Below are 72,089 nucleotides of genomic sequence, written 5' to 3'. Positions count from 1 at the left end.
CGGAGAAGTATGGAGGCAGCGTCAGTGTCCAGCTCCTCCGATGGAAAACGCGCGCGAGGTGTTTGTATCGATGCACTCGTGTGATACGAAGTTCACAAAAAGAAGGAGCAATCTACGACCAGCAGCTCTGTTACAGCCTTAGCGCGAACGGATACTGAGTATTGGAGCTCACGCAACACTGTGCAGCCGCTGTGAGTGGCTGACGTGTGGGTGACGAAACAATCCAAACTTTAAACTGCTAACCGCCATGACTTCCATCGTACATACTGGAGGAAAGACATTTGTACACTTGTATGACTACATTTTCATATGTAAATTAAGCAATTTTCTTGAGTTGAAGTTAAGATGAGTGAGAAGTAGATTGATAGATTACTCAGGCCTTAAAGCCATTAATACCGGCACTCCTGAACACTGCTAAAATGAATTATAACACTGTCTCTTGATGGACAAAGAAAATGAATGTGCACTATAGGAAGACCCTAAACTCCAGACCAGTCCCGATCCTTAACAAATGTATCCAATAGGTTGTAAGTTATACTAATAATTTTCCACTTCTTCTGTTTCATATTGTAAATAAAAACCCGGGAAACCACTTGAATTCCTGGCACCACAATGGAAAGGACAGATGTACTGCATGATGAACGCCGTAGACAGCTAACACAGAAAGTGAAAGCATCACGAAGTGTAGTGCTACGTTATTAAACTGTAATTGAACCACAAGGAGTCAACAGATGCTCGTACATTGTCCACTCTAGTTTAGTGAAAATAAGCACTCACTGTACTCATGTATTAGTTGTTAAGCTCAAGAGAAAGTAATTCCTGAATTCTATCCCCTGAAGTGCGAAATGAACGTTCACTTATTGTTATAAGCAAATATGGACCAAACTTAAATATGCACATAAATGTTAATCTTGGTATTATGGAATGAAGTGACTGATGAACAAAGAATGAAAAACTTTATTTTGAAAAATGATAAATATCTGATATATGTTTATAAATGTGATTTCAATTTATGTACTTTGTACGCCAGTAACGTTATGTAAATGTCACACCAAAAATCACGAATATCTCATGAGGACATGAGGATCGAGGTACTCCTTCGGCATTCCCTCTCTCCTCATGGGAGGCAATGCGATATTCGCTATTTTTGGCTTAATTAAAATAGCAAATTCAGCCAGAAGGCAAATACTTGTTTGTAAATAATGATTAATGTATAATGAGGCGTCGCATAGCGACGGTGGAATTTTCTAAATAATGTAATTCGTCGTCTTTGGGCGGCAATATAAACAGAAAAGTACGGATGGATATGCGATCCTTCACTATTTTGTTCGCTGGAGAACAAATGAAGCCTTGAGCGCTAAAAAGACTTTTACTGTTTTTCTCGAGTAAGACGGACGCAGATTTGTGGCGGTCTGATCTAATTATTTTTACTAAATAAATAAAAACGTGTTCCGTCTAAGTTTTGAGTGAAGTGTAGGAAGAAGAACTGTTGTAACTTACCGTGACGAAGCACGAGCGACTCAAGAGGACAATGGCTATATAAAAGAGCGCTCAATGGACATGATATGGACATAAAAATCTACCGTCATTGTAGTACTAAGCTTAAGGTACGAAATGTTTTAGTTTATAATAAATATTTGTTCTGGGAATACTGAATCATTTAGCAGTGCTCATTCCTATTATCTCGTCAGTATTGTTTTCATTTTAATTATGCATTTTGCTAATATTACAGACACGGAGATCAGCAGTCTAATGTGCGTGTTACATTGATAAAAAGAAAACTGTTTTATCGTCTTCTTGCATCAGCTTTAATATCGAATTTCCCTTTTGTGTGATGTTACAGTTGTTTTTGCGCCCTTAAGAACTTTCTGGTCCCTTAGGAAATTGTTTTGTCATAACAATAACTTCACAACCGGGTATGATCGTATCTACGATCATGAAGTAATTAGAAAGACGATAACGCAATTTCTTAATCAATAGCACGCTAGTTGAGACTGCCTCAAGCCACGCGAAACTGCAAGTAAAAACTATTCACATCTCATAATGCAATATTTTATGACAATGGTCAATCCATGATTCTTACGCCAATTGCGATTGATAAAACAGTAAGCTAAATCTCAATTTCCAACTTTCCATTGAATAACAACATCACTTCTCTTTTGTAACATCACACTTGGCGCCCGAACAGGGACTTGACCAAAAATTAGTTCAGATTCTTGGAAAATTTTCTATGTGCTTGTGTTAATAAATGTTCTCTCGTTTCATGTACACATCATCTCTCTGTGAGTAAGACAGAAAATACGCTGGTCGATAACGCAGTTTAATTATCGAGAGAAAGGAAGAGAAAAGAGACGTGAATTTGCTGAGACAACATAGCGGTATTCAAGCCATCAAAAAGTAAGTCAGAATTTTGCATACGCAGTGTAGTGCTTCAGTAGCAACGTTGCTTTTCCAAGTCGATCCACATCCTTTCTATCTCCTTCCCGCTATAGAAAATCTGCTTTATTTTATCTTTCAAAGTAAAATTATTCGTAGTCTGATAATAGAAATTATTTCTCCCCATTGTTAGTATAGCTGTATTACATTTTCAACATGGTGGATAGTGTGTGCAATTTGCAGTGAAGAGCATCTTCATTCATTTGTCTGAAACGTTTAGGTTCCATCTTGTCTTCTTGCCAGATAGAATTTCATTTGTTGCTCACGCGAGAGTGGTGCTCTTAGCGGACTCACCACGTCACTGACAAACGACGAAAGCCTTGCGTAGCACGTGATTTACTAACGAAAATGGCAGATAGTAAACAGAGACAGGTGACAACAGGAGACGGGAGTGAAGACGTTAATAGTATTCCATACCCTTTACGATCGCGAACGGCAGGTTCCCGTGTGGAAACTGAACTAACCATGTCTGTAACAGGGGAAAGTGACCCTAAAGTCCAAATTCTTCCCGCTGCAGCTACAAATGACCTCGGTGCGTTAATGGAAATGCTGAAACAACAGTTTGACGCAGTAAATGAGACTATAAAAACACAAAATGAGACTGTTAACGCCCGATTAGATGCTGTAAGCGAATCAGTAAAAACACAAAATGAGACTATAAAAACACAAAATGAGACTGTTAACGCCCGATTAGATGCTGTAAGCGAATCATTAAAAACACAGCTAGGCACAATCAAAACAGATCTGCATAAAGAAATTACGGCTGAATTAAATACTCATTTGGGTGAGGTGCAAACTAAGATCAGTGATCAAATTCAGAAAATGCAGAAACAGGTGAAAAGTGAAATAGCTGAAGTATCTGGAACATTAAACACAAAAATTCAGGGAGCAACCAAAGAAATAAACTCAGTTAGAAATGCAGTATCTGACATTGAAGGTGTAGTGGAGGATCTGTCGAGGCAGATAGACTCAATCAATATTGAAGAACAGGTTAAGAGCACCGTGAAAGCACACACGGAGGCATTGTCGGAACACTACGGTGAATGGATAAAGGGTAAAGATATTTTTATCGAAAAGAAGGTCAGGGAGGAGCTTAGGGAGACTGTCAAGGATGTAACTTATGAAATCTTAGCTGCTCCTGGTAAGTCTGGAGACACAGTAGTTTCTGAATTGGGACAGATTCGGAGGACACTTACACGGGATCTTCCCGAGTGGAAGCAGCAAGTAGTGGACGAAGTCAGAATGCTGAGAAACTGTGTAGAAAATCCGCACACGCATACGCAAACTATAGGGAACAACTCTTTAGACGGTGACGAATGTCAGTCAACTCCTTATTGTTCACCGCCTGATTACATGCAAAACAACAGTCCTGTTGAGTCCCGAGTAGGGAAAATAAATGATCCGCCCACAATTGTGAGTTTAATGCAAGAGGAAAGTGTGATTAAGCATCGCACTTTTCCTGTTTTTCATCCGCAGAAGCGAGAAATACACCCCATCGTGTTCCTAAAGAATTTTTCCCGCATATTTCCCAGGAGCTGGACAGACAGACAGCGTATTCAGTTCGTCACTGGCTTTATTTCTGGTGATGCAGCATTATGGGGAACGGAAATGGTAGACACGTGTAGGAATTATGAAGAGTTTGAGAAAATGTTCTTGGCAAAATTTTGGAGTAATGGGGTACAGCAAAGATTAAGGAAGGAGGTGTATGGTGCGGAAATTTTCAATGAGAAGCATGGAAGTCTCCGGCGATACTTTGAGAAGTATCTAGCAAAAATTAAATTCTGGGATTCTCCGATTTCTTCCAAGGACGTAATTATGATTCTCAAAAGCAAACTCCCTGTGTCTATTAGAGAGAAATTAGTAAATGTGTCCGAAGAAGACACGGATGTATTCCTTTCTGTGCTGGATTCCTTAGATTTAATTAGCGAGGATGTGCGCTCCAAGGTTGGCAGCGGCAAATTCTTCTCTGGCAGCCAGCAGAATGCATCGCACGCGGACAACAACGCGCCGAAGGAGAGAGCGAGCTACTGCGACCGCTGTTACCAACCTGCCAGCGGTTATCAAAACGCAAACGGCAATAACTTTAAACGGAAGCAGAAAACCAATTACAGTAATCAGCAGAGATACCACCCAATTTACAACCACCAGGTACAACATCAGTACGGAAACCCACCCTTTAATTCTGCGCCTGAGCAGTATGGAAATTTTCCACAAACTAGTGGTAATTTTTCAAATGGGCCAGTGTACAATCAAAGTTATAGGTCGAAATATAGCAAGTGGCATGGGCAAGGCGGAGGCCACCCAGCACATCAGAACAACTTTTCACAGAATAGAGGACCGCGGAACAATTTTCAAACGGTACCAAATGCGAACTTTCCTTCACAAGGAAATGATTCTGCCGGCAACCAAAAGATCGGGCGACAGCAGACGTCTCAAGTATTTTATTCACAAGTGAATGCACCCAGTGGATTTTACCCCTCTACACCGGCATTTGTACCACATAACCAGCACCAATATGAAACGGAACAAACACTTAAGGCCATGAATGACAAACAGGTTAAACATCCTGCGGAAAATTAGAGGCAGCACCTTTCAGCCTCCTAGAGGTCGCTGCCGGTTCCAGTGGGGGTACTAACGAATACTCTGATTCTGAGTATGTTAATGCGATACGGTACGACCATGAGACCAACTTACGAGATGACCTTGCACCTGACCTAGAAGCTCAAGACATTAATGACATTTATGATGAACAGGTCCAGGCTTCGATTAAGATTTCTATTGCCAACATTCCTGTCACAGCCATTGTTGATACAGGAGCAAACATCAATGTCATGTCACCATGTCTCTTCAGACAGGTGTCTTCTGTTTCAAAAGTTTTATCATTGCCGATTCAGGGCTGCTCCATATCGGGAGCGATTGGTCCATTGAAACAAAGAGTTAGTTTACAGACACAGCCTCAACTGCAGATAGAATCTGTTTTGGTTTCTTGCCTCTTGCGTACTGGAAATTTCCTTGTGTGAACTGTTAATGATAAGTATTGTGTTGAACAGCGCACTGACTACATGGTAAAAACTACTATATGTAAACTTTAAGTATTAAATGCTATATATGAAAAAATTGTTTATAGTGATGGACATGAACCGATATTTCTTCAACAAGCTGAAGCAGGAAACTGGGGTTGCACCAAGAATTTCAATTTAATTTTAAGTTAGTATTAAAAAAAAAAAAGTGCTTGCGAGGCGATTGCCCGGAGCTATATAAATATGTAAAGGTGAGAAATGGAGAAGGATGCGTAAATAAGCACTTCTCTCAGGGTACAAGAAGATAGATTTATTTTTAGTAATGTAAGTACTTGAAGTTCTGTAGTAAAAGCCCAAATTACCTGCTTAAAAAAAAAAGGGTACATGTTCAAACACTCCAGACAGTGGACAGGAGTAGAAGAAATAGCTTAAAGTTCAGTTAAAGCGTGCTGTTAAATGGAAAAACAAGTGGTAACCCACATGTGTTCACGCAAGGAGACAATAAGCTGTAGTAAACTAAGTTAGGTGAAATACAGTACAAATAGAGGCAAACCATGAAGCATCAATAATGTAGCGTAAGTACTCCACGACGCCATTAATTGCTACGAAAGTAAACTATTTCCCTGTGATCTGAGCCCAATGTAAAGAGTATATGAGGAATGTTAGCTGACGAATTGATTTCAGTAGAATCGAGGTACTAAATAACCACACAGCAAGCCACCTGTATCATAAATAAGTCCAAGTAAAGATCTTCAGAAGATCTGTAGTGTAATCTAGCGACCATTCAATACCCTAATTGAAGGCTAATCTAAAGAACAAGCAATGCAGTGATATTTAAACTTAATATTGACTATAACCTGAGTAAGACGTAGAAGTAGCAAAGCATGCTGTAAGGAAGGAGGTTGAAGTTTATATATGTGCCTATGTTTATTATGATAATTTAATTTACATGCAGATTTTATTGCAAAAATGTCTCCTAAGACACTCCTCTTATGAAATCCATTTTCCTTGTGCCCGTTCCTTTTGATCCTGGTTCATTAACCCAGACCAAGGGTCGACTTGTAAAAGGCACGTGTGCTTCGGGGCAAAGCAGTGCTTATGAGAAATGAGACACGTAGCGTGATGAACTTCGCTAGCTTTGGTAATGTTTGTTATGGACCGGTTGTGTAAACCCAGTGAACTGTCGGTAATTCCATTCATGCGAAAAATAGTAGACACGCGTTACCCTATTTTTTTTAACAGAGAACGATTGCTGAGTACATGAAGCGAAGAGGGAGACCTATTGTTATCCAGTCTGCCCTCAAATTTATAAAAAAAAAAAAAAAAATTGGCAAGCACAAAAAAAAAAAAAAAAAAAAAGATTCAGCGTTAAATGCGTACTCGTTATGTAGTAGATATGCTGCGTGGCAGTAGAAAATGATCTTGGGTGCACTAAAGAATAAATGCAACGAGTGTTGCGAAGCCTGTAGTTCTCATAATGAGGAGATGAGCCCTTAAAAGAAAGTTTGAAAGAATATTTTTAGGTTCACTAGTGAAAGTAAACCTTGAGATATAAAGAGTCCATTCATAAAGCAGTTGTTCACTGGACTTAACAAAAGGAGTGACCATTAATTGTAAATATTAGCTCGTAAGTGATCTTTTGTAAATAGTAGAATATAAGTCTTTCTGTACCAATGGAGGAAACCTGCAAAATTAATTGTTTTGTAAATGAACTCCATCGGCGAAGGAACTAAGCACGAATGCTGTGTGAAGATGCACACTAAAGTGCGACGTGCATAATAAAAGTAACTGTTCACTGTATATTAGTGGTAGTGTTGTACTGCAAGTGTAAAAAGAAGTCAAGGCTACGACAACAGGTGCAACGCAAAGTTCAGTGTTGTTCTAAGTGCAGCGACAGCTAAAACATTCGTCGTCACTTACCTGTGAGCCTCATGGGAGGCAGTTGACGGAGAAGTATGGAGGCAGCGTCAGTGTCCAGCTCCTCCGATGGAAAACGCGCGCGAGGTGTTTGTATCGATGCACTCGTGTGATACGAAGTTCACAAAAAGAAGGAGCAATCTACGACCAGCAGCTCTGTTACAGCCTTAGCGCGAACGGATACTGAGTATTGGAGCTCACGCAACACTGTGCAGCCGCTGTGAGTGGCTGACGTGTGGGTGACGAAACAATCCAAACTTTAAACTGCTAACCGCCATGACTTCCATCGTACATACTGGAGGAAAGACATTTGTACACTTGTATGACTACATTTTCATATGTAAATTAAGCAATTTTCTTGAGTTGAAGTTAAGATGAGTGAGAAGTAGATTGATAGATTACTCAGGCCTTAAAGCCATTAATACCGGCACTCCTGAACACTGCTAAAATGAATTATAACACTGTCTCTTGATGGACAAAGAAAATGAATGTGCACTATAGGAAGACCCTAAACTCCAGACCAGTCCCGATCCTTAACAAATGTATCCAATAGGTTGTAAGTTATACTAATAATTTTCCACTTCTTCTGTTTCATATTGTAAATAAAAACCCGGGAAACCACTTGAATTCCTGGCACCACAATGGAAAGGACAGATGTACTGCATGATGAACGCCGTAGACAGCTAACACAGAAAGTGAAAGCATCACGAAGTGTAGTGCTACGTTATTAAACTGTAATTGAACCACAAGGAGTCAACAGATGCTCGAACATTGTCCACTCTAGTTTAGTGAAAATAAGCACTCACTGTACTCATGTATTAGTTGTTAAGCTCAAGAGAAAGTAATTCCTGAATTCTATCCCCTGAAGTGCGAAATGAACGTTCACTTATTGTTATAAGCAAATATGGACCAAACTTAAATATGCACATAAATGTTAATCTTGGTATTATGGAATGAAGTGACTGATGAACAAAGAATGAAAAACTTTATTTTGAAAAATGATAAATATCTGATATATGTTTATAAATGTGATTTCAATTTATGTACTTTGTACGCCAGTAACGTTATGTAAATGTCACACCAAAAATCACGAATATCTCATGAGGACATGAGGATCGAGGTAATCCTTCGGCATTCCCTCTCTCCTCATGGGAGGCAATGCGATATTCGCTATTTTTGGCTTAATTAAAATAGCAAATTCAGCCAGAAGGCAAATACTTGTTTGTAAATAATGATTAATGTATAATGAGGCGTCGCATAGCGACGGTGGAATTTTCTAAATAATGTAATTCGTCGTCTTTGGGCGGCAATATAAACAGAAAAGTACGGATGGATATGCGATCCTTCACTATTTTGTTCGCTGGAGAACAAATGAAGCCTTGAGCGCTAAAAAGACCTTTACTGTTTTTCTCGAGTAAGACGGACGCAGATTTGTGGCGGTCTGATCTAATTATTTTTACTAAATAAATAAAAACGTGTTCCGTCTAAGTTTTGAGTGAAGTGTAGGAAGAAGAACTGTTGTAACTTACCGTGACGAAGCACGAGCGACTCAAGAGGACAATGGCTATATAAAAGAGCGCTCAATGGACATGATATGGACATAAAAATCTACCGTCATTGTAGTACTAAGCTTAAGGTACGAAATGTTTTAGTTTATAATAAATATTTGTTCTGGGAATACTGAATCATTTAGCAGTGCTCATTCCTATTATCTCGTCAGTATTGTTTTCATTTTAATTATGCATTTTGCTAATATTACAGACACGGAGATCAGCAGTCTAATGTGCGTGTTACATTGATAAAAAGAAAACTGTTTTATCGTCTTCTTGCATCAGCTTTAATATCGAATTTCCCTTTTGTGTGATGTTACAGTTGTTTTTGCGCCCTTAAGAACTTTCTGGTCCCTTAGGAAATTGTTTTGTCATAACAATAACTTCACAACCGGGTATGATCGTATCTACGATCATGAAGTAATTAGAAAGACGATAACGCAATTTCTTAATCAATAGCACGCTAGTTGAGACTGCCTCAAGCCACGCGAAACTGCAAGTAAAAACTATTCACATCTCATAATGCAATATTTTATGACAATGGTCAATCCATGATTCTTACGCCAATTGCGATTGATAAAACAGTAAGCTAAATCTCAATTTCCAACTTTCCATTGAATAACAACATCACTTCTCTTTTGTAACATCACAAGCCCAAGTCTTCACAGGAAACAGCTCGATCAGTCTGTTCAAAATTTAGAACGAGCCTCCTTAGGGTTAACAATATTAATGTTACAGAGAGTAGGAGCCGAGCATTGGCTTCCACAAAGTCCAAAACGTGTTACCAGCGGACTGGCTCAAGACACTACTCGACAGCAGAGTGAGGACGTCAGGGAGGCTTGTTCAGAACTGAGTCTTCCTATAGGTTAACACTGCAAACTCGGAAATTTCTGATTTATTTTCGACCATCCCTTTGGACAGAGTTTCGTAAAATCGTCTGACTGGCGCACCGAAATGTGTAGAGAGGTAAAAGTGGAGTTAGTCTGGAAAACAAACAGAGACTTTTTATTCTCCATGGCGCCGAACAGAACAGGCTTCTTCTCCACCAAGTATTGCGGCAACACTTCGCCCTCAGCAGCGTGGACTTCTCCGTCAGCAACACATACAGTAGATCATGTCTCTTACTTTTCGATGCGCAGAGTTCGGTAAAATGACACAAGCTCGGACAAACAGATGAAGAGACCAGAAGTTATTGATAGGCGCGATGTTGGAATTGAGCAACAGTTTCGAATCTTGTTATTTTATGGAGATCTTGAGGACGCATTCAATGTATTTCTTGATTTAGCATGCACGCTTCACGTAACCATGATTTTTGGCGTAATCATGCAATCACTGAGCATGTAACGCGAGTTTGTATTTGTGCAAATGATTTATGAAATGATAACCTCACGCATCTCCCTGTTATTGTGGTTTTTGCCATCATAATCAACAATAATTTAGTTTGTGTACTTGTCATTTCTGGTCTTCAATCAGATTGTATGATTAAATTCCTGTTAATGTTTTTAACGGCAATTTGTAATAAATTGATTTGGTACCTTGTTTCATTTGGTAATCAGATGACCTCCTTAGCAATAATTAAATACATTACACACCGAGCGAGGTGGCGCAGTGGTTAGACACTGGACTCGCATTCGGGAGGACGACGGTTCAATCCCCCGTCCGGCCATCCTGATTTAGGTTTTCCGTGATTTCCCTAAATCGCTCCAGACAAATGCCGGGATGGTTCCTTTGAAAGAGCACGGCCGACTTCCTTCCCCGTCCTTCCCTAATCCGATGAGACCGATGACCTCGCTGTCTGGTCTCCTTCCCCAAAAACAACAACAACAACAACAAATACATTACTGTTTATACTTATATGGATCTGGTGTCTGTTCTTTCGTACATGACCGAAAGAACAGACACCACATCCATATAAGTATATAGGTTAGGCAATACCGGTCATGACCTTCCTCTTCTACGTGGATGCACACATATTACACGAACTCTTACGGGACTTGGTAAGAATGTCTTCCACGAGTTATGAGTATGTTGGGTAGGGACACTACGAATGTAGTGTGTGGACATACAAGGTGAGAATGTAGATCTCGCGGGAGGTGTGCGCAAGATAGTCCCTGCAGTCGCGCTATCGTCTGTGCCCTCGGTGGCTCAGATGGATAGAGCGTCTGTCATGTAAGCAGGAGCTCCCTGGTTCGAGTCCCGGTCGGGGCACACATTACTGTTTGGTCAACCCAAGTCTCATGTTTCTTTAGGGCCACCCTTTTAAACCAATTTTTTCTACTGCGCACAGTTCAGTTAAGTCAAATGAGCCTATAGAAGTTTAGTATATTTGGCGACCCTTGTCTAGGATTCTGATTAGCGTGATTTGTGGTTCGAAGTCAGAGCAGTTAGGAATGATGGAAAAATTAAATAATGGATGTGTCTCTTTTTCAGCATTGGTCGGTTTGATAGCCCATTGGCGTTTTGTGAGTTATTCTATTTTGGAGAATTTCAGAAAAAAAGTATTTTTTATCTTGCTACGTGGTTCTGAAATATTATGCGAACAGGGCAATCTGTTTTCTAGTTTAGATGTTGGGTAGCGTCTCATAAACTTCCTTTACTGCAGCACAACGAGCAGTACAGCAAAACCTAAAATGAAGGGTGCACAATTGGGACATAATCCTCAAGAGAGCTATCTCGCAACATGGTTGTTGAAGAATATCCTGCGAATACAACGCATATGTATCGCCAGAATGCTCGTGGGCGTTTATGAGATAGGGAATAACCCAAAAGAAATTAAGATAGCAAAACGGTGGGTTGCTTGCGAAAAGAAGGCGTTTCGAAAATTCTGCCAATAATATACGAGAGTAGTTCTGTCTGATAGTGCCCTTGATGATACTGTGAACATCTTAGAGTGGTTAACCCACATGTTGTACTGACACGTCACACCCTGTCCACTACAAAGTTACATTAAAGTTACCACCTGTCAAACGACTGAATAACCACTTTTTGGCAGCGCACACCACTGCGAAATGTGCAGAGAGGGAGTCAGTGAGTTTCTGGAAGGGACCAGCAGGGACTGGAGCCATTCCAGCTCCAGTGTCATGGCTAGCTGCGCTAGGTTTCTCAGTTGAGGATCCATGGCGCGAACAGCCGATACAGGTGGTCCCACAGATTTTCGACTGGGTATAAATCCGGGGAGTCTGGTGGTCTGGGCAGTACGGTACACTCGTCCTGGTGCTCTTCAAACCACCCACCGACACTGCGAGCTATGGGACACGTTGCATGGTAGATGCCATGGTCCCAAGGAAAAAAGAAAATGCATGTAGAGTGGACATGGTCCCTAAGGATAGATGCATACTTGTGTTGATCGAATGACGAGATCACCCAGGTAATGCCACGAAAACATCCCCAGACCATAATGTTCGCTCCTGGTTGATGGATGTTTGCTTTCAGACGTTTCATGCCGTACACGCGACAGTCATCTGTCCAGTGGAGCGTAAAACGTGATTCATCTGGAAAGGCCACCTGTCGCCACTCTTGCGGTACTGGTGCGCAAATTCCAACCTTTGTAGCCGACGAATAGCAGTCAGCACGGGTGCATGAATGTGACGCCTGCTGCAGAGGCCCATACACGGCAGGGAGGCGGAAATCTACTCCGGAGTCTGCACTCCATTACCGTCAACAAGGATTTGATAATGTTCAATTCCGGGGAATGTGCTCACCCGAGAAGACTCCGCACTTCAGTTGCATGCTCCTCATACCACGATTGTACTCTCTTGGCTCTGTGAATGGGTGCATTATCGTCCTGCCTGCCGGGGTGGCCGAGCGGTTCTAGGCGCTACAGTCTGGAACATCGCTACCGCTACGGTCGCAGGTTCGAATCCTGCCTCGGGCATGGATGTGTGTGATGTCCTTAGGTTAGTTAGGTTTAAGTAGTTCTAAGTTCTAGGGGACTGATGACCTCAGATGTTAGTAGTGGGACAACCTATGCGCCAGCTCACGTTGGATTGTTGCCAAATTTATTCAAGATGGCGGTGATGACATCATCCAAGATGGCGGCATGTAGACTTGGCAACATAGCATTACGTCATCCAAGATGGCGGATTTTGGAGGGAGAATAGTCCAATTGTGCTACATCCACTAACCTAACCTCAAGAAAAAATGGCGGGAAGTTTGAATTTTGGCGGGAAAATAGTTCAATTGTGCTATGTCCACTAACCTAAGCCTCCAGAAGAAAAAATGGCGGAAGTTTGAATTCCAACAGGATAATGCATGCAAAGACTGTACTTGTCTTTATTATTATTATTATTATTGATTATCATTAATTAACATTCATTATCATTTATTATTATTTATTACCATTTACTATTATTTATTATCATTTATTATTATTTATTATTATTGACCTGCCTCCACTAGAAAATTCCATCCAAATTCAAATTCCAACACTATAATTGCTGCAAAACCTTACTTTTGTTTGGAATTCAAATTTCCCGCCGTTTTATCTTCTGGAGGCTTAGGTTAGTGGACATAGCACAATTGGGCTATTTTCCCGCCAAAATTCAAAATTCCCGCGATTTTTTGTGAAGGTTAGGTTAGTGGACGTAGCACAATTTGACAATTCTCCTGCCAAAATCCGCCATCTTGGATGACATCATGCGATGTTGCCAAGTGTACATGCCGCCATCTTGGATGACGTCATCATCGCCATCTTGGATAAATTTGGCAACAATGCAACGTGAGATGGCGCATAGGTTGTCCCACTACTGATGTTAAGTCCCGAAGTGCTCAGAGCCATTATCGTCCTGATATGTGGCATCTTTCTTGGGGAACAACATTTGGATCATGGGGTGCACCTGATCACCGAAAGTGTTCACGTAATTGTTGGCTGCAATGCGGCCTTAGAGACTAATGATGGGACCAGCAGAATACCATGATATGGTTGCCCACACGATCAGATTTCCACTTCCATGCTTAACCGTTGGAATCAAGCAATCAGGGTTCTTTTGGCGTTCTCCAGACGTAAACCCGGCTCGATGCTGGATAACGAAAACGTTGACTCGTCGGACAATATGACGTGTTTCCACTGATCAGCTGTCAAGGATTTATGCTCCCTGACACCATGTTTTACGCTTCTTTGCGTTGGTTGTCGTCACTAATGGTTTCAGTATAGCAGCTCGTCCATGAATATTCGCTTTATGGAGTTCTTGGCGGACAGTGTCGATAGATACTGGGTCTCGAAGATGGCTAATGAGCTCTGCAGTCTCTTAAGCCGCCGTAAATTTATGTTGTTTTGACAAAATTCGTGTTTGCGCACGACGATCTCTGTCACTTAGTTCTCATTTGCGCCCACTGTTGCGTCTACACGGTGGTGTCTTTCCATGTTTTGTGTAGGCTGTCATGACTGTTGAAAAAGTTGCTCTTGAAACTTTCAGTAAGTTTGATGTCTTGGTTACCGATGCTCCAACTAATAGGGCCCCCACAACCTCCCAGTTTGGAACTCTGTAAGATCTTTCATTGCATGTCGACTTCGGCCTCCGAATGCAAATATGAACTGTGACTACTGGTAAACAACCTGCAGTGATGCCTATTCCTTGCTCAACACGCACAGTTCAACGCGACACGTGCCTTACCTGCGTTGTTGACTGTCAAACACAACCATCCGATTACTACCATTGTTCACATTATTTTGCCTATCCCCTGCAAGTAGTGAGATTTTTGGGAAAAATTTAAGTGTTTATCGAAAGGGCAGGCAGTTGGGAAATGGAAGTGGTGTAGTTGCCACAGTACACAAGTAACTAAGATCCACCTACATAGAAATTGAAGCTGCACGTGAGACTGTTTTGGGCAAGACTCAATATCAAGGTTTGGCATAAAATGATAATTGGATCCTTCTTTTGCCCACCAGACTCATCTCCTGATGTAACAGAAAAATTTAGAGAAAACCTCAGCTCATTTGTATGTGATTACAGCACTGAAGATGGTCACTAAGTGACCGAAAATCGATTTTGCGTTTAATAAAACAAAAAAATACGACCAATGCTGTCTTTCCTTCCAAGAATTAATCAGCGTAGTTGTGACACTGATTCAAGTGCTCTTCGGAAATCCAAAAATGCTGTATCAACCTGACAACCTTGATCCAAAACTTTCAGTATGTCATGTGAGAAAACTGCGAGTTGGGTTTCAAATGATCGATATTTTCGGCATCCATACTGGTTGGCACGGAGGAGGTCATTCTGTTCGAAATACCTCATTACGTTTGAACTCAGAATACATTCTAAGATTCTACAGCAAATAGATGTAAGGATATTTGACGGTAGTTGTGTGGATCACTTCTACCACCCTTGTTGTAAAGTGGTGTGACTTGTACTTTCTTCCAAGAACTGGGCACTGTTTTTTGTTCGGGGGATCTACGATAGTTATAATTAGAAGTAGGGGTAACTCATCCGCAAATTCAGTGTAGACTCTGATAGGGACTCCTGGAGCTTTGGGCTCTGGAGCTTACAGCACTGAAGATGGTCACTAAGTGACCGAAAATCGATTTTGCGTTTAATAAAACAAAAAAATACGACCAATGCTGTCTCTCCTTCCAGGTATACCCATTATATGGTCGTGGTGCACAGGACACTCCATGGAGTCGCCAATCAATACACTGATTAACAAAAGTACGATCATATGGGTATCGAGTGAAATTTGTGACTGGATTGAGGAAATTTTGGTGGGGGCGGACGGAGCATGTTGTCTTGGATGGAGAGCCATAGTCAGAAGTAGAAGTAGCTTCTGGTGTTCTTCCGGGAAGTGTGTTGGGACCCTTGCTGTTCATGTTGCGTATTAGTGGCCTCGCAGACAATATTAAAAGTAAAATCAGGCTTTTTGCAAATGATGCAGTTATCAGTAATGATCAAAAAGGAGCTGCATAAATATTCAGTCAGATCTTGATTGGATTTCAAACCGGTTCATAGATTCGCAGCTTGCTTTAAATGTCCAAAAAAGTAACATTATGCACTTCATAAAAGGAAATATATAGCATCTTTAGACTATAATATCAATGAGGCCTGTGATGAACACTCGCCGTCAAAGGCAACACATTGGGTTCTGCTACTTAAGAAATCTTCGACCACTCGTATTACTGGGACCCCTTTCCGTGTGCTTGTACCTTCGGCGATGTTGCACTGTGTTAAATCTTTTACGGAAATCTACAAATACGGAATCCGCCTGTTGCCCTTCATCCATGGTGCTCAAGATCTCACGTGAGAAATGGGCAAGCTGAGTTTCGCACTAGAGATACTTTCTAAAACCGTGCTGATTTGTGAACGGAAGTTTTCCCCTCTCAAGGAAATTTATTATATTCGGACTCAGAATTCTGCAACAAACGGATGTTAAAGGCATTGATCAGTATTTTTTCTGGTCCATTATATTGGCCTTATTACATATAGAAGTCATCTGCACATCTTTCCAGTCAGTTGAGACTTTGCACTGGACGAGATATCAGCGATAAATGTAAGCTAAGTAAGAAGCCATTCTTAGAACATTTTTTGTAAGATCGAGCCGGCCGCTGTGACCGAGTGGTTCTAGGCGCTGTTACGGTCGCAGCTGTTACCACCACGCTGCTGTTACGGTCGCAGGTTCGCATCCTGCCTCGGGCATGGATGTGTGTGATGTCCTTATATTAAATAGGTGTAAGTAGTTCTGTGTCTAGGGGACTGATGACCTCAGATGTTAAGTCCCATAGTGCTTGAAGCCATTTGATTTTTGTAAAATCGAGTTGGGATTACGTCAGGTTCTGGCGACTTATTTGCTTTCAACTGTTTACTTGTCTCTCTACACCAGCGATGCTAATTACTGTGTCCTCCATACGGAAGTCTGTGTGGTGGTTGGTTGGTTGGTTGGTTTGGGGAAGGAGACCAGACAGCGTGGTCATCGGTCTCATCGGATGAGGGAAGGATTGGGAAGGAAGTCGGCCGTGCCCTTTCAGAGGAACCATCCCAGCATTTGCCTGGAGTGATTTAGGGAAATCACGGAAAACCTAAATCAGGATGGCCGGACGCGGGATTGAACCGTCGTCCTCCCGAATGCGAGTCCAGTGTCTAACCACTGCGCCACCCCGCTCGGTCTCTGTGTGGTGGTCAACCGACAGTACGTTTGTACTATTCTCCTGCCTGAACGATTTCTTAAATGTTAAATTTAAAACTTCGTGTTTACTTTTGATACCTTCTACGGCCACACCACAAGCCGTAGACCTACTTAGTGATTTTAGGTAGGATCAGAATTTTTTCTGGTTCTCAACAAGATCAGTTGCTCAGGTACGACGGTGGCAGTTGTAGTAAGCTTCGCGCATCGATCTTTTTACAGATGCACGTATTTCAATCAGGTTTCGCCTGTGGTCATTTGCGCGTCCTCTTTTGGACCGAGAGTGAAACAGTTTTTGCTTCCTCAGCTTCGTTGTACAAACGCGGTGGTTCTTTTCCGTCCTTAATCCACTTATCGGCACATACGTCTCCAGTGCATAATTTACAATACGTTTAAATTTTGCCCATAGTTCCTGTACGTCCATCATACTAGAACTAACTGATGTCAATTCATTGTGAAACTGGGATGCTAAAAAGATGTCTATACGCTGTTTCTAGCAGAATACTCTCCTAGTCTTCTTGACTGCTTCATTAACTTTAATAACCAAAGTCGCTATGATGACATCATGGTCATAATTCCTGTCTCTATTCTGGCGCCGTCGATAAGGTCAAGGTCTCGCGTAGTGGCCGCGCGGTTAGAGCCGCCATGTCACGGATTGCTCGGCCCGTCCCGCCGGATGTTCCGAGTCCTCCCTCGGCCATGGGTGTGTGTAGTTCTTAGCATAAGTTAGATTAAGCTAGTTTAAGTAGTGTGTAAGTTTAGAACCGGTGACCTCAGCAAAAAAAAAAAAAAAAAAAAAAAATGGTTTAAATGGCTCTGAGCACTATGGGACTTAACTTCTGAGGTTATCAGTCCCCTACAACTTAGAACTACTTAAACCTAACCAACCTACGGACATTACACACATCCATGCCCGAGGCAGGATTCGAACCTGCGACCGTAGCGGTCGCGCGGCTCCAGACTGCAGCGCCCAGTACCGCTCGGCCACCACAGCCGGCCGACCTCAGCAGTTTGGTCTCTTAAGAATTCACACGCATTTGACCATCTGACAAAGTCAGGTGTGTTTGTAGCTACGAGGTCTAAAATATTTCCATTGCGTGTGAGCTGTCGAACTAGCTGCTCAAGACAGTTTTCAGAAAAACATTAAATATATCGCTATGCAATCGACAGTTGCTGAATAATAACTCGTATGATAATATTAACAATAAAATACAGGGCTATTACAAATGATTGAAGCGATTTCATAAATTCACTGTAGCTCCATTCATTGACATATGGTCACGACACACTGCAGATACGTAGAAAAACTCATAAAGTTTTGTTCGGCTGAAACCGCACTTCAGGTTTCTGCCGCCAGAGCGCTCGAGAGCGCAGTGAGACAAAATGGCGACAGAAGCCGAGAAAGCGTATGTCGTGCTTGAAATGCACTGTCATCAGTCAGTCATAACAGTGCAACGACACTTCAGGACAAAGTTCAACAAAGATCCACCAACTGCTAACTCCATTCGGCGATGGTATGCGCAGTTTAAAGCTTATGGATGCCTCTGTAAGGGGAAATCAACGGGTCGGCCTGCAGTGAGCGAAGAAACGGTTGAACGCGTGCGGGCAAGTTTCACGTGTAGCCCGCGGAAGTCGGCGAATAAAGCAAGCAGGGAGCTAAACATACCACAGCCGACGGTTTGGAAAATCTTACGGAAAATGCTAAAACAGAAGCCTTACCGTTTACAATTGCTACAAGCCCTGACACCCGATGACAAAGTCAAACGCTTTGAATTTTCGGGGCGGTTGCAACAGCTCATGGAAGAGGATGCGTTCAGTGCAAAACTTGTTTTCAGTGATGAAGTAACATTTTTTCTTAATGGTGAAGTGAACAGACACAATGTGCGAATCTGGGCGGTAGAGAATCCTCACGCATTCATGCAGCAAATTCGCAATTCACCAAAAGTTAACGTGTTTTGTGCAATCTCACGGTTTAAAGTGTACGGCCCATTTTTCTTCTGCGAAAAAAGTTACAGGACGCGTGTATCTGGACATGCTGGAAAATTGGCTCATGCTACAACTGGAGACCGACAGCGCCGACTTCATCTTTCAACAGGATGGTGCTCCACCGCACTTCCATCATGATGTTCGGCATTTCTTAAACAGGAGATTGGAAAACCGATGGATCGGTCGTGGTGGAGATCATGATCAGCAATTCATGTCATGGCCTCCACGCTCTCCCGACTTAACCCCATGCGATTTCTTTCTGTGGGGTTATGTGAAAGATTCAGTGTTTAAACCTCCTCTTCCAAGAAACGTGCCAGAACTGCGAGCTCGCATCAAGAATGCTTTCGAACTCATTGATGGGGACATGCTGCGCCGAGTGTTGGAGGAACTTGATTATCGACTTGATGTCTGCCGAATCACTAAAGTGGCACATATCGAACATTTGTGAATGCCTAAAAAAACTTTTTGAGTTTTTGTATGTGTGTGCAAAGCATTGTGAAAATATCTCAAATAATAAAGTTATTGTAGAGCTGTGAAATCGCTTCAATCATTTGTAATAACCCTGTAGTTATGAAAAGAGCAGATAGAGGCTCCAAAAATACTGGAATGTATGCAGTATAATGAAATCGTAATCCTAAACACGTCATATTGGTACTTGAGCACCAGGAATGAGCATCACAAGGGTGTTCCTGATTGGAGAAGCAATTAACTTCTTTCGCAACAAGCGGACAGACGGATGTAAAACGGTCTGCTTCAAACACAGTAGAGCTGCTGATAAAATATCGATGCTTCTTTGATTTTCTCTAAAACGTATCGACGTATAAGATCGATACTGTTCCCCAATATATTGATATATCGACATCGCAATGGCAATGTCGAGTGCCGATATTTTTATTTTATATTATATTCCTTAAACAGTTTTCGGTAAATATCTAAGTTGTTCTTCTGAAATTGTAGTAGAACATAATTTTATTTTCACTGTGTGAAGAAGTCTTATTAATTTTGGAGCTTTCATCACATCAAGTCTTTCTCTTGGATTGTTTGGCACAAAAGAAGAAGTCCTATTGCACTGTGGGGTGGCGGTGTGAATGGAATAACAAAATTTCCGATGTGAAGAAATAGCACACCAGCTGCGTTAAAAAACAATTTCTAAGCAACTAGTGTGCTATTTCTTCACATCAGCATTTTTCAAAAATAGCTGCCGAGAATGATGAACAAAAATTTAAATGATAAGATTGGATTTTGCGGAGTACGGAGACGTCTGAGGCGAAATACTGACGTCATTGGCGCACGGCGCTTCCAACAGAAACTGCAACGTTTAGTTTCACCATGCTGTTTTGACTCTGCAACTGTTAGGTCGCTGGGGTCGGCAAAAAAAAGAACAAACAGGAAAGCCGACATGAAGTGCGCCGGAAAAATGCGACTTGTGACGAAACAGAACGGCGGACGCATCCTACACCTTTTTTGTGCCACTTGCATGCGGTTACCAATATTAGCAAAATGGTTACCCCCATCGTCTTCCTTTCAATTCTTGCTCTAAGGAGGATAGGCAGCCTGGTAGCTTGTTGATGTACAGAATATCTAATAATAATTCAATGCTTAAATGTTGTTGTTGTTGTTGTGGTCTTCAGTCGTGAGACTGGTTTGATGCAGCTCTCCATGCTACTCTATCCTGTGCAAGCTTCTTCATCTCCCAGTACCTACTGCAACCTACATCCTTCTGAATCAGCTTAATGTATTCATCTCTTGGTCTCCCTCTACGATTTTTACCCTCCATGCTGCCCTCCAATGCTAAATTTGTGATCCCTTGATGCCTCAAAACATGCCCTACCAACCGATCCCTTCTTCTAGTCAAGTTGTGCCACAAACTTCTCTTCTCCCCAATCCTATTCAATACCTCCTCATTAGTTACGTGATCTACCCACCTTATCTTCAGAATTCTTCTGTAGCACCACATTTCGAAAGCTTTTACACTCTTCTTGTCTAAACCATTTATCGTCCACGTTTTACTTCCATACATGGCTACACTCCATACAAATACTTTCAGAAACGACTTCCTGACACTTAAATCTATACTCGATGTTAACAAATTTCTCTTCTTCAGAAACGATTTCCTTGCCATTGCCAGTCTACATTTTATATCCTCTCTACTTCGACCATCATCAGTTATTTTGCTCCCCAAATAGCAAAACTCCTTTACTGCTTTGAGTGTCTCATTTCCTAGTCTAATTCCCTCAGCATCACCCGACTTAATTCGACTACATTCCATTATCCTCGTTTTGCTTTTGTTGATGTTCATCTTATACCCTCCTTTCATGACACTGTCCATTCCGTTCAACTGCTCTTCCAAGTCCATTGCTGTATCTGACAGAATTACAATGTCATCGGCGAACCTCAAAGTTCTAATTTCTTCTCCATGGATTTTAATACCTACTCCGAATTTTTCTTTTGTTTCCTTTTCTGCTTGCTCAATATACAGATTGAATAACATCGGGGAGAGGCTACAACCCTGTCTCACTCCCTTCCCAACCACTACTCCCCTTTTCTTGCCCCTCGACCCTTATAACTGCCATCTGGTTTCTGTACAAATTGTAAATAGCCTTTCGCTCCCTGTATTTTACCCCTGCCACCTTCAGAATTTGAAAGAGAGTATTCCAGTCAACATTGTCAAAAGCTTTCTCTAAGTCTACAAATGCTTAAATATATAGCATTAAAACCAGCGGTCTGTTTACAATGAACATCCGGTATTTTTCTAGACCAGTATGTCGATATTTTTTCCGTCCACGTACCAATAATTTTTTTCTATATATCGAGAGCCGATAATGATATTTTGTTAAATATCGAATATCGGACTCTCGATATTTTTAAAAATATCAGCTGTCCTAAAACACACATTTCGAATACGCCGTAACGTTGGGAAATTAACGTCTTTTGATGCAAAACAGTTTGCACTTGCTAGAATTCCTTTCAAGGAACGTGATACGATGTCCACCCCAAGAAAAGGTAAAAGTGGATTTTACTTGATTTGTATATCAGCTCTTCAGATGAACAAAGTGTAGCCTACTTCTGTGAATTGCGCCATCACTCTTGTTTGACCAACTCTGCGTACGTAATACTTAATAACCGTCTGAAGTTCCTGTATTCTCCTGATCTTCTTCACGTTCGAACTCCATCATTTCCCCAAGAAAGTTTTAATTTACCTACACATACATCCAGTATGTATAACAACAGCTCCATAATGCCAGACCCCGTTTTACTTTTACACTTTACAGAAACCATTCTAAAGACAGTGATAATAACATGCCCACAGAATGTAACTGAATATTACACAATAAGACTTTATTATGGTTTTATTTACAAACTGTCCTCGTGTCCTAAGAAGGGGAAGCTTACTATATAATCAGTCACAGGTGCAGGTAGCTGGAAAACAAACGAAAAATATAATAGCTAATTAAGGCATAAACTTATATCAAAAGAAGGGGTACTGCAACTAATTTTAAGACAAGCACCTTACGCAGCCTGTATTGTAAAAATTAGATGTATAAATATTTGAAATCGATGCTGCTCTGAATGATGATAGTTACGATTCTACAGGAAGTTATCTAATTTGTTTGATGATTGTAATTGAACCTTACGCCGTAATTTTTGGAGGGTGTTTAGGTATTGCCTGACATCCATAAGGTGATCAGCTTCACGGGAACCATTTTCAAGTAACTTCGTCAGCTGTCAGCGGACACGTTGCCAGCAACACATTTAGTGTTTAGCAGATACACAAATTTTAGGATTCGCAGTTTCGTTCGCTCACAAAAGCACTGAGAATTACAATCAGACGCATTGATCCTAGTAAAATTAAAGAAAGAAATAAACTTTGCTAAGAATGTGTTGTATCTGTAAGAAGCAGATCGCCAACAGCACATTATTATTACCTAGTGCTAAATAAAGTTGGACATTTGTCACAATGGGTCCAGTGTATTCAAAAAGACGCGCAAAATTTCAGCAAGGTAGTTATGTTTGATGATGATGTCCTTCATTTAAAACACTATGCAAGCCCACATCAAATAAGATGGAGGGCTACTGGTGGTAAGTTATTTAATTTACTGAGAGTAGTTAGAAAGCATTCAATAATTGCCTTTTGACAGAGAAAGGAGTCCGTGTTATAAACTCACTGGGTAACTAGTTAAATCCCGATTTATTTCTTTTTCTGTGGATTGTTATGGGAATCATGCGGAGATACGTACAGAGTTGAATCATAAATATTGTGTGTAATTTTTCACTTATGTCCAACTACAAAGGAGGAAACAGTTCACCTGCATACCAAATATAGACATTAAAATATAGGTGACGTTAATGTGTTTGTAAATCAGAGGACTGAGAATAGACTCAGCAACTGCACCGATCTGGAGGCTAGTACCTAGACCATTATATTATGATCTGAAAAACTACAAACGCTGAGCTTCAGCCCTACTTTTCCGAAGAAAGGGAAGGAATAAAGTTTCAGCACCATTGTTCTTTGTGACTTTTCTGGTTTCTCTTCCTTTGTTGAGCGCGTCGCTTGCGACCGCCACATTTCCGCGTATTCCTAGGTGTCGGGGAAGGGAGCTAGCTCTCGCCGCGCCGCCAATCAATAACAGCTCCCGTTCCCGCTAGCCTGCGCCACCGCAGCTGCTGCCGACTGAGCAACTCCGGCGGACTTTGACCGGCGGCTGCTCGATAGCGGCCGTTACACAACGGACGCAGCGATTGGCTGCTCTCCCGTGGCTGAGTTGTCTCGCCGTTCGCGATTGGTCACTGAGGCACAAATATATACCACGCTGCGCTGTTCGAATGCTCAGTTGTTGTCCAGAGATCTACCGTGAACCAGTAAGTACACTACAAATATCGTTTGCTACATGGCGGCCCGTGTGAGCGCTGCAACACGCTTTATCGCTAACAATAAGAGCTGCTTTAGGAGACTGAATTCAGTAAATACTTCACTTCCAGTAAATAAAACGTTAGAAATTTGCCACGGTCGCTCTTTTATTTAACAAATTGTAATATAAGCCTGGTTTTCTTTTTAGCAGTTCTTGTGTATTGACTTGCCAGCAACCAGCGCTCATTGTGTCTTTTCCTCTATATCTACAATCTAATTCATGAAAACCTTAGACAGGCATGTTGCATTTTGCCAGTGTAGCATTTTGATATGACCGGCACTTATAGTGGCGCGAACAAGACTGTATTCATTCACTAAAGGCAAATATTTTTCATTTTTTTGTAAGGTATTATTATTTTACATGTAGCAAACTGACTTTGGAAAATATGATGTTCGCATATCATCATATAAATGTAGATCTTATGCAAGTAGATTGGCGGAAATGAACTTGTATGCTGACAGTATGATACAGTTTCCCACAAGATGTAGGAATTCAGTTTGTCAACTTTACGTGTGCCGGCTTTACACTGCACCTCGTTAACGTTTTTCGCTGCCGCTTTTTTAGGTAAAAGAAAACGAAATACTTGTTACAGTATTTCTGGTTTTCCCTTTCTGTTCTCGTAATCTTGCCGTTCCTCTTAAGAGGATATCTGAATTTATTGTTATTTATTATTATTTATTTCGCTTATATGGATAGCAGCATGTGCAATATCCGTACGAAGTTCAGTTGCACACTCTGTTCTGAATTAACTCTTCTTTTGTGTTAAAGTGAGTACTCTATAACTTTCTATGATTACTTTTAAAAGCATCTATATGCAAAAAGTAAACCACCTTCATGAGTCTACAGTACCTAAGCACATGTGTATTAGCACCAATCTGCCATTATGTGCTGTTAACGGCCACTAAAACAATGGTGATTGCAACGGAAATGTTCGGATGTTGATTGGAAAAGCGTATTCCTTAATATTAATGTATCTTAATTTCATAAACCGGTCCTACTTTTCATTCATTTGGGTGAATAACAACCGCCACGACATAGAACGTAGTGCAAGCAAGAAACCAGAGGGCGCGGGCATCAAAAATTTTGAACACACCGCGCTAATGTGGGCGGTGCCCTGACGTAACCATTAGCTTCATTATCGAACCGCCTGCCTTGTCTGAGCGCTGGCAGTGACATGGCGTCTGCAGTTAAGAAAGTAAAGAAAAGCGTATTGGAAACGGAAGGAAAAAGTTTGCGAGAGAGACAATCAAAAAAGGAACCGGTTGGCATGCTATGTGCTGTTATATAGCTCATATAGGTAGAGATAATGTGTCAATGGAAGGAGGGGGGAGCCAAAGAATACGAATATATAGCACTTGCTCTTAAGAACAATGGAGTTAGAGGTATACAGTGGCGACGAGAGCGGCAAAGGATTGAAAGTGATGAAAGATACCAACACTCTTTGCGATTGTTAAAAAAAAAAAAATGGAGGAAGAAGCACAGACATATGATAACACCAACGGAGAAATTATGTCAAAATTGCGTTCTGTCAATCTTTAAATTGCTTTTCGCTTGCACATCTCAATGTTGTTCGAACTCATAGCATGGTTTTAAGTGTAAAAACTCCTAATGCTCTTAGGGTAAAACACTGCCTCTGTTCTGTGAATTTGATTAGATACGGACTAACTTAATTTGTCTGGAAGATTGAAATAATATTACTAAAACAGTTTGCTTTTAAAGCGTGGCCGATTTAATGCGACATGCGTAACATTTGTTTCTTATGACCTACAAGTTTATTCAACATAAAATTACATCAATCTGTTGCTTTCTTTCAATAAATTAAGTCCAAATTTTAGTAATTGCCTTTGTCTTTAAGTCTAAGTGTAACTGATAAACATTCTAAGTTTGTTGTTTTGTGATGGAGTTGGTTGACAGCAAAGCTAGTACGCCAGCTCCCTCACAATTACATGAATGAAAAATCTCTCTTCTTTGGCAATGACTTCAGTAGCTCAACGAGAGGGGCTATTTCCAGTAGTTTCATTGACTCTTTTAGATGTGTCGAAGCGGGAAACACTCTTGCGTGTACATTTATCTCAAATTTTTCCATGACGACTTTGTAAGACAGCAAGAAGTTAGAAACAAGCAAAACACGCACACACAATTACGTTCACTCCTGTCTACTTATATTGAAAATCGATTTCTAACTTAGAAGACTACCATTGAGAGACGTCAAAGGCAGAAAGTAGTAAATAACAGTAGTTTTGTGTTTGTGTCTGCACGTTTTTTTTTCCTACATATGATTTTTTTTTTTATAACAAAGAGCCTCATAAGAATACGTAAGCAGTTGTAGATCGTTTTCCAGAAGCGACAGCGTGGCAAAATAAAACAGCCACCGCTGAAGCAACGAAGTTCTGGAATATCAGCAGTACGAGTTGGTAATCCCTTTTCCTGCCTCGCTCAAGTACCTTTATCTACTCCCTTTGCACGAGCGGTGCGCACAGGTGAGGATTACACAAAGCGAGCGGTGCCCTCAGTCGCGCGAAGCTGGCCGAGTTTGAACCGCAGTGGAAGAATTTTCTGTGGTTATCGCCATTATATGTCTAGGCTACCACCCACACTGGAGGAGAGAGGGGCAAGAAGGGGCATTTGCCCTCCCCCCCCCCCCCCACCCCCTACCCCCCCAACCGCGTCGCTGGAATCTGGAGTACAGTTTTTATTCATTGCAGAATTCTCATACATTTCATTTTTCTGGTGGGGTATACAAAGATTTTTCTGTTATCTACAAAGTCTAGTTCTTGTTGCGTGGCCCCATTCAAAACTGACCAACTTATTTATATACAAAAAAGAGAATTTTAGACTCTTGGTTCCACTCTCTTCCCCCTGGATAAATTTCTGCGGGCCCTCAAGATTGTATGATAATTCAACTCTCGTAGATTAAGTCTTTAGATGTGGAGTGGGAATTCTACAGTGTTTGATTAATGATACTGTAGTGCACGTAGTTCACCACTACTTCGCTGCGGTGTATGGATGATGCAGCAGATGTATAATTCTATGACAAGCCTTGAGAATTGCTTGTGTACTAAAGTGTTGTGGAAAAGAATAGTTGCTGCCTAAAATTGTATACTCCTTTCGATTAGTACAAAAGAGACAGTCGAACGTGAGGCGTCCGTCCGGTGGATGTATACATACCGTTTATCTACAGCCTCGTTCATTCCAGCGGGAGTTGTAGGTTGTCATTTTTAGACCGCAGATGTCAATATTCGAAGAAGAACTTTGCGATTCGTCTGAGATGAGAGTGTCGGAGAAACAATCAACGTACTCCAGTTTAGAGACGCTTCCAGGTTGGGTATGTGCGTTATGGAGAGCTTGTGGTGTTGTCTTTAGCAAGAGGACAAATTTGACGCAGTTCTTCACGATACCGTATCCTGTGCAAGCCTCTTCGTCTCTGCATGTCTGCGGCAACCAGCATCAGTTTGCACGTGCTTCCTGTATTCTGTATTTAAGCCTTGGTCTCCTTCTACAATGTTTACCCTTCACACTTTCATCAAATGCCAAATTAAATATTCCTTGATGCCAAGGGCGCCCATACGATATTTTGTTGGGGTGGCGGGGGGGGGGGGGGGGGGGGCGATAAGACCTCGGACATGGAGTATTTTTGATATTTTGGAAGACTATGACGATTTAAAAAGTTCCAGCTCAGACCCTGTTAAATACATGCGTGATACCCACTTTCCAATCATGTTATTGAAAGAAAACCACGTTATTAAACTATATTTTTTTCCTTTCCGTGAGAGCTAGGGGGTGGGGAGGGGGAGGCAGCTACTTGTTGGCCCCAGGCATAGGCGCCCTTGCTTGATGCCTCAAGATGTATCACATCAACCTCTTCCTTCTTTTACTCAAGTTATGCCGTAAAGATCTTTGCTTGCCAGTTTGGTTCAGTAGCACTTCATTAATTCTCTGATTTATCCATCTACACTACTGGCCATTAAAATTGCTACACCAAGAAGAAATGCAGATGATAAATGGATATTCATTGGACAAATATATTATACTCGAACTGACATGTGATTACATTTTCACGCAATTTGGGTGCATAGATCCTGAGAAATCAGTACCCAGAACAACCACCTCTGGCGCAATAACGGCCTTGATACGCTTGGGCATTGAGCCAAAGAGAGCTTGGATGGCATGTACAGGTACAGCTGCCCATGCAGCTTCAACACGATACCACAGTTCATCAAGAGTAGTGACTGGCTTATTGTGACGAGCCACAAAGGCCCGTACAGGACCTGCAACATGCGGTCGTGCATTATCCTGCTGAAATGTAGGGTTTCGCAGGGATCGAATGAAGGGTAGAGCCACGGGTCGTAACACATCTGCAATGTAACGTCCATTGTTCAAAGTGCCGTCAATGCAAACAAGAGGTGACCGAGACGTGTAACCGATGGCACCCCATACCATCACGCTAGGTGATACGCCAGTATGGCGATGACGAATACACGCTTCCAATGTGCGTTCACCGCGATGTCGCCAAACACGGATGCGACCAACACGATGCTGTAAACAGAACCTGGGCTCATCCGAAAAAATGACGTTTTGCCATTCGTGCACCCAGGTCCGTCGTTGAGTACACCATCGCGGGCGCTCCTGTCTGTGATGCAGCGTCAAGGGTAACCGCAGCCACGGTCTCCGAGCTGATAGTCCATGCTGCTGCAAACGTCGTCGAACTGTTTGTGTAGATGGTTGTTGCTTGCAGACGTCCCCATCTGTTGACTCAGGGATCGAGACGTGGCTGCACGATCCGTTACATCCATGCAGATAAGATGCCTGTCATCTCGACTGCTAGTGATACGAGGCCGTTGGGATCTAGCACGGCGTTCCGTATTACCCTCCTGAACCCACCGATTCCATATTCTGCTAACAGTCATTGGATCTCGACCAACGCGAGCAGCAATTCCGCGATACGATAAACCGCAATCGCGATAGGCTACAATCCGACCTTCATAAACGTCGGAAACGTGATGGTACGCATTTCTCCTTCTTACACGAGCCATCACAACAACGTTTCACCAGGCAACGCCGGTCGACTGCTGTTTGTGTATGAGAAATCGATTTTAAACTTTCCTCATGTCAGCACGTTATAGGAGTCGCCACCGGCGCCAAGCTTGTGTGAATGCTCTGAAAAGCTAATCATTTGCATACCACAGCATCTTCTTCCTGTCGGTTAAATTTTGCGTCTGTAGCACGTTATCTTCGCGGTGTAGCAATTTTAATGGCCAGTAGTGTAGTTTTTCACAATCTTCTGTAACATTACACTTCAGAAGTTCCAATTACCTTCGTGTCAGTAATGGTTACCGTTAACACTATCATTTCCTTATTTGATTATGTTCAGAACCAGTAGTTTCAGTAAAATTTTCTAGCTCTGAAATTCTAGGAAATCAGGCGCTAAATACGGCATAAAAATTTTGCTGTTTCGGCGGCAAAATAACTAACAATGGTAGAAGTAATGGGGAGAATGAAACCTGGCAATAGCAACAAAAGGTTTTCTGAGGGAGAGAAACATGTTGACACCGAAAATGGAGAGTGCTATTTTCCAAATTCCGAGAGTCCACTTTCCCACAAGTGTCAAGAAACATACCGTTTTCTACGACGACACATTTCGAATAATGATCACGACGATCAAATTAATCGACATAACATCTCAGTACCCTTGTGCCCTTGGCTTTCTCCGACCTTTGAACAGACTCCATCTGTATCTACGTAAATACTCAGCAAGCACCTTATGGTGGATGGCAGTGTGTACCTCGTCCCTTTCCTGGCCCACTCGCAAATAGAACGAGGGAAGAAAGACTGTTTATACGCCTCCGTGCGGGCCCTAATTTCTCTTATCTTATCTTCGTGGTCCTTTCGCGAAGTGTACGTTGGCGGCAGTAGAATCGTTTTGTAGTCAGCTTCAAATGCCGGTTCTCTAAATTTCCTCAAAAGTGTTTCGCGGAAGGAACTTTGTCTTCCATCCAGGGATTCGCGTTTTGAGTTCACAAAGCATCCCTATAATACCCGCATGTTTATCGCACCTACCGGTAACAAATTTACCAGTCCGCCTCTGAACTGCTTACCTCTCTTCCTTTAATCCGACCTGCTGAGATCCCAAATATTCGAGCAGTGTTCAAGACTTGGTCGCACTGGTGTTCTATACGCTGTCACCTTTATAGGGGGCCCGCACTTGCCGAAGATTCTCACAATAAACGAAGATTACCGTTCGCCTTCCCTACTAATGTTTTTGTTGTGCCCGTTCCATTTCAAATTGTTTTGCATCGTTGCGCCTAGATATTTAATCGAGGACCGTTGCTATTCACAATATGTATAAATGACCTTGTGGATAACATCGGAAGTTCACTGAGGCTTTTTGCGTATGATGCTGTAGTATGTCGAGAGGTTGTAACGGTGGAAAATTGTACTGAAATGGAGGAGGATCTGCAACGAATTGACGCATGGTGCAGGGAATGGCAACTGAATCTCAATGTAGACAAATGTAATGTGCTGCGAATACATAGAAAGAAAGATCCTTTATCATTTAGCTACAATATTGTAGGTCAGCAACTGGAAGCAGTTAATTCCATAAATTATCTGGGAGTACGCATTAGGAGTGATTTAAAATGGAATGACAACATGAAATTAGTCGTCGGTAAAGCAGATGCCAGACTGAGATTCATTGGAAGAATCCGAAGGAAATGCAGTCCGAAAACAAAGGAGGTGGGTTACAGTACACTTGTTCGCCCACTGCCTGAATACTGCTCACCGGTGTGGCATCCGTACCAGATTGGGTTGATAGAAGAGACAGAGAAGATCCAACGGAGAGCAGCGCGCTTCGTTACAGGATCATTTAGTAATCGCGAAAGCGTTACGGAGCTGATAGATAAACTCCAGTGGAAGACTCTGCAAGAGAGACGCTCAGTAGCTTGCTAGGGGCTTTTGTTGAAGTTTCGAGAAGATACCTTCACCGAGGAGTCAAGCAGTATATTGCTCCCTCCTGCGTATATCTCGCGAAGAGACCATGAGGATAAAATCAGAGAGATTAGAGCCCACACAGAAGCATACCGCCAATCTTTCTTTCCACGATCATTACGAGACTGGAATAGAAGGGAGAACCGATAGAGGTACTCAAGGTACCCTCCACCACACACCGTCAGGTGGCTTGCGGAGTATGGATGTAGATGTAGACATGACTGTCAAGCAGCACAATACCAGTGCTATACACGGACAGTACGGGACTGCTTTTCCTACTCATCTGCATTATATCAGCATTTTTGTACGTTTAGAGCAAGCTGCCATTCGCCAGGTGTTCCCGTACAGCCACTAAACGACACTTTCCCGTGCACCACAGCATCATCGGCAGACAGCCGCATACTGCTGTCAGATCATTCATGTATACAGGTAGTGAGAGCGGACCTATCACACTCCACTGTGGCTCTCCTGACGATACCCTTATCCAACCTGTTCTTGGGGGACCTACAGTCGAGTCACAATTATCCATCCTCCACGAATAGGACAAGAAAAGAGGAGGGGATTCTACAACGGTATGTGCCATACACCGAATAATGTCTGGTGATTTGCAATGAACAAATGCAGAGTAGGTGCGCTGCTGATGAACACGTGAGGCAGCGAACCTGTGGCTTTGGCGTCCACACAAAAATATTGGCAGGCGTCCAGCGCTTCCTGGACAGACAGTCTCGTTTGGCAGGCCGCCTGGCCGAACCAGCACCGTGTTGCGTCAGGCGCAGGCCGCTCTGCGCCAAGCTGTTATAGCAGCCGCTCGCTCGCGCCTTCTAACGACTTCTCTGTGGTCTTATTTCTGTCGCGAGTCAGAAAGGCGCAGCCTCATCAAGGCTACGCGCCGCGTCGCTGCCGTTGGCAACACTGGTCTTTGTGCCCGCGGCTGTGGCCACTCACAAAGGGGTTGGACACGTGCGTCGGTGAGACAAAGGACCAGATAGTTCCCTGAAGGCCCCCTTACACGATTAAAGTTTTTCAAACTGTAATATGTTTGCAAAGCTTTTCCCCCTTACTGTGCTGTCTGTCGTGTTTGTCGAGCATAGATCGTGTTTGATGTGTTTGCGAGAAATTTTGATTGGCGGAAAGTTTGACAAGGTGTTTGAAGTTGTTTGTTTCGATGATTCGCCACATATGTTTAGAGAAAAATTGTTTTATTGCAATTTATCTCACTGTATCGTGAGTTTCCACAACTATGAAAACTACGATCAAGGACAAAAACAAAATAGCCCGAACAATTACCGAAATAGTAGAGGTCACATCTTTCCCAGCCATATATTACACAGGAAGAGATTATGAACAACATCAATATTTTACGCATAACAAATACGCAGGAGTGCAATGAAATAAAAGAAATCGAAGTTATCCGTTCCTGCACGGATGATGTGGGCTATATGTTACCACGTTGTAATATTCTAATGAACTGTCGTTAGAGGAGCAAGTAGAAGAGAATGAATTTTCGCATACAGCACTTGTCTTCTCTTATACCGCGAGGCCGAAGTAACGCTACACAAATAATTAAATGTAGAAAGTTGATATAAACTTCAGTTTCTGGGTGTAACATTTCCTTTAACAAGTTTTCAGGTGTATATTCCTCTCTCACTTTAAACCATTCCGTGGACCAGCGTCTTGTTTTTTTCTTCTTTAAACATAGTCCCAGACTCAATGTTAGAAATATTTCATCTGTATCTGTAGCCATTCTCACAAGTGCCAAAATGCAGCATACATGAAAAGCGTCTGCTTCAAAAGTAAGGTTAAATTGACAAGATTTCTTCGACGTGTCCAGGCTCGTTTGACGCATCTGTGGCCGCATAAGAGCGAATTTGGAGACATGTTTTCTCTTTTGCGAGGGCCTTAACAAGTTTTTGAAAGCTTCAGTGTCCATTCGAAGAAAATTGATGTAATTATCGGGTTCCAAGAGTAATATTTCCTCTCAAGTTTTTTCCCATCCTATTGTTCTCGTTACCTTCCACGTGGATTTCTGCTCAAACACTGCAAAATAGCATGCAGCGTTCTAGTATAAAAAATATAAAAGATGTTTACTTCTGTTTGTCATAAAGTGGTGTGCAACAGCATACAGATCAATAAATTTCTTTCCCTGACTTTATATCTCACTTTTTCTTTGTACTTCTTTGATATCACTGTTAAACTTCCTCTACTAGTTCTCCCAAATTTCATCTAAAAATGGTAGCACGTGTCATTACATTACGTGCTCCTTTGGTTGGCCTAGGGCTACTAATGTGTTTTTGATGTTCCAGACAACAAGAGAAGCGTCGTAATCATCACCATCACTTTCATAATGCGTCCACTGTTGGATAAAGGCCTTCGCTAGACTTTTCCATGCGATACAGTATTCAGCTACAGGCATCCGTGTTATTGCTCCTCGTTTTGTAATGTCATCTTCCTACTTTCCGCTGGGTTTTCGTCTGGATCTTTTCGTATCTCTTGGAATCCAGAAAAGAATTTCCTTGTTTCATCCGCTATCCATTCACCTTGATAAATGTTCCTCCATGTAGTTTACACTAGTCAAAATTATATCGCCCACTCAAGTCTGTTACCCGACTCGTTTGCAGTTCCTAACATTGCTTACTGAACTACCATTATGGTGCTATTGTTATCTTTTCCCTATTTTAACACACAATGTAACGTTAGTTGGAAGTGGGATTTAGAAATGGTTCTGTGGGTATAACAACTTAGGAGTGAGTGTATTCCAGAGGATTTTACTCCCATAATGTGACGATGTTTCCCGCTTCTAGTTATGTCGGCAAGCGATTTGTAGCGGAGCTAATATGCAGCACTCTGATATGGAAGGCCAGTTCAAAGGTTCAAATGGCTCTGAGCACTATGGGACTCAACTGCTGAGGTCATTAGTCCCCTAGAACTTAGAACTAGTTAAACCTAACTAACCTAAGGACATCACAAACATCCATGCCCGAGGCGGGATTCGAACCTGCGACCGTAGCGGTCTTGCGGTTCCAGACTGCAGCGCCTTTAACCGCACGGCCACTTCGGCCGGCTGGAAGGCCAGTGCTCGTAAAGCTGGTACCTTCTCTTCTTATATAGGTTTTTCTGAATTTTGCCAAAATCTTTGCTGGCGCCATGCAACTTGGTTTTCTTCAGAGGCTGATGCCAATTGAAGGATTTTTTATTGATCGACAATTGTAACTTGAATAAATACGGCAAATAGATGCTAACACTGCTACGTCATCAAGGTCATCTATCTGCAAAAAAGCTGAATCAGCGACCATATGCAGTTGTAGGAATGAAACGACCGCATACATCTAGCCACAGAGAAGGCAGATGGTTTATGGGAAGAATCGAAAGGAAACACAATTCGCCCATGACTGCGGCCGAACCAATCAAATGGTTCAAATGGCTCTGAGCACTATGGGACTTAACATCAGAGGTCTTCAGTCCCCTAGAACTTAGAACTACTTAAACCTAACTAACCTAAAGACATCACACACATCCATGCCCGAGGCAGGATTCGAACCTGCGACTGTAGCGGTCGCGCGGTTCCAGACTGAGGCGCCTAGAACCGCTCGGCCACACTGGCCGGCTGGAAAATTTCGTGATCCATATTTTTTCAAATCTGCATACAGTTCTTCTTTTGTACGAATCGACAGCATACGACCGTCCCACGAGAAAGATGAACAACAACGCTTGGGAAACAGGCGGAAAAGGCGTGTTCACAGACGAATGTTAAGCGAAGCCGCAATGCGTAATGGGGTACGAGTCACTACGTCTTTAGCACTACCGATAGTAGTGCCCTTTACAAAATGCTCAAAAAATGCGAATTGGAGACCAAACGAGACGGCGCTTTGATGAACACAGGACTCACTTTCAGGAGGAGAACGGTTCAGATTCCCGTCCGGACATCCATATTAAGGTTTTCCGTGATTTCCCTAAATCGCCTGTAAAGTGAATGTCGGGATAGTTCCTTCGAAAAGGACATTTCAGTTTCCTTCGTCATCCTTCCCCAATCCGAACTTGTGCTCCGTGTTTATTAAAAGGTCGTCGATGGGATCTAGACCCTAATCTTCCTTCCGCTGAACGTACTCCATAGAAGTACATCATAAGCTGCTAAATAAATAAATAAACACACGCTCCGAATTAAATCCCGAGGCACTCCCGCGTGTTTGTGCTACCTCATGCGTTTCGTGTACAGTTTTTCCCCTCTCCATTTTTCCCTTTTTCTCGATGAGTCCGGGTACCCTAGGGCAAGAAAGGCTATAGACACGGTAAAGTGTGTTCCCTTCGGGGACTTCTGGACAGTTGCATTATGGACACACCACGCAGAAATTTGACTCGTGAAGCGATAAAAAAAATAATTCCAGCATATTGCTGTGCCGTCTCAGCGCTTGGGAAGCTGTAACTATGTTCCCTGCGTATGATCGAGCAGCGTGCCTGAGCTACGTGCTTTGCGACTTCCTTATATCCACGCCATGTTATGGTAGTATTACGTGCAGACCACCCGTTTTCATGCACTCCGGCAGTAAAGGTCCCACTCAAACGTGCCTAGCAATTGATAAAGCGATCGAGTGAGCGTAACGCTTACCAGCGGGGCTCTAGGCAAGCACATTTATCCCACTGTCACTGCAGTGTAGCCTGTTACAAGACACCTTCACACGACGGTGACTAACACCGAACATCCATTACATTCCACATTGCCATGACGTAGATACTCACGTTGCCGGGGTGTAGACACGTCATAGTAGTCTCCCTTCAGTCCCAAGGTACAAAGAGTAGACGCTTCAACCCAACAGCGAATCAACATTTCTGTCACATTGTTAACATTATCCTAGCAGTCTTCATACCTTTCTTTCCATTTCCATTTCATGAACAAACTTTATGCGTTTATTTCTTCGCTATCGCCCGGACTAGCCCGCTTCTTCTTCAGATTTAATTCCTCATGTATTGCTGCCAAGCATTGTTGTTAGTTTGTCATTATGTTCATTCGACAAGAACATTTTGCTACGAGAAAATTAATAAATATACCATCAACAAGTTTGAGAGTACTTTAATGTCTGTATCTATTATTATAACTATTATTATTATATTCAGGTCATGCTAAGTAGCCAAGGATCTAACATGTTTGAGTGAGCATGAATACTCACTATAGCCAGGTGAATTAAGTGCATAAATAAATACGTTGTTTGATAAATAAATAAATTCGTTTGATCTGGTTGACGGTGGAGGATGTCTTTATTAAATTTAAAAATATGGTTGCTCATTTCGATAGGTCAGTAAAGAAATAAATATAATATTTGGGAGTGCTTATTTTACGGAAACTTCAGCATGATGTGTGCTAGTGTTCACCAGAGCTTCCTGATACTGCTTATCGGTTGAATAGCATCCATTTAAGGACTGACAAAATAGCTAGCTTTCGGATGTCGATGTCCTTTAACGTACGATCATCAGTTATTACCAGTCTAAGGAAAGGAACAAACTTCAGAGTTACTATTGTGTGGGTCTGACTATGCGCTCAAGGTCCGCCTGAAAAATAAATTCACCGTCCATATTGTGAGAAACAAATTCACCGTCAATATTGTAGAAGTGAAAGCAATCTTGAGGGCCTTGGAATAAAGGAGATGAAATAGAACTACTCATTTCCTAATATGCATCCAGTCACTGAGTTCCCTGAAATTCTTCGAGTGGATTTGCTTAGCACGGAAAATATCCCAAGCCAAGACTGTCTCCTTTACCTGAAGAGACTAGGGAAGTATATGAAATTCTTGTAGGCACTAGGTTGTGTGTTGATGGATGGCAACGGATCGGTGGACTTTGCAGCCAACCGGGACGATATTGTACCAGGTAGCTGCGGCAGTATGGTGTTTCCCGGCTTACAGTGACTTCAGCGTCAAGGCCGTCGGTACACTGTCAGGGGGAGGATTAAGGAACACTACACCATAATGGATGAACTCAACTACATGCCCGGCCGTAGCTTACGTCCATCCAGCAGCCAAGGCGATATGAAGTGCTGTTAGCTGTGTGCATCATATTCCAGAAGAATGATTCAAGTTTGATGACGAGAGCGCAATCCATATTTTGACAGGATACTTGCATCTGCTTGCTAACTCTTATGTTTCATCCCAGCAGCCATGAAAAATTTTTCGAAGCGTCGGCTAGCTTTTTCCTCACTATAGTATGAGACTATTTTGGAACTTTATTTATTTATGTTTTGTACTGCAGTCTATATGAAGCTGACGAATGACATTGTTTGTATGTACATAGACGTGGCTGCTTCTTGCCGTTGCTTTGGACAACTCCTTTATAACACTTTTTTTAAATTTTTATTTTCACTGGCCATTTAGGTTTATTTTAATTTACGGTGCCCTTATATTAATTTGCTTCGCGCGCTTTTGACTACTTAATGGTGCGCCTTAACGTATTATCAACAAAACTGCGGGTGGCACTATGAACATGTTGCCTTACTGTTGTATCTGTCATTCAGTTACGCCCAGCTACAACTGACAGTAGACTGTTGGAATTTGCGTCATGCCGTCCTGTGAACTGAGAAACCTGTTCTTTTCGTTGTGTACTTAATACTTGTAGGCACTAGGTTGTGTGTTGTATGACAAGCGTAACCTAGATATAACGGGTCATTCAAGAAGAAAGAACAGATTTCAGTTATTTCTGACAGTCACAGACAAACTATAAAAGATAGACACGTTGCTCATGTCACTGGATAGAGGAAGCTTCAGAGTTTTGATACAACTACGTTGCTGCTTGTTTGTAGCAACTTCGCGACTATACCACAAGAGAGAACATTTTGTGCGTTGAAATTTGCGCGAAGTCTGTCCATTGTTCAAGTGCAACGTGTATTCAGCCGTCGATTCAGCAAGAAGCCGTCTCTGCACAAGTGGATTTATGACTAGCACACAAAATTCTTGGTAGTTGGTTGCATATGCAAACGGAAAACCGCAGGTTGCACACACACGTCTGATGACAAATGCCGAGCGTTAACAGAGATGCATTCACACGGAGCTCTCTGAAGTCCACAATGTGTTTCTCGATAATCGCATTGGCGCTCATGTTGATTGTATGATATGTCTGTGCGGATACAATACTTTGAACCTTTCTCTATTCAGTGATATGCGCAATGTGTTTCTATCTTTCATTGTTGTTGTTGTTGTTGTTGTGGTCTTCAGTCCTGAGACTGGTTTGATGCAGCTCTCCATGCTACTTTATCCTGTGCAAGCTTCTTCATCTCCCAGTACCTACTGCAGCCTACATCCTTCTGAATCTGCTTAGTGTATTCATCTCTTGGTCTCCCTCTTCTATCTTTCATAGTTTGTCATAAACAATTGAAATCTGTTCCTTCGTTTTGTATCACCCTTTGTAAGTCACACTCTGACTCAAACTGATACTGAAGTGAATCCTCTGTCTGAGTGGGGAGCAGGAGTGGAGTAACTTCGATCTTTCTGCGATTCGCATAAAAAGTCTGGACTTACATGTTGTGTCACTGTCTAGTTGACAGAGAGAGAGTTTGCCTCGACCCCTTGCCGTCTATGGAGTTGGTTTTCATTGCCATTGTCATCCTTGATCTGGTTTTTTTTCCGACATTGTGAGCGTACTGATTTGCGAGGTTCCCACAGATAAGAGCAACTCCTGTATGGAGCGCCTGCTATACCCTATCACTAGAAACATTTGCGATAACCAGTTTTGTTATACTCAGTTTCACTGTTTTTTTTTTTTTTTTTTTTTTTGAAGGTAGGTTTATCCATAACAAGACTCTTTCTTGATGTTTTCAACCCATAAATTTTCTTTACAAAATTACAAGTTTTGCAGATGTGGCCAAAATTATATTCCCAGTTATTACGACAGAGAATAATTATTTCACTTTTCTTGTGTTATAGGTGTTTTGAACATGGCAACTAACAAGACGCAACTCGCAATCGTCTCTCTCATTTTCTTTTCGTTTTTTCCTGATGACAACAGCTCTGTTTAGCTGAACAGTTTGATTACGTATTTCACGTTCGGCGAGATTACAAGTGCTGTCGCTCTTGGTGCACCATATAAGTTTTTACCCTGGTACTGGATTACTAAATTCATAGAGTAAAATAGCATGTGCCTATATATCACACCGTCGGCAACAAAGCGGTATTCCACGTAGCTCTCACCTAGACATTCGATACATATCAATTTTTCCACGTGAACCTGGTGACTTCTAATTACAGTCTACTTATTTATCCGAGCAGTGTGCAACGCTTGTTGAGTGGCACGTTCTGCTGTAAGTAGTACAGAAGAAACGTTTATTTCTTTAGCGGAGTTCCCGCCGGTGCCGTGTTCATGTATATTCTTGTAAAACGAGTCTTTCATTGCATTATGGACACGTCTCAGTCCGGTAATGTCTCACAGTTGTTTTACTATACGCATTATGGACACGTCTCAGTCCGGTAATGTCTCACAGTTGTTTTACTATACTCCAGACACAGATTAGATTGTTTGTGTAGCTACTGCTTGTGACGAAAGGAGGGAATCTCGAAGTGATTTTAGTGTCCTTAAATCACTGTTCTTGGCGTTTGCTTTGTGTACTATAGACCTACTGATACGAGGAAGATCCCACGACGTACCCCAGTGAAGTGTGGCGCATCGTATTTCGTATCACGTGAGAAGTGTTTACACTGTGTGCTTCTGACATTATATTGTTTGCTGTTGCATCGCAGCGGTCGGACTATCGGTTAGAGGTCATTGGGCTTGGCCGATGGGAGTGCTATTGTTATAGAGTACAATGGAGACCAGTGAAGCAATTCTCTCGTCTGTGTTTCACCTCCTGTGTGTTTGGAAGCTGCCTGAGCATCCAGCCTGTTTACGAAGTCTCATGAAACGGAAACAAGAAATCACTTTAGAAGAAGATGAAAAATTTAAGCCCGCATCTCGTGGTCGTGCGGTAGCGTTCTCGCTTCCCACGCCCGGGTTCCCGGGTTCGATTCCCGGCGGGGTCAGGGATTTTCTCTGCCTCGTGATGGCTGGGTGTTGTGTGATGTCCTTAGGTTAGTTAGGTTTAAGTAGTTCTAAGTTCTAGGGGACTGATGACCATAGATGTTAAGTCCCATAGTGCTCAGAGCCATTTGAAAAATTTAAACAGTTAATGCAGATTCTCATACGTTCTTATATTCTTTTTTTTTAAGTGGGTAAAACTATGACAAACTGTTAATACTTCTTTTCAATCCGTGCTTAAATGAGTCTATTTTGTTTCCTTTTCCTTTAGTGACAGTGATTAAACGTTTGATAACTGTGAAAATAAAGGGCTAAATCCCAGTAATTGTTCAACGCAATGTTTGCTGCCAACCGCCCTCGAACAGGTTGAATAAGTATTACAGGCGTTTGTCTCAGCTGCTAAGTGTACCTACTTGAAAATCAGTGTTACATGAGGTATGAGAACAAAGCACTTGGGCTGTTGTCCTCGCTCCCGAACTGCGAGACAACACCTGCTTATCATAAGTGACCTCATGTGTCTTTCCCACACATAACGGATGCGTAAACGTGCGGTTACTTCCTACTTTGACAGGTCATGTAAAAGTCGTGTAGGTGCGTACTCCGCTAGTACGAAATTATTGACGTACGAATTCATATCAATCTTTACTGTCACTGAAGAGAGCTTAGTCGAAAGGGAGGGTATCCATAGTGTACAATCTCAGCAAGTACAGTGCCTGTTGACAGGTTCACATGGCTTTATCTGTTATTTATTGTCTTCTGTTACGGAGCTGTTATCGTCGTGTGTGTCCAGCAAGTGTTAAGGCTCAGATCCTTGTACTGAAGCAGAGCCTATAATCTCTTCACTGTAACACTTTATCAAAAAACAGTGTTTCAAAGTTAACTCTCAAACAGGCACATGTGATAGAGGGCGAGCGGCGTACTATGTAGGCACAGATCTCATATCCGTCGCATCGGTGGAGCTATATTTGACGAGTACCTCCTTTAGTAGTAATTAATTATTATTTCAACTTCTTTAGTTGACCATCCTTGCTACAGATGGCATACTTCTAGTAGAATTCAACATATGGGTCCATGATATTTAAGTGTCTGCTAACTTCATCTTCTTCGTCAGAACTATGGTCATCCCCATCTGAAAACCATATTTCAGCATCGGAATTCGCGTTGGATAGCTCGTCTGTTCTGACGGATTTTCGAGATATTAACAAGAAAGATGTCTTTTGCATGTATTTTATGGACCACTTTGTACAAAACTAGGCGCAAGAGAGTAGCTATATTAGTGAATGCAGAAAAATCAAAGAGGAAAAATATTAGTTATCAGACGGACGGTGCATCTGGTACACCAGACGTGACACACTCGCTTTTAAACTTCTCACAAGCGCGCTACAGTTGTTAGGCAACGGACACTATCTGTCAGCATGGTAGCGGAATCAGTAATGAAGGAATAGTTGTTGGCCCCGGCCACCAAAATTAAACTTAATTTGCATTTGGCGTAGTTTATACACCAGCGCACCCTCTCGACGGTTAATAGTGGATTATTTTGCTACACGCTGTACATAAAAAGGGGAAAATATTTTAGGTTTGGTACGAATTTTAAACGTTACATTTAATTAGCACCATTTAAAGTGTTTTCATTACTAAGCTACAAGGTTGTGATTTTATTTCATGTCAACACTCTAAGGCTGCTAACTGTAAAATAGTGTACTATTTATTTAAAAGTTATCACTATGTCACCATTGTTCAGATCAGTAACCTATGTCTTATATGACGGATTTAAGTTTCACAACCAAAATTTCTTGAACTTACATGTCAAAGTCAAACCCAAAATACTGTTTCCTGAACTCTTTTTGTTTGTGACTCCCAGTTCATCACAGAATTTCCAACAATAAATCACATTACCATTATCGGAAGTAAACATTTCAATATGGCACTTTTGCGATACATTTAAGCGATCATTAACTCCACGTGCAGATGCTCGGTGTAAAACATAAGGCTCATTTGTAGTGCATGAAGTAGGTGGAGTTTGCTCTTCCCGCGTGCCTTCTCTCCCTTCAGTTGTACATGTGAAATGTTCTCCTCTGAAAGCACCCAAGGAAAGTTTAGTAAAAAATCTTCAGGCACATAAATATGGCGTATGATGAGGTTGAGGAAATGGCAACCACATTTGTAGACTATCTACTGTTCAGTGTCCTCAGGCATAAGTGTTCACAAGGGTTGACTAGAGGAGTCACAGCCCAGAGTTTTCATGTACCATGGACAACTATCAGTTCTCAGAATAAAATAAGCTTTTGGTGTCACCTGTAAAATTTAGTGTTTGTGGGCTAACACATCTCAAAACCGATCAGTTCATTTATATCAGAAATGACAATTTTGGAATATGTCTTGTTCAGCGTGTGAAACCAATGTGCACTACAGAACTGATGGTGTGGCAAGAAAATGGTGGTTTATTGAGAGTGCATATTGTCTACGCATCCTGTGGGGGAAGTCATGAGTTTCATATGCGTATTGCATTGTTCTGTGCCACTTTACTGGCAGTGACAAACATCTCAACCTACAACAAATCTACGTCAAAATTGCAGTTGATTGATGCTCATGATGGACAAGAACTGCCTATTGTGTGTCACAGGTGGTGACAGCGAAACCCTTTCTGTATATGGAGTAGTTAGTGACAGAAATCAGTACTTGTTCTTTCTGATCCATTTCCAGTTAAAGGTTCCAGAGAAAAGTGTATTGTACAAATACTTGAACAGAATTGCTCGTAAGAGGAGTTCACTCTTACCCACAAGGCTGCTCAGTTATAGTGGGCAAAAAAACAGCAGCAGCTTTCCTCAGGAAATATGGTTTCTGGCGAGATGAGTCACATATCTTTCTGTGAATGAATTGGATGTGGCATTGTATTCATTGTAAACTGTGTGTGCATTGAAGGAGGTATAAAAGCGGTGCTTGATTAGAACACAATCTGATGTTGTCTGTGTGAGATGCTCTCTGAATCAAAGATGAGGTGCTAGGCAACTAGGTTTCACACATTTCCTGTTATCTGAAAGGTGACAGTGAAAATACTTCATTTGTCTTCCAAGCTAACAGTATTTGTTTTACCTTGTTAAAATTGTGTTTGAATTGTGTGAGTAATCTCCAGGACCCTATACAGATCTTACCTGACGCACAAGGTCTCTGAGCTCAACTCCATTGAAAATCTCTGTTACCGGTAGCAACTTGAAAAATGTGCCAGTTACAATCAATACTCAAAAAATTCTCATCAAACATGGCCCTCCACATCATTGGATGCTCATTTCAGAGGAAACATATAGACAAATGGACAGACTTCAAAATATTTTGCATCTAACTTTTAATATAACATCTAAGGTTAATTGTAGCATCAGAAAAACGTGTATACAATCACATTATATTAATAAATTTAATGATGTGTGCCCATTAAGGAGTGTGTATACAATGTCAACCATTGTGGTTTTCTCTTTCAGGAGTATGCATATTCGCCTCAAGGCCCTTCTTTTTACTACGAGTATTGCGACCCTCCGTCTGCAGGACGGGCGCAAACATCAAGCGACCCGTTGTTCTAAGTACGCGTTTAACGACGACTTTAGAGAAAACCATCATTAAACATTCTGCTTTGTGGTCTTTTAGCCGTTTATATGTTCATAAGTGGCTGGAAGAGGTAAGCATACTGAGATTTATAAATCAAATTTTTATCTGTTTAATTGTTCGAAGGCTATATGGTATGCACACAACATAGAGACAGTGAGAAGAACACTCTGTAAATAAGGCCAAGTTAGCAAAACTTTCTTATTTTACCACCCATACAATTGTACTAGCAGAAATTTCAATCCAAAGGTAGCAGGATGGTTCTCAGACCCATTGTGTACACTTTCTGATGCAGTTTACTATTGTCCTCACAGGTGTTCATATTGAAGATGAACATTTTTTCATTTCCGGGACTGGAAAGAGAAGGAATGATTTCTGGAAAGTTTCACGTCTAGTCCTATATGTAGAAACTCAGTGTTGATATCTGAACATTAAAAATATTATCCTTTGTCACTGACACAGGATTATTAAAACTTTCATTACATTGTTTGTTTCCATTACTGACATGTCATTTGATATTATTGTCTCCGGTAACACTGTCCATTCCATTCCCACAAGATGTTCTTAACTCACAAAGATGCTGCTAGAATGGTATGCACTGTAAGTTTACGAATTTTTGTGGGTCAACATTTGAGTGTTTAGGATTTTTGAAATTGCAATCCCAGTACATATCCATGCTTATGGGATTTGTGGTCAATAAGATGGACACTTTCAAAAGGAACTGTGATATTCACTCAGTGGACACCAAATAAAATGCAGTTTTCAGTTTCTCAACCATTTCACAGAAATATATGAATTAGTATTTTGTAATTTGTATTTTGACTGGCTTTCAACAGAAATAAAAAAAAATGTGGCCAAAAAGCTTCAGGTTTTGAGATTGAAGTTGTAAGGCTTGGTTGTGTAACAAATGTTCATGACATGGAAATTGAACTTAGCTTTGGAAGAATGTTCATGTAACCTCAACTGTAGGGGATGCAAGCAATGGGCATAACATCTGTAGAAGCATACTGAAAAACAACAGCTGTTTTAGGAAAAAAATAATAACTCTGACAAAGCATATGAACAGTGTTGGAGGATGTTTAGGTGTCTACAAACCATACCAGAGAAGATTAAAATAGAGTGTGGAATATGTCTAGATAAGAGTGGCACAAGTAAATATCAGGGATCTAACATAGCACAGCACACCACTAAGAAACTTCAACACAAATTTTCAAAAGACAAGCATGTAGGTACTATCCAAAGACGAATTCACAGTATTAAAAGTGTCTTAGGGGATTTTTCAAGAAAAATTTAAAAATAAGTTTGTGGCTATTGTATAGATCTGTGTGCCAAGTGACATTCTAGGGATCATTTTATTTAAAGCAGTCTGTGCTTCCATGTTGTTTACATTACTATTCCATCTATCTTACAGTTGTTCAGACTATCACCCATTCTTGAAAACTCGAATTGAGTGTATAATAAATTAATAGTTAATGTTTTAATTACCATGTATTATTTTTAAGCTACAAGAAAGATACACTGCAGTATCTGTATGCTATATGAATTTTATAAGTTTAAAATGTAAATTCTACAATATAACTGAGTAATCAGCTTTTTTCAAATTAGCATCTTCCTTATTAGTTTACTAGGTTAAATTTAGCTGTCATAGGCATTAAGCAGTATAATGAGAGTTTATTATTAATTCAGTGTACAACTTGAGTTTCTATGGTATGCTTCTATTTTGTTAATACAGGGTGTCTGAATTAAATATGTAATAACATAAATGCAATAATTTGAGAAGTAACTGAGATATTTATTGGTTATGTTTCTACAAGTATGGCAACTCCATGTCTTTTTTAAATGCTTAATACACCTCGATAGGTGCACCATCAGTATGCGACAGACATCTAACTGTATTCCACTTCTCTCCAAGTGTTTTTATAGCACTGCAGGCATAACATTTGCAATAGCTGCACAAATGTGATGGTGCAGATCTGGTAGATCACGAACTGGTGTCCAGTACACTTCATTCTTGGTAGACATCTACACATAAAAATCAAGTGGTGTAATGTATGGGCTCAAAAGGCACCAAACAGTCAACTGACTGTCTCTCCCAATCCAGTGACCTGGGAACTTGTGATCAAAGAAATCCCTTACAATGATCACAAAATAATACGGAGCCATCTCGTTGAAGGATCACGTCATGAGGAAGTTGTGGCACATCATACAACTGTAGAGTCTGCAAAGAAGAATGGGCCTGTAACCCTGACCCTGACAATCCACACCACACATTCACATTCAGACAGTCAAGTTTGCACTCTGTTACAAAATGGGGTGCAATTGTGCATATTTACCATGTGGAATGTAGCCTTTCCCGAGAAACATATGACATGTAGGGAGTGCCTCTTTTCAACCATGTTAGCCAGCAATTGTCTCCATGAATGCCTTCTATCATGGCCTGTCCTCAGGCTTGATTTTGTGATGAAGGTGCAGTTTGTACACCCATAGCCACAACTGTTTATGAACAATATTGTGTACTGTTGAACAAGGTAACTAACTGTAACTTCCTACTTACTTTTGGAATTGACTGACGAGGGCTCATCTGGAAGGACAGTTGGATTAATTCAATAGTAGCCTTTGGCATAGTGGCCTGACATCGAAAGCCGGTTGTCCCATTATTTGATTGTTACATATGTAGGAATATTGTCAGTTGATCGTAGTCCATACTCATACTAGTGTTAACAGTCTTTTGCTCTGCAAGAGAAATCTCACAGAATATCTTCTGCTGAAGAGTTCACATGCCTGCTGATGGTTGTTTATGTGACCGAAGCAGTTATGCACACGTGCATGTGGTACCAACTGCTGCTAGCAAAGGCAGAAAACATTTTGAGTGACCATACTTGTAGAAGCAAACTGCCAATAAATATCTCAATCACATCTCAAGGTATTACATTTTATATTATTATATACTTAACCTGGGCACCCTATATGTATCTTGACTCATTCCACATGCCTGAAGATTCTTCTTCTTAATGGGATCTACAGAACATGATTTAATTAATGAATTTTGGAAACCATCTTCATGTATTCACACATTTAACTTTAGTTGTTTCTTTCTCATTATAGGAGAAGTATTATTACAGTGAGGATTTAAATTAAGCCAGATATATACTCTTGTTGTCTGACTTTCCTGCTGACTAAGCAAAGCACAAATTTTAAAATGAAGCCTGCACTAAAGCCCATAGACCCTGATATGCCATTGACATACAAACTGCTGACAGCAGGAACTGCAGCATGCATAGCAGATTTTGCCACATTTCCTCTGGATACAGCTAAAGTTCGACTCCAGGTAGGCACTACAAACGCTATTTCAAACTATGTAGGTATGGTAATGAGCTTTTCAGATTATTGTGTTTTGAAATGTCACTAACATATACAAATACCCTAAATTTGCAACCTCTAATACATTCCTTCTACTGGGATTAGACACTTTATACATTAGCTCATATTATTATGTTATTGTACTCATTACTTTTCTTTTGATGTGAAACACTTCATTAACAAACTAGTTATGTAAAATCACACAGTGGAATATCTAGGATGGAATGAAAATATGGGAAGGATAGATATCTGCTCACCACATAGAGTAGACATTGACTCACAGACAGATGCAGCGAAAAAGAATGCGAGAAATATTTCAGCTTTTGGACAAAGCCCTTCTTCAGAAGTAGAAATTTCACACACACTAATGACGCAAGTGCAAAACACACACAAACACACACACACACACACACACACACACACACACACACACACAAAACCAGTATCTGTGCACTAACGCCAGACAGTGCCTGTGTGTGTGTGTGTGTGTTTTCCACTTGCACGAATGTTTGTGATTTTTCTACTTCTGAAGAAGGACTTTGTCCAAAACCTGAAATATTTCTAGCATTCTTTTTGATTATGCCTATCTGCAACTATGCCTCCTCTATGTGGTGAACAGGAATCTATATTTTCCATATTGTTGTTGCTAGGTAAGTGTTGAAAAAAGAAGTTATGTTTGTTGGAATAATGAAATTATTGTTAGCTTATATTAATAATACTGTTTTATTCTGCCCATTGTACCTGTATTTGTGAACCCCATATTTTCACTGTAGTATAATTTGCATGTTAATCATGTAATATACTCAGAACTATAGTGTGTAAAAAAAAGGATGAATGACTGATTTCATGTAATATAATTTCAACAACTAAATCTGTAGCGTGTTGTCATCACTCATTTTGCTCATTATAATATCAAGTCAATAGATCACTATTGTTCATAATCCTAAATTCCTGTGTTTTATGAACTATATTTTAATAAAACTTATTCTGAAAGCTTGTGTAGTGGATGTAAAGACAATTGCTTACAACTGCTGATTAATGAATTTATCTTGAATTATTAGTAATGATTTTTTTTACTTTCAGATTCAGGGTGAAGGCCGTCCCCTTGTAGCCATGGAAAATGGCAGTGCACTTCTTGTCCGCACTGCAAATCTACGATATCACGGGCTAGTGGGAACAATAGGGACTATAGCTCGTGAGGAAGGTGCAAGGTACGTTATACTCCTAAACCCTCCCAACTGGCAAGTACATACTCAACTCGATTAGTTCTTTGAGTCAAATTATGAAGCCAGCGTCCTTAGGCTGACATTTGAGTACAGTTGATCCATATCATTGTCACACTAATCATATATGAGAGTAATAGTGATTTGGGTCACCAAGCCTCTGAATGTCACTTTGTGTAAACATTATAAAGAAAATAGCCTAAGAACATGGCTTTCTTTGTTATTGGGGTACAGTGTGTAGTTCAAGTAACTGCACCTATGCCAACCTGTGGGGGGTGGGTCTGGGTGGAACCAGGAATTGGATGAGCTTTTATTGCAGGAGTTTGTACAACGGGCTGTCTGCGGGTCTGCAGCGCCAGATGTGCTTTGCTTCTGTCCGTCTGGGACTCTACGATTCCGTCAAGAACCTGTACCAGCAACTGCTAGATGGTACGCGGGCACCAGCTCGAGCAAAGATGATCAGAATGCAAGCATAAAGAGATAACCATAAATTATGTCATACTTGACCTGATCCTCCATATTCCTGATCAAGAAATGCATGAGTCCAGGTTTGGTTTATCCTAACTGTTAATATCTTTCCTGAAGTCCTTTATAAAGATGACATTATTTATGGAGAATCTCTGAACTTTATATAAACTCAAGAACTCAGATTTTTCTGTATAGTCTACTGGAAGAACTGTTGAAGAAGATTAGCTGTTATTAATTCAGTTAAATGATTAATAAAAAAGTAATCTGCTTGTCAAGACAATGTGCTTAACATTTTTTCTGATACTGATGTGAAAGATAAATGTTGCTCTTCCAGTACAGTAGATTGTACTGAACTAATTTGTCTGTCGTTTGTTCATCATTACTAACAACATTCCCTTAAATCCTTATTCCTCACCACTATTTGGGAAATCCTCTGTCTCAACAGTAAGTTCAGTATCTACCATATAAACGTAATATTGAATTAAATCTGTCATTATTCTCAACATACTAAATCAATTATTGTGTCAGTTTAAACTCAGTTAACTTTTCAATTTCACTGTGAAAAATTCTGTGTTGGTGATAAAATAGTTCCCTAGTATATTGTGGTTTACATTAGCAACTAGAAATGCATACATTTCCTTGATAAACACTATCTCAGACAGAAATATATTGTTTACAGGTAACTCTCGGGCTGGTGGGATGCACATTGGAACACGTGTTGCAGCTGGTATTACAACAGGTGGTCTTGCTGTACTTTTAGCACAGCCAACAGATGTTGTAAAAGTTCGGTTCCAAGCTCAGCAAAGAGGGAACACTGATGTACGATATAAGTCTACATTACAGGCTTATCAAAAGATAGCTACAGAGGAAGGAATGCGTGGTTTGTGGAGAGGTTAGTCAGGCCATGATATAATTGTTGTTAGCTGACTTTCATTGTTGGTTATAAATGTTTATATTATTCAAGTAAAGTATTTCTATTGTATTGTAATGTATTACAGATTAATGAATATTGTTTAAAATCCATTTTTCAAAGTAATAAATCTGAAAATATTTTTGATACTGTTACGTCAATACCATTCACCAAGTTCCAAAAAACAGAAATGTGTAGAAAGACATAGTTACTAGTTTACCAATTTCTTCATCATATCCAGTCTGTTAAGTCTCCCAGAATTGATGTTGTAGGAATTTCTTGTTGCTTATCCTCTGTCCTTAAACCTTACTAGTCACTTTTTATTTCAAGTCTTTTTTATGCCATAAAGAAGGAGCCCATAGACCAGTATGCTAGCAGTTTTCCTAATACATCTCTTTTGGATGTGTATGTTTCTGTCTGCTGCTGCTTGATGTACTGATTTTCTCCATTCGTATTATTAAATTATATTCTGGAATGTAATGGTTGAAGAACATAGCTCTGTGATCCTACAATTGTTTGATGCACTAATCACAAAATTATTATACATCATATTGGTTTTCTAAAATCCCATACCGCCTTATGTATTGTTTTATAATTTCTTGTGATAATCTGTCATCCCTGCAGTGTCACACTCACATATGACTGTGTTGGCTGTTTCTAAGAGTACCTTGCACTCCCATTACAGCTGCAGTTTTGAATGGATTTTCTGCTCTGCAATATAGTGTATATTAATGTGAAACTTCATGACAGGTTAAAACAATTTGCTGCACCGAGACAGTTATCAGTCAAGAAGTTCCATCCGTAGTTCATGTGATGATACTAGCATATTCTCATGCGTACAAATCATCATGGTGATGTTAATAAAAATGAAGAGAAACTGTAAAAAAATTAGTTCTTCTGTAAGCAGCCTGCTTGCTGATGTATTAATCTACTAAGTTTTGATAGATTCTCTGCCAGTTTCCTTTGAAAACATTTGTAGGCTGAGTCCCAAAAATTGTGTAAAGTTTGTAAGGTGTGAATAAAAATGTGATGAGTGGAAAGAAACACTTGTGAGTGCCTTATTTCTGTGTTAGCACTCTTTTATTCACATAAATCAGTCTTGCCAGGGTACTATCTTTGACTGCCTACTTTCCCTGATGCCTTTTTCTTCATCTTTGTCTCCCTGTGTCGTCACAACCAGTGATTCCCTCTCAGTGTAAGGTCTGAATGACCTGCCTCTGCTTTCCACCTTCCCTAAACAATCTGTCTTTCCTTCATGAAGAAGATACATGAAACTCCTGAAAGCTACTGTTAGTATTTTCTATTGTAATTATTTCTTTTGGAAGCACTAAGAATTTCACCCCTTAATAACACTTATTTGCCCTCTATTTTCAACAGCATCATATTTGTTTACTTTCCTTATTTTAACTCTACTATACCTTATTTTGGGACAACTTAGTTCATTCATTGCAGATGTTTTCACTCTAATGTAAGGCCCTGTTCAATAATCATGGATTTCTGCTTCTGTACACCCTCCATCTCAGAATTTGTGGTTACTAATATGGAATCCTTCAAAAGGAACTGCAGTAATGATCTGGTGAACATTAGAGAGGAAAATAGTTTGCATTTGAATAATACTTCACTTACCACTGTGTAGGAAAGTGTACTCAATTATTCGAGGTGTGTTTTCACTGGGATTCTAGTAGAATTAAAAGTAAGTGAGCAATACATCCCATGTTTTCAAATCTAAGGTGAGAATTTTTTGCAAGACTCTTCCCTGTATTAAATTCTTTATATTCTGTACAACAGTTTAGACTAGTTTAGAGCATTCCACTGAAACAAGCAAATAAGCCTAATAAATGTAGGTTGGGAAACCAATATATTATGACTTGAGTATGTGGACACCTTATAACAGAGTATCCAAGGATCCAAACTGCAGATATGCAGTTGAGGATAAAAACGTTAAAACTGGTATTCCACATGGCCACCGTTCATGCGAAGGTATGCTTCAGCACGTCGCCTCATTGATGCTCATACACATTTAGAAATCCCAGCCATGTTCTGAGAACAATGACAACCATCCACAATGCATCCCCAGAATTCATCAACAGTAAGTTCAGTATCTCTCATATAAAGATAATATTGTCACAGAAGAAGCTGAGTAGCACCGTGGTATAATGGTTATGATACTAAACAGGTGCATTGAGGGTCATGAGTTCAAAACTCACCTGAACTGTACAGTTTTAATTTCTAAATCTGGTTCAAGTACTTTCTAGAAGTAGCCACAAATTGACAGGATCATTGTACTGGAATGTTCTGTAGCTGTGTATATACTGTATGTGTTCCGGCCGGAGGCAGTTCGCTCTGCGCTCTTGTATGTGCAAGTGCTGAATAAACCTTCATTAAGTAGTGAAGTTAGTGTCTGTCATTCATTTAATTACACCTTCTTGTACGTGACATTATTCTTGGTGCCGAAACCCGGGAGGATGTCTCATGTGGTGTCACGCAGTTGCTGTCATCGTAATGTCCTCTTTTTCTTCTGTCTCCGATAGATTGCGATCTGTTGAATATCGCTCGAACTTGGGTTTCTCACCACGTAAACAGCGGCTCTGTTGTGGCCTGATGGGAGCCACTGTGTCGTCGATAATGTGCACTATCACAAGCCCCAATACCCAGCACCTCCACCAGAATAATGTCACAGCTACAGAACATTCCAGTGCAATGATCCTGTCAATTTGTGGATGCTTCTAGAATTTACTCAAACTGGATATAGAAATGACCCTCGATGTAACAGTTTAGTATCATAACCAATATACCACGGTGCTACTCAGCTTCTTCTGCAACACTATTAAGTGAAATCTGTCATTATTGTATTCTTCAAAGCAAGCAGGGAAATTTTCAACTCTGAGACTTGTAAGCCCATTTGTCACAGCCTGTTTGATGTCTGAAATATCTTAATGAAGCTTTCCTTTCAGTCACATTTTCACTCCCAGACACAAGAAAGTTGCAAGGTGATAGGTAGGGCAAATAAGGTGGATGTATGGCCAGATACTCGGTAACAGATAAAGCAGTATGGGGTCTTGCACTGTCATGCAATAAGAACCAGTCCTGAGAAAACAGGGTGCTGACATCAAATTGCTTTCCACAAACATTTTAAGACATTGATGTGAAGAGTTTAGTTTGCCATTTGACCTGGAGGAACATAATCAGGATGAACTAATCCTTGGCTGTCAAAGAGTGCATAGTTTAGCAGAAATTCTTCAGTGTGTGAGAAATGAGTTGTGCATTAAGTTTCCATTTTCCTAAATCTTTGTGTAAAATCTTATGATGCACATCACAATTCAAATTAAGTTCTTCTGATATTGCACACACAGTTACACAGTGCTCTTCTTGAAAATAACTGCCTTACATGCTTCATGTTTGCATTGATATATGCTGCAGACATGAGACCAGTTCTCGGATCAGCTCGCACTGAATCTCTGCCTTTACAAAACTTTTTGTACCACTCAAAAACATGACTTCTTGGAAGTGCCTTGCCTGCATATGCTTGCTTAATTATTGTCCACACTTCATTAGATATTTTCCTGCACTTAATGCAGAACTCAGTGTTCTTTCTTTGCTCACAATCAGCATCCACTGTGTCACTGTAACTAATACGCCCAGAACCCAGTGTGTGGTTATGCACAGCCCTACCACCTAGTGAAATTGTGCAGAAACATGGCCAAGATAATTTTGAGACCGCACATATACCAGGTAACATAAAAACATTTGTTCCTTTTTAGTATTGAAAACTCAGAAGTAAAAAAAAAAAAATATATATGTCCTGGAACTTTTATGACAAAGGGAGTACGTGACCCTATCACCTGATCACCAACATCACCTGCCCAAGTGTTAATGGAAAGTCTCTGCTCATGTGCCTTTTCAGCGGGAGCATTTGGGTTCTGATAAGCCCAAATGTGTGTGTTGTAGATATTCAGAACACCGTCTGAGGTAAAGCACGCTTTGTGCATAAATAGCACATGCACAAGGAACTGTGGGATCAGTCCAAAATTGTGTAAGGACCCATTGGTAGAAGACAACCCAGCCTGGAAAGTCAGGTGTGGGCAGAGCTTACACACTTTGTACATGACATGGGTACAACCATCTCACTTGTATATGGTGGAGGGAGAGATGTGTTCTGCTGCAGCAATCCTTCTGGTATTTGTGCCCAACATTTCATCTATTTCTAATATATGCTCCTCCATTTGCGGTGATGACACTGTTCTTGGTCTACATGTAATTTACACGTTGAGTTTAAATGAACCAGTCTCATGCAGTCCCTGGTGGGACTTAGTGGACGTTCTGGTATCTGGCTGTCTTCATTGAGAATACACTTCATGATACAATCATGCTGCCTCCTGTGCATTGCCATTTGCAGCACATCCATACATGAAGTGGATGTCAGACATTTCTTCACCTGAAAAGTGTGCAAAGCCATGACAACCTTTTCAAATGCTACACATGTACACTGTGTTTGCTATTCACTATGGAAACTGGTACCTGGAACATAAGGCTATGTTTATGCTCCACCTTGCTACCTGCATACCACCAGCATAGCCCGAAACTTGAGCTGTGACTGGTTACTTTATGGTCACTGTTCACTTCACACTAATGAAAGTAACAAACTCAACTAACTGACAGTGACATGTCACCAATGAAACAGCAGCATAAAAGTAGCCTTAGACATTAACAGTGCTGCAACATAGGCATGACTACAGTTTTCCATAGATGTTATCAGGAAAACTATTGGTTTTTGAACCTTTGTTAATTAAAATTATTTGCTTGTTTCATTATCATTGACTAATTCCTTTGATTTCTACCAATAACAAGCAAGGACCCCGTACTTATAGACACACACATCTAATGTCTCTTGCCCATGTATAGCTTGTAATCAGCATCCTGTGAAACACACATGTAATGACAAATTTTCTGATAGTAAATCTTTCACGTATTTCCTTGGAACATAACAAAATAATGTAATATATAATGTGTTGTTGTTGTGTTGTGGTCTTCAGTCCTGAGACTGGTTTGATGCAGCTCTCCATGCTACTCTATCCTGTGCAAGCTTCTTCATCTCCCAGTACCTACTGCAACCTACATCCTTCTGAATCTGCTTAGTGTATTCATCTCTTGGTCTCCCCCTACGATTTTTACCCTCCACGCTGCCCTCCAATACTAAATTGGTGATCCCTTGATGCCTCAGAACATGTCCTACCAACTGATCCCTTCTTCTGGTCAAGTTGTGCCACAAACTTCTCTTCTCCCCAATCCTGTTCAATACTTCCTCATTAGTTATGTGATCTACCCATCTAATCTTCAGCATTCTTCTGTAGCACCACATTTCGAAAGCTTCTATTCTCCTCTTGTCCAAACTATTTACCGTCCATGTTTCACTTCCATACATGGCTACACTCCATACAAATACTTTCAGAAATGACTTTCTGACACTTAAATCTATACTCGATGTTAACAAATTTCTCTTCTTCAGAAACGCTTTCCTTGCCATTGCCAGTCTACATTTAATATCCTCTCTACTTCGACCATCATCAGTTATTTTGCTCCCCAAATAGCAAAACTCCTTTACTACTTTAAGTGTCTCATTTCCTAATCTAATACCCTCAGCATCACCCGACTTAATTCGACTACATTCCATTATCCTCGTTTTGCTTTTGTTGATGTTCATCTTATATCCTCCCTTCAAGACACCATCCATTCCGTTCAACTGCTCTTCCAAGTCCTTTGCTGTCTCTGACAGAATTACAATGTCATCGGCGAACCTCAAAGTTTTTATTTCTTCTCCATGGATTTTAATACCTACTCCAAATTTTTCTTTTGTTTCCTTTACTGCTTGCTCAATATACAGATTGAATAACATCGGGGAGAGGCTACAACCCTGTCTTACTCCCTTCCCAACCACTGCTTCCCTTTCATGCCCCTCGACTCTTATAATTGCCATCTGGTTTCTGTACAAATTGTAAATAGCCTTTCACTCCCTGTATTTTACCCCTGCCACCTTTAGAATTTGAAAGAGAGTATTCCAGTCAATATTGTCAAAAGCTTTCTCTAAGTCTACAAATGCTAGAAACGTAGGTTTGCCTTTCCTTAATCATTCTTCTAAGATACGTCGTAAGGTCAGTATTGCCTCACGTGTTCCAGTATTTCTATGGAATCCAAACTGATCTTCCCCGAGGTCAGCTTCTACTAGTTTTTCCATTCGTCTGTAAGGAATTCGTGTTAGTATTTTGCAGCTGTGGCTTATTAAACTGATAGTTCGGTAATTTTAACATCTGTCAACACCTGCTTTCTTTGGGATTGGAATAATTATATTCTTCTTGAAGTCTGAGGGTATTTCGCCTGTTTCATACATCTTGCTCACCAGATGGTAGAGTTTTGTCAGGACTGGCTCTCCCAAGGCCGTCAGTAGTTCTAATGGAATGTTGTCTACTCCGGGGGCCTTGTTTCGACTCAGGTCTTTCAGTGCTCTGTCAAACTCTTCACGCAGTATCGTATCTCCCATTTCATCTTCATCTACATCCTCTTCCATTTCCATAATATTGTCCTCAAGTACATCGCCCTTGTATAGACCCTCTATATACTCCTTCCACCTTTCTGCTTTCCCTTCTTTGCTTAGAACTGGGTTTCCATCTGGGCTCTTGATGTTCATACAAGTGGTTCTCTTATCTCCAAAAGCCTCTTTAATTTTCCTGCAGGCAGTATCTATCTTCTATCTTACCCCTAGTGAGATAAGCCTCTACATCCTAACATTTGTCCTCAAGCCATCCCTGCTTAGCCATTTTGCACTTCCTGTCGATCTCATTTTTGAGACGTTTGTATTTCTTTTTTGCCTGCTTCATTTACTGCATTTTTATATTTTCTCCTTTCATCAATTAAATTCAATGTTTCTTCTGTTACCCAAGGATTTCTACTAGCCCTCGTCTTTTTACCTACTTGATCCTCTGCTGCCTTCACTACTTCATCCCTCAAAGCTACCCATTCTTCTTCTACTGTATTTCTTTCCCCCATTCCTGTCAATTGTTCCCTTATGCTCTCCCTGAAACTCTGTACAACCTCTGGTTCTTTCAGTTTATTCAAGTCCCATCTCCTTAAATTCCCACCTATTTTGCAGTTTCTTCAGTTTTAATCTACAGGTCATAACCAATAGATTGTGGTCAGAGTCCACATCTGCCCCTGGAAATGTCTTACAATTTAAAACCTGTTTCCTAAATCTCTGTCTTACCATTATATAATCTATCTGATACCTTTTAGTATCTCCAGGGTTCTTCCATGTATACAAACTTCTATCATGATTCTTAAACCAATAAATAATATCACTCTTAAAGTGGCTCAGCTGACTGAGAAGGACTGTAATCTTGTTACTTTGTATTAATAACAACAAATACCAAACATTAAATCATATTGTAACCCTTCATGTCCTTCACTGATCATTCCAGATGTTGAAACTGTGGGTAGAAACTGTTTACACAGTCTGTGAACAAGAGGAAAGTAACAGTTAATCTTCGGACCATGTCTGTCTGCCAAACCTCTTTCCATTCTGTCAGTGGTCTTCCAATACAGTGCATTCAGTAAATGATGCCTCTGCACCATTCCTTGTTGTTGGTCAAATTTATGCAAATCAAAATATTTTATTTTTGTATCATCGAAATTGTATAACTGATAAAATGGAATGAAAGAACATCTCCAATTTAACTCTGAATATTCTGTATTGCAACCCCTCTACCTAATGAATTTTACAGCTGATGTTTTGTTCCTTGCAAGGATTTTCATCTCCAGTCAGTGTTCCACAATATTGTGTGATTATTATGACAAAACACACAACAGCAAATTATTGATACTATTAGTATTTACAGATATATTTTTTTAAACTGTGTGCTTTGGCTTCACAGGAACATTCCCAAATGTGAGTCGCAATGCAATAGTGAATGTCTCTGAGATTGTCTGCTATGATCTAGTCAAGGACACCTTTATTATGTATAACATAATGTCAGACTCACTGCCATGTCATTTTGTGTCAGCAGTGATTGCAGGTAAGTGCCTTAAAAAACTAATTTTCTGAATGTAATATTTATTGAGCACAGTCACAATACAAAAGTAATATAGTGCAAAGAATTGTGTTTTATAGCCACAATTATCTTTTCAGGTTTTTGTACAACAGTGGCTGCATCCCCAGTAGATGTAGTGAAAACACGCTACATGAATTCTGCTCCAGGAGAGTATAAAGGAGCTGTTGACTGTGCTGTGCGTATGCTGTCCCAAGAAGGGCCTGCAGCATTTTACAAAGGGTACGTGTTCCTCTCATAATTCTATAATGGTGAAAATAAACCTGTTTCACATCTTGTGCTAAAATAATATGAAACTACTGATCAACTGTGTTATTAGATAGATTTTAACACTTCAACGCTCTTGGAAACTGTCTTAATTTTTTTAAGTATACTTTCTTCATCAGGTTGTAACATAGCAAGCCTGATCCATCAGTATACTTGTAGCACTCATTTCATAACTTAATCTCTACTAATACAACTACATTTTTGCCACAAGCATATAACAACTTGAAAATTCTGTAAGCAAATGAGCTCATAATTTCTTGAATTTAGAATGATCGATTGGTTTTTTTAAATTTATTTTTTTTATTTTTAAATGAACATTGTAACCAGTTTGGTCTATGGTAACAGTATAAGGTATATGTGGAAGTGTTAAATTTTGGTATGTGGTATTCAAGATTGGGGAAGTAATGGTCTTAGTAAAAATTCAATTTGAGAAAGAATTTTAGTAAGTCTTCAGTTTTAGACTACACTAATCACTAATTTTGTGAAGTACCTTCCATTAAGGATTTAAGCTAATTGTCATGTCATGTGTAATAGTTTATACCCTGTATAATATTTATTATTTTATAGATATTTAGTATGCCATGAGTATTTTATATTTTTTGCAAATATTATTGTGTTCCATTGAGATTGGCAACTTAAACAGCATGTGTAGACTGGAAGGAGTATTAAGAACCATGTGAAAGGTGCAACATGAGCTAATGAATGTCCAGACTTTTATGAGAAGTTACAAGTGGTAATATGGGTTTGTTTTCATTGTGGATTCAAAGGATCAGTCAATTACTTTCATCTGCAAGGAGAAGTTAGCTAAAAATGAATATACAAGATTATTGCTTTATACATGCCTAGTGATCAAAGACATAATTTTAGAAAAAATATAGGTATATTGACAGACAACAAACTTTAAGCGAAGGTGGAAATTAGATTATTGGGTTTGTGAAATTCCTTCACCAAGATAATTGTATAAATTGGAATAGATTGCTACCCAGCATATAGAGAAGGTGTTGAGCAGTAGCAGGCAAGCAGGATTAAGCATTAAGCTGGACAAAATCCCTAGTGAGATGATGAAAAACACACACACAGATTGTGTATTATTAAGACACATACCAAGATAGTTTCTCTGAAAAGGACAGAGTTGATTTCCTTATCTATTTTTCCAACACCTGAGCTTGCAGTCTATCTCAAGCGACTATGTCATTCATGGCATGATAAACCATAATCTTTCTCTTTTATACATGAGTAAACATTGACATTTTTCAGTATGCAAAGAGCCTCATGTGGATCTAATTGTGAATAGCATTGTTGAGGAAAAGATAAGACAGAGAATGGTTTAGCAATATGATATTCGACTCTGCAATGTATCTCCAATGAACAGATCATTCCAATCTGTCAACAAAATCAGTCTCTCACATGATGCAAAAAATGTGCTGAAATGAATTGTATGCAGGATGAGAATGTATATTAGGTCCCTTATTTTGACAAGCAGTCACTCATAATGTGAGCTGTCCACGTTTATCTCATAAGCCAAGAAAAAACTTAAGCTTGACCGCATTCTTCTACAGGTTTTGAATGTCCCACTTGTTACAACACTCTGTGGATAACCAGTTAAAAGAAATTCAAATGTGCCGCATTGCATCTCTTTATTTATTTGGTAGCAATAATCATTTTTTGTGACTGTTCATGATTAGGGTGAAGAGAGAGAATTTGCTATATGGCAATGCGGTTTTGGAGAGGCATTTTAGTGAGGCTAAGTAGTGCAATATGATTACATTGAGTTAGTGTGCTGAAAAGTGCACGTCACGGCATATTTGAATGCCAGTATTGAAGATGATTACAATCTCTATGACATGGTAGAGCAACATCATTAAAAAATAACTGTGGACAAAACCATGGCAGAGGCAAATTTTCTCAAAGGACTGTATAGCCAGTATCACACAATTGATCTCAGAACTTAATCAGTTAAATGAGCAAATGTTCCACTGAGCACTGCCTAATTCAACCTGCACAAATTGAACATATTTTTCTGAAGGCCTGTACAAACATGTATTAGTCACTAAGACCATGTCAGCATATTGATGCAAATGGTAACAATGTTGCAACTTAAATCAACCCATCGACGCGCAGGTCGCCAAAGTGGCGTCAAATCGAAAGACCTGCACCAGGCGAACGGTCTACCCGATGGGAGGCCCTAGCCACACGACATTTCCATTTCCAACTTAAATCAACAATAATCTGAAAATAATAATGTCATATAATGAATCACCCAGAAAGACCTTTCCAGAAAATTAAGGTTTGCCTTGTTTCACAGATGCCAAAACAAACCATAGCATTTGAATATCTACTCTTAGAACATGCAGTGAGGTAACTTTGTGGTGGGGATACGATTTCGTGATATCCCATTTATTCTGTTGCCACTCTTTAAAGACAGGTTACAGCCAAGGATTATTAGGAGAACTTTTGGTGAGCAAGTGGAGTGAATGCTTCTAGTGTTCTCAAACAAGGGCACCATCTTCCAAGATGTCAATGTATCTTTTCATATTTGTCAGCAAGGTTTTATGAAGATGCTTGTGAACTGCAGTACTCTCTCTGTAGTTTGGTCAGTTTTTGTGAAGAAAATAGATTTTTAAAAACATTTTCTTTCATGATGGCTGATGGTATTATGTGCTACATTCCACACAATCAGTATTAAATTTCTATGCAAACATTTTCAAAATTTAATATCCACTTCATTTTATAGAAAGTATATGATTTCCATTTACAGTGAAACCTCTATATAACGTTTTTCAAGGGACCACAAATTCTGAACACTGTATAGAGGGAAACACTATAAAGAGGAAGGCTTCCAAATAATAATTATAGGGCATTACTGAAGATCGGGATACCACTAATCAGCTTTGACAAATGGTGCCATAGATGACATTTTAAATTTTTACAACACTGTAATGTGATATTCATTGCAAATGATCAGTGTATCAAATGATCAGTGTTTTGTAATTAAAACATAGGGCCCGGTAGGTGAATGGGTGAAAGTAAATGGATCAGTTTGTACTGTAAAAAGTTACAACAGATTCTTAAAATATGACATCATTGTCCAAAGCTGACAGGTGGTATCCTGTTCTTCAGTTGACCCAATTATAGAATATGAGCCAAATTATGTTTATGATATACTGAACATATTACATAAAAATGCAGAAAATGGTGCAGATTAAAAAAGAATTAGTTACAAAAAAATTACTTTAATAATTAAATTATGAAACGGATCTTTAATTTGCACAAAACTCTAGGAACCTATGCATTCTGAAAATCACATACCTATGATTTTTTAAAACATCCAAGCAGGCATGTTTGTTTTCTATTTCTCCTAGACTCTATGGCAATCATTTCTTGCTCCAAATGAGCAAGTTGAACTACTGTTCTGTCCTCAAGTCTATGGGCCATCATATATCTCCTGAATGTTTCAAGGGCTTCAGCTGTTTTAGTATATGAGGGCACAGGATCATCTTCCTTGTCACTGTCACTTTCACTACCACTATTATTCTCCAAGCTTCTCTCTGCAGTCAGCTCCTCAATACTTTGTACTCCTGTGGTTGCCACATTGTCATCCACAGACACAAAGTCCTCAAAAGTGACAGAATCACTGCCTATTAATTCCTGAAACTCTTGCAAATCACTTGCAACATCTTTCACAGGAGCTGCCATCTCATTCTCACAGAATCCCGCTTTTGTGAAACAGTTTTTAATAGTTTCAGCACTGACTTTCCTCCACAAGTGCATAATTAAATTCACTGCCTGTAAAATATTCATCTTCATTTGTGAGCTCTGCTGGCTTCCCGGTTTTCTTTGGTCCATCAAATTCAAGGCCTTTTTTTTTACAAGGGCTACTACAAACAGCATAGTGAACGCATTATTGTGGCCAAGATAGACACAAAGCCCATGCCTACTACAGTAGTACAAGTTTATATGCCAACTAGCTCTGCAGATGATGAAGAAATTGATGAAATGTATGACGAGATAAAAGAAATTATTCAGGTAGTGAAGGGAGACAAAAATTTAATAGTCATGGGTGACTGGAATTCGTCAGTAGGAAAAGGGAGAGAAGGAAAAATAGTAGGTGAATATGGATTGGGGGGCAGAAATGAAAGAGGAAGCCGCCTTGTAGAATTTTGCACAGAGCATAACTTAATCATAGCTAACACTTGGTTCAAGAATCATGAAAGAAGGTTGTATACCTGGAAGAATCCTGGAGATATTAAAAGGTATCAGATAGATTACATAATGGTAAGACAGAGATTTAGGAACCAGGTTTTAAATTGTAAGACATTTCCAGGGGCAGATGTGGATTCTGACCACAATCTATTGGTTATAAACTGCAGATTGAAACTGAAGAAACTGCAAAAAGGCAGGAATTTAAGGAGATGGGACCTGGATAAACTGAAAGAACCAGAGGTTGTACAGAGTTTCAGGGAGAGCATAAGGGAACAATTGACAGGAATGGGGGAAAGAAATACAGTAGAAGAAGAATGGGTAGCTCTGAGGGATGAAGTAGTGAAGGCAGCAGAGGATCAAGTAGGTAAAAAGACGAGGACTAGTAGAAATCCTTGGGTAACAGAAGAAATATTGAATTTAATTGATGAAAGGAGAAAATATAAAAATGCAGTAAATGAAGCAGGCAAAAAGGAATACAAACGTCTCAAAAATGAGATCGAGAGGAAGTGCAAAATGTCCAAGCAGGGATGGCTAGAGGACAAATGTAAGGATGTAGAGGCTTGTCTCACTAGGGGTAAGATAGATACTGCCTACAGGAAAATTAAAGAGGCCTTTGGAGAGAAGAGAACCACTTGTATGAATATCAAGAGCTCAGATGGCAACCCAGTTCTCAGCAAAGAAGGGAAGGCAGAAAGGTGGAAGGAGTATGTAGAGGGTTTATACAAGGGCGATGTACTTGAGGACAATATTATGGAAATGGAAGAGGATGTAGATCAAGATGAAATGGAAGATAAGATACTGCGTGAAGAGTTTGACAGAGCACTGAAAGACCTGAGTCGAAACAAGGCCCCGGGAGTAGACAACATTCCATTAGAACTACTGATGGCCTTGGGAGAGCCAGTCATGACAAAACTCTACCAACTGGTGAGCAAGATGTATGAGACAGGCGAAATACCCACAGACTTCAAGAAGAATATAATAATTCCAATCCCAAAGAAAGCAGGTGTTGACAGATGTGAAAATTACCGAACTATCAGTTTAATAAGTCACAGCTGCAAAATACTAACGCGAATTCTTTACAGACGAATGGAAAAACTGGTAGAAGCGGACCTCGGGGTTAGATCAGTTTGGATTCCGTAGAAATGTTGGAACACGTGAGGCAATACTAACCTTACGACTTATCTTAGAAGAAAGATTAAGAAAAGGCAAACCTACGTTTCTAGCATTTGTAGACTTAGAGAAAGCATTTGACAACGTTAACTGGAATACTCTCTTTCAAATTCTGAAGGTGGCAGGGGTAAAATGCAGGGAGCGAAAGGCTATTTACAATTTGTACAGAAACCAGATGGCAGTTATAAGAGTCGAGGGGCATGAAAGGGAAGCAGTGGTTGGGAAAGGAGTGAGACAGGGTTGTAGCCTCTCCCCGATGTTATTCAATCTGTATATTGAGCAAGCAGTAAAGGAAACAAAAGAAAAATTCGGAGTAGGTATTAAAATTCATGGAGAAGAAGTAAAAACTTTGAGGTTCGCCGATGACATTGTAATTCTGTCAGAGACAGCAAAAGACTTGGAAGAGCAGTTGAACGGAATGGACAGTGTCTTGAAAGGAGGATATAAGATGAACATCAACAAAAGCAAAACGAGGATAATGGAATGTAGTCAAATTAAATCGGGTGATGCTGAGGGTACTAGAATAGGAAATGAGACACTTAAAGTAGTAAAGGAGTTTTGCTATTTAGGGAGTAAAATAACTGATGATGGTCGAAGTGGAGAGGATATAAAATGTAGACTGGCAATGGCAAGGAAATCGTTTCTGAAGAAGAGAAATTTGTTAACATCGAGTATAGATTTAAGTGTCAGGAAGTCATTTCTGAAAGTATTTGTATGGAGTGTAGCCATGTATGGAAGTGAAACATGGACGATAACCAGTTTGGACAAGAAGAGAATAGAAGCTTTCGAAATGTGGTGCTACAGAAGAATGCTGAAGATAAGGTGGGTAGATCACGTAACTAATGAGGAGATATTGAATAGGATTGGGGAGAAGAGAAGTTTGTGGCACAACTTGACTAGAAGAAGGGATCGGTTGGTAGGACATGTTTTGAGGCATCAAGGGATCACAAATTTAGCATTGGAGGGCAGCGTGGAGGGTAAAAATCGTAGAGGGAGACCAAGAGATCAATACACTAAGCAGATTCAGAAGGATGTTGGTTGCAGTAGGTACTGGGAGATGAAGAAGCTTGCACAGGATAGAGTAGCATGGAGAGCTGCATCAAACCAGTCTCAGGACTGAAGACCACAACAACAACAAGGGCTGTCCTATATTTAACCTTAAGGGCGTGTATTATTCTCAAGTCCAAAGGTTGCAGATGGCTGGTGCAGTTGGGTGGCAGGAAAATTACTTTCACATATCTCAGAAATCTGGTGGATGTGCCGCACATCTATCCAAAACAGCAGCACTTTTCTTGCAGCACTCCCCTTTTTGGCATAAAATTCTCTGAGACGTGCTTGCTGAAACCAAGTTAATAAAACTTCCTCCATTTTATCGCAAGTCAATAGTTTCAAATGCATACGTTTCGAATTTCCACAATTCTCAAATCCTTCCATTATGGATGATCTGTTTTTCATAATAGTGTTGAGTGTTGAGGGGGCCAGTTCAAATTGCTTCGCTAGCTCCACGCGACTCACACCAGGAGATGCCTCCACTTTTTTAATAACAGAAACCTTCTCTTCCAGAGAAATGTTCTTCCGCTTTTCACTCATGTCCACTGATGAAAGCTTAAAATAATTATATCGAAGACACAAACACACTCTCACTAGACACACAAATTGTTTGCTGCTCAGCTCACACAACACTACGAATACAAAGCATTGACTGAAATGGTGCCAAAAAGATTGCAAGCAGAATGTATGTCACATGACCGGGTTCTGCCGCTGACATACGAAACACGCTGAGCGCAGGCTTTCTGACCTGGTGCAAACTGTGAATCCACAGAACGGAAAATGATGTGTCTCCATCCACGTTATAAAGTTGTAAATAATTGACCAGGGTTCCAAAAATATGAGTGTTACATGGAGGAAATTGTAATACAGAGGAAACATAGTAAAGAGAAAAATTTAAGATTGTTTATATGGGCTTTTAGTCGGGACCGAAAAAAATGGATGTAACATAGAGGAAAACAGTATATGGAGGAACATTATAAAGAGGTTTCACTGTAGTAACTTCTAGAGTGTCTTCTGCAGAAAGACTTAATAATGAGTCAAAACTCTTTCCATCACTGATACATAATCTGTTTCTTCCTTTCTTTCTTTTTTTCTGGTTTGTGAGGTGCCTAAATCACCATTTTTTCTGTCACCATTCTGAATATGTGTAACCAAGACATTCCTACTTTGATCTTCCAAAACAGCCCATCATATATTAATAATAGATTTTCTGCAGGTTTTATGGTAATATTTGCAAAATTTTATATTTTATGAACAGGAACAAAGGGCATCCTATTTGGAATCCACCACTTGTTGATGCCAAATCACTGAACTTGTGTAAGAATATTATTTGTTGCAAAGAGTCATACTCATCTAAATTTCTGGTGAATTGAAAGAAACATAAATTGTCTTTAGGAAAGAATAAATTTATAATCTGTTGTTATTTTTTCATGATGATATTTTATTTCAGATTTATGCCATCCTTTTGTCGTCTGGTAAGCTGGAATATAGTATTGTGGATTACGTATGAGCAAATGAAGAAGATGGTGCTCAGCGCTCATCATCTTGATAAGGATGACTAATTTCAGAAGACTTACATCAAAATTTTCTTTTCTCATAGAAAAATGTTAACAATTACGTTAGAATTTATTAAATGCAGTATTTATTACTGAGGTAGTATTGTGTATTCTGTGTACTAGGTGTCTGGTATATTAATTTTTCAACTCTACTATTGCAATCATTTTTCCAGCAACTAATCGATACTGTACCATATTGCACAGAAACTAAATTAAGCAGCAGGTTTTATTGCATGATAATGTAAGTGAGAAATTCATTTTAGAGTGTCTGTATTGTTTGTAGGTATATTATGAAGCACTTTTTGTTAGGAAAATGGAGATATCAGCTTACAAAATTTTGCATGTATTAAAATTAGAAGAGGTTATATTGCATTAATCAAATTTCATAAGTACATTGCAAGCCATAGCAAATTTTCTTGAAAATAATTTGAAATTGCAGTGGAGGCTTCTGCTTACACCATTTTCTGATTATCATTGATCAAAAATGCTAAAAAATGTTTCGTTCATTGCTTGATTGGCTTATTGTACAAGCAGTACTGATTGACAGAGATGCTGGTAAAATTATTGTGACTTAATATTATTTAGTAGATTGACTGTTCTCTGAAATTTTAGTTGAAGGAGGGCTTTTTAGATAGTGTTCTTTCACAGATTTGTGCTTATTATTTGTATATCATATTTATTATATATTTTATGTAATTAAAATTTTTTTATTGAGTTATTCACTTCTTTATAAGAACAAGACTAAGTTTACTTCTGCACAAGTCAAATATCAACAGTATAAAAAATATTTTGTGCTAGTTATATTAGTTTTTGCTCTGCTGTCATATGTCCAGGTGTATCACAAGTCAGCATTTTGTAATTTTCCATTACTACTTACGAAATTAAAGAATAGTGTATTTGTAAACTAATAACATTGAAGACTGCTGTGTATTCATTCTGTTACATTTCACGAAACAAAATCATTGAAAAGCATAAATGTGTTCAGCATTCACAGTTATCTCTTTTTCCTTTAACATGACTGAACGAAGTGAGAAACACAATTTGTGGCAACTTCTAGTACTGTACGGTTCCAAGCATCACCGTTTCTATTGATAATGGCTGTGCTAAGAAACCCAATTGTTTAATACTGTCATTATTTTAAAATAATAGTGTCATCTTAGAGGCAATCTGGTGCAGCTTAACATGTAGAATCAAAATTGGGAATTAATTGTTCTCAATGGCTTTGACTTTAAGAATGAGAAGCAGTCGTCTATTTCCTTCAAAATGCATAATGCCTATTTTGCAACTGATGAACTACATAATTATATTGATACAGTGGTTAACAACAGCCAAAACAATGAGAATAAATATTGAAAAGAAGTATATTTTTGGATACCGTTTTGCCCATTCATTTACAAATGAAACTATGGGCCAACAATTAGTTCATTTAATCTAGATTCTCCATTCATTGAATGCAGTTGTTTATACATAGTTTTTTGTATAGTAATTAAAATCAAATTAAATGCATCCTTGGATACAGCAAGTGGATTACACAGGTCCAATTTTCAAACATCATTGAGATTATTCTGATGTTTGTAAGTACATATACTTCTGTTGTCCTATGGTCTTGATTGCTACAACAGAAAAAAGCAGAAGGAATTTTTTCTTAAACTATGTTTTGAAAGTTACTTGCTGCTGACAAATAAAAGGAAACCTAACGCACAAACTATTCATCACACATACAATACACAACCATATCTGCTGACAGCAGAGCAGTTTTGAAAAGAACCATGACTATAGAACATGCCATAACACTTTTATTGTATTAAATAGCTTAATAATTTAAGGCATTCACCCTTTCATGGATGCTGACGGTATATCTAAAAAGCCCTAACCTATAAATTATATTCTTGAGCTTAGAAATCCAGCTGGAAAGTCACACAACAAATGTAGATCTGGCATAAGGAGAAGTTGAGGTGCCAATTGTATATATTTTTAGATACTATTTATCATATACTGTGATCTTAATAACTAGTTTAGCACTGTATTAAAGCAGCTGTATCTAAATGTGTGAATTATAGGTATAACATCTGTTTTTATCAATTTTTTTGTATATAAATATTTGTAATTTGTTTGTTCCATTAGTGAACTGGCTCAGTATGTTTTTTTCTGTTATTAGTGAATTGTGAATAAACTTATTTTTATATTTTCAAAAGTCTCTTTTTCATCAATTTCAAATATTTTTGTAAGTCATTTTCAACAAACATGTCCATTGCATTACTACATTTGTAAACAAAAAAGGCTAAAGAATTCTGTTTCATGTGTAATTTTTCAGTACTGAAGTAAGCAACTGCTGTTTCACAGACTTTCTACTGTTTGAAGCTGCTTAAAAACATTCTTGCACTCTTTTAGGATCAGAAAAATACCATAGTTACCCAATCGCAAATTTGCTTTCAGAATTGCTTTTGTAAATGTGCCAAGTGATGAGATATATTTGTAGTTTATAAGTATAGCTTCTGTCTTGTAATGTGTACACTGTAAACATTCTGTTCCTTTGTGGTGCCTGTTTTGAAATGAGAAGCTGCAGTATGCACTGAAATTCATCATGCATTTTTTTTTAAAGGTTTTGCTCATTTTTCTTAGCAGCTATGTTCTTTGAAATTGATTGCATCACAAATGAAATGCAACTCAGAGCATATCAAGTGATCAGAAAAAAATCGGAAGTCATGTCATTTTACACAGATTGAACATAATCATTCCAGGCTTTTTGAAATGCATGTTATTTTTATCTATAATTTATTGGAAAACATGGGAATTTTTTTAAAAGTAGTTCTTCCTATCAATGTGTTTATTGTAAACTGTGTTCTGCCAGTGGTTCTGGTTCAGTAGAGATATTTGGTCAAAAAATGTGGATATTTAAAAAAAGAATACACTAGAATTGAATGTTAACATATTAGCTGCAGAATGCTGAAAGAACTGTAATTACTGAAATTTAGTGCTGTACTAAAGAAATTAATAAATGTGGATGATTAGTGCTGGTCTTTATTTATCATGGCCTTGCCACATACATGGTACCAAATTGTACAATCTATAAAAATAGTTTGACAGTGATCTGCAATGCTCAGGCAATTAATGCAATAAAGTAGATATATTTTTGTACAGGTCACTATAAGAAACTATTCATAAAGTAACAAATATTGGAATAGAAATTATTGTGAAAATTACTACGACTCATGACGTGGTTTACAATTTTGTACTGTTTTAAAATTATAATAAAAGTGAGAGAAATGATATCTGTAATGTGGTTACACTTTGTTGCTGCTTTCATTAGAAAAATTCATTAAATACGTGTGTAATTTACCATATGACTAGGTCAATTTACTCGTGTGACTGACATATAGGTTTTTTTTAATATCAAACAGTGAATGGACAAGGATAGAGAATTTATCTAAATACTTATAAGATATTTAAAAACTGGGAAAGAGGATCTGATCAAATGAACTGGAAATCCATGTTACACATAGGCCTCTACATGAGAAGCTATTATATCTGAAGCGTACTGCACAGAATGTTGGCATACAGCTATATGCTATTATAGATCAGTGAAGTGTGACTGAAGAGGTAAAATAAGAATTCAGTTTCTTTTCTATGTTACTTAACTTACAGTATAAATTTAATCTGTAGAAAGAGACTTGTTCCCAATAATCTTTTAAGGCCATGATGTAACACCTATAGACAAGTTTTTCGTAAACCCAAAATACCTTCAATGATGATGATGGTCAAAGGTTGTGTAAGATTACTGACCTTAACTGCCCTTAAGATTGTTTCGATTTCTTATCTAGTAGAAAGAACTTAGAGGTGTTTAAACAATGGAAAGTCCAGTGGCGGGAGGTCACTTGTGCATGAGGTGTCCCTACTTGTGTGAATGTGTGTGTTTTCTTTTCTGAAGAAGGCTTTGGCCAAAACTTCAATGTGTAACAGTCTTTTTGTTGTGCCATCTCTACAGTGAATAGCAATATGTCCTTTCCATAATATTGACAGAGGTGTTTAAACATTCTAAAAAATGAAATAGATCCTGTTGAAGTTAAATTCCAGGTAAAGTACATGTATTGTCAAGGAACAGTTTAGGGAAAATCAGCTTGCCAGTGAGACATTTCATTGTTACCTTTACATAGTAGGTCAGCTATTTGTAAAGATTTCAAGAACTCTAATTTAAATGCATGGGAGCCAATTTCTCTGAATAGAGGCTACTGACTCCATGAACTTTGCTCGAGCAGAACTCTAAAAGTCAGAGTATAACATACTATACAAAACGCTATTAAATTTCATACAGTTAACAAAATGAAGAAAAGTAAAAAGACATTCTCATCATAGGAATATTTCACCCATAAAGGACGGCATCATTAAGGTTGCAACTGTAGATAAATATAAATAAAATGGTTTTTTCTTTGGTCACTTATTTTGGTTCTATCTATTTTGATGGTCCACACCATCAATATCGGGTGGAGAATTGTTTAATTTCATAGTTGATGTTAGCAAAGAGCACAGATGCCTTTCCACAGCAGGAAACAAAGTGCAAAGCACCTCTTGAAGGGAAGCTGAGTCAAAAAATTAATGCATACTGCTGCTTGTTGGATGTGCTGTCCACTGTACATTATTCATTGTCACTGTGGCAGTGTAACAAAATGTACAGTGGAGAGCACATGCAACAAGCAGCAGTATGCAGCCTTATTTTGGTTATACTTCTCTTTGAAAGATGCAACATAACCTGCCTTGCACTTGGTCTTCTGCTGTGGAAAGGCATCTGTGCTCTTCAGCAACAATGACTATGTAACTAAACAATTCTACACCTGAAGATAATTATGTGAAGCATCGAAGTGCCTAGTAGGGAAATAAATAAGTGACTGATGCAGAAAACTATTTTATTTATATTCCATTTATATGTTTACAAATCCCAAAGCATATAGTGTAAAACATATCACATCAAAACTCTATAAACATTTTACATTTGAAAAAGTGGTGATCCCTTACACTGCCACTGTGCAGAACACATTTTGAGCACAATGGCTGTGTCAGAATCCATGGCATCTGGTCCTTTCTCACAACACTGGTTTCTATAAATAACACAGATGGGAGTTGTCTTCAAAACACATCCTTCGATCCTATAATCCTCCAGGCCTCAATCTCTGCTAGCCCCTACCCCATACCCACCTCCAACCCTGTTCAGTGACCCTAACTTCACTTATCCTGCACACACACACACACACACACACACACACACACACACACACACACACACACAAAACTACTTCTCCACAGTCTCCATCTTCCTCTGTTGTATATCACCCTCCTCATCAACTCCCCCACATCTTCATGCACTGCACACTACTCCACCTGGCTGCAAATCAAACTAACTTTCTGTTGCCGCATTCTTATTCCATGCATGTGCTGCCTCCCTCGAAACTGTCTGCCATACTTCCCCTACCCTACAGCACAACGCTCACCTCAATCAAGCTGATACACTGGTGAAGTTCTCTGTCTTGTTTATGTACCTATTGGCACCTCAATTCAGCTATGGCTATCCTCATTCCTTATTATTATCTATATTCTTTTTTATCACACTGACTACACATAGATTAGATAAAACTTTCAAAGTAAATTAGGATATGGAATCAACAGCACAAAAATATAAGGACAAATTGACATTGCAGATGAGGCAAGCACAATAAAATTTTAAGAAGTGATCCATGGCAGTATAAGTCATTAGCTGTAAACTGTTTCATATTCATTATACCACTCTCATACTTTTAAGAATATTTGTAGATTATTTGGCTTATCACTACAGTTTTGGAACAACCTGAGTACACAATTTTTACACAAAGAAACAAAGGTTGTTCCTGAGTACTTAGCTACTTGTTCATTATAGTGAATACTTCTTTATCCACATATACATCATGTTTATGTACATAATAACCAACTTTCTTTGTTATTACTTCACTGGTAACTACATCATTACTTCATAAACCTCACCATTACTTTATTACTACTTCAAACCCTGTTTTGTCTTGACTTGAAAGAAAAGTACTTACTTTACAGAGTAACACTTCACTGTCACAGGTAAGAATGGGTATTCCTGACAGTTACTTTCTTTTACATAACAGATAATACACTACTTAATTATAGCTATGGGCATGAAAATTTTGCATACACAATAAAGCAAAGAATAACACAAAACCTGCAATTTTTACAACACAGCATAGAATTTGGTATTTTCCACCCCCCATGTAAAATGCCAAAATCTGAGAGTGGC

General features: G+C 39.7%; 1 protein-coding gene across 1 annotated transcript; it reads left to right on the top strand.

Moving 5' to 3' along the window:
- The first annotated feature begins 23,752 nt into the window (after window positions 1-23,752).
- Window positions 23,753-68,811, top strand: LOC124615389 (mitochondrial uncoupling protein 2-like). Its single transcript, XM_047143214.1, has 9 exons — window positions 23,753-23,878; window positions 43,377-43,570; window positions 46,603-46,825; window positions 47,941-48,068; window positions 48,400-48,509; window positions 49,228-49,440; window positions 57,381-57,521; window positions 57,635-57,776; window positions 65,695-68,811. Exons 3-9 carry the CDS (start codon window positions 46,697-46,699, stop codon window positions 65,804-65,806), a joined length of 975 nt encoding a protein of 324 aa, XP_046999170.1. The 5' UTR covers window positions 23,753-23,878; window positions 43,377-43,570; window positions 46,603-46,696; the 3' UTR covers window positions 65,807-68,811.
- Window positions 68,812-72,089: the final 3,278 nt, after the last annotated feature.

Source organism: Schistocerca americana, chromosome 5, assembly GCF_021461395.2.
Source record: "Schistocerca americana isolate TAMUIC-IGC-003095 chromosome 5, iqSchAmer2.1, whole genome shotgun sequence".
Taxonomy (NCBI): Eukaryota; Metazoa; Arthropoda; class Insecta; order Orthoptera; family Acrididae; genus Schistocerca; species Schistocerca americana.
The sequence above is the reverse complement of the archived record's forward strand: the minus strand, read 5'-3'. Positions and strand labels throughout refer to the sequence as shown.

Bases quoted from the DNA above. Each gene is read 5' to 3' on its own strand.
- LOC124615389 (XM_047143214.1), top strand. From the start codon at position 46,697: ATGAAGCCTGCACTAAAGCCCATAGACCCTGATATGCCATTGACATAC. The intron at 48,069-48,399 runs GTACGTTATACT...CTTTTATTGCAG, and splicing joins GCTCGTGAGGAAGGTGCAAG to GAGTTTGTACAACGGGCTGT. The intron at 57,777-65,694 runs GTACGTGTTCCT...ATTTTATTTCAG, and splicing joins CCTGCAGCATTTTACAAAGG to ATTTATGCCATCCTTTTGTC.